This window comes from Magnolia sinica, chromosome 12 (assembly GCF_029962835.1).
Source record: "Magnolia sinica isolate HGM2019 chromosome 12, MsV1, whole genome shotgun sequence".
Classification (NCBI taxonomy): Eukaryota; Viridiplantae; Streptophyta; class Magnoliopsida; order Magnoliales; family Magnoliaceae; genus Magnolia; species Magnolia sinica.
This window is the reverse complement of record NC_080584.1, coordinates 67,408,498-67,480,586: the sequence shown is the minus strand read 5'-3', so window position 1 is coordinate 67,480,586 and position 72,089 is coordinate 67,408,498. Positions and strand designations below refer to the sequence as shown.

At 40.9% G+C, this 72,089-nt stretch overlaps 3 protein-coding genes and 2 long non-coding RNA genes across 5 annotated transcripts; 3 read left to right on the top strand and 2 right to left on the bottom strand.

Moving 5' to 3' along the window:
* Positions 1-2,593: 2,593 nt before the first annotated feature.
* Positions 2,594-3,421, top strand: LOC131221576 (uncharacterized). Its single transcript, XR_009159430.1, has 4 exons — positions 2,594-2,772; positions 2,862-2,950; positions 3,104-3,280; positions 3,386-3,421. It is a non-coding gene; the product is annotated as an uncharacterized LOC131221576 (long non-coding RNA).
* A 19,641-nt stretch (positions 3,422-23,062) lies between these two features.
* LOC131220195 (serine/arginine-rich splicing factor SC35-like) lies at positions 23,063-23,362 on the bottom strand. Its single transcript, XM_058215157.1, has one exon. It carries the CDS (start codon positions 23,360-23,362, stop codon positions 23,063-23,065), a length of 300 nt encoding a protein of 99 aa, XP_058071140.1.
* Positions 23,363-29,226: 5,864 nt separating this feature from the next.
* On the top strand, positions 29,227-30,184 carry LOC131220194 (cysteine-rich receptor-like protein kinase 25). Its single transcript, XM_058215156.1, has one exon. It carries the CDS (start codon positions 29,227-29,229, stop codon positions 30,043-30,045), a length of 819 nt encoding a protein of 272 aa, XP_058071139.1. The 3' UTR covers positions 30,046-30,184.
* Positions 30,185-37,360: 7,176 nt separating this feature from the next.
* On the top strand, positions 37,361-41,367 carry LOC131221574 (cysteine-rich receptor-like protein kinase 10). Its single transcript, XM_058216858.1, has 5 exons — positions 37,361-37,664; positions 38,031-38,241; positions 39,785-40,022; positions 40,513-40,663; positions 40,750-41,367. The coding sequence occupies exons 1-5, from the start codon at positions 37,575-37,577 to the stop codon at positions 41,056-41,058; spliced, it is 999 nt and encodes a 332-aa protein (XP_058072841.1). The 5' UTR covers positions 37,361-37,574; the 3' UTR covers positions 41,059-41,367.
* On the bottom strand, positions 39,193-39,483 carry LOC131221575 (uncharacterized). Its single transcript, XR_009159429.1, has 2 exons — positions 39,450-39,483; positions 39,193-39,381 (listed from the first exon to the last, which is right to left on the bottom strand). It is a non-coding gene; the product is annotated as an uncharacterized LOC131221575 (long non-coding RNA).
* Positions 41,368-72,089: the final 30,722 nt, after the last annotated feature.

The following is a 72,089-nucleotide window of genomic DNA, read 5'->3' as shown; positions in this document are numbered from 1 at the left end:
TCTTGTTCGCTATGGAGTGACAATAGGGTCACCTTCCTCTGCGCTTTTTTTTTAAAAATTTCCTTAATGATTCTGTCAATAAAATAAAATAAAATAAAATAAAACCAAGTGATATTATTATTGGTTCAGGTGAATGTTAACTTGGCTGGACTGCCTACACTGGTGCTGCCATGTGGATTGATTGAAGGTGGACCAGCTGGCCTTCCTGTTGTACTTCAAATGATTGGTGTTGCCTTTGATGAGGTATTGAACTGCCTTTCTTGTTTCTGAGAACATGCTGTTTCTGATTCAATGACTAAGAATTCATGTCGTCTCCTTCCTTTCTCTGTTTTCTTCTTATCACATTGCTGTTGATTTTATTCATATGCATCCGTAACTGAGATCGCCATTTTCCTTTTTTGGTTTGAGCTTTTCAACATATTTCAGATGATTTTCAAAAATATTAGGCAGACATTCAAGTTTCAGCGACAAAAAGAACCCTAGAAATTCAATGTTCAGGTAATCTTTACATCTGTTTGAGGTAATTCACATCTTTTTTGGTTCGATCAATTAGAATAGAATTTGAAAATTTTTGGATCGATTGATGAAGATTTTTCTTCTTTTATTTGCATCACTGTTAATTTCCCGTGAAATATCTAGAAATTGAGATATGACTGTTTTTATGGGATTTTAGAAATTTAGAAATGAAAGATAAAGATCTGATACGATTTGTATGTGATTTTCTTTTGATTCTGCGTGGAAGTATCATGCTGTATGTGACTTGATTGATATTTTTCCTTACTGATTTATGATTTTATTTCTATTGATTCCACATGGACTAGCTTCCATGTTTCTTGTGCATATGTTTCAGAACTTGCTTTGTACAGTAGCTTCTTTGTTTTGCAATTAAGTTCAAATTCGAACCTGATTTCTTCTTCTTATTGATTATTGGCATAGTAGTTGCATGTTTCTCAAGTCCTGGTTTTTTTAAAAAAAATAAATAAAAAAAAAAATCTTGTACAACTCATATCTTGTTTTCTTCTTATTCTTGTTCTTTCTTCTTATCTTCTCTGACTATCTAGAAATTTTCATAAATTTCATGTTTAAGAGTGAGCACATGCTCTGTGATCTATTTCACATCCATATGAAGACTGCAATATTGAAGCAACAGGTTCAACATAGAATGCCTTCTTAGCATTCAATTGATTATGCACTTTGAAATTGAAGGGGCTAAGTGCTGATTTTAAGGCCAAATTGTTGACTTCAAATGAATGCCAGGAGATGTGGCTAGGAAAGGAAGACATCTTGATCGGTCTAGAAGGGGACCTTATTGAAACAATTCATGTGGAAGGCTATATGGCAGTTCATGTGCATTTGTATTTTGTTTTGAAAAAATTAAATAGACCATTAATTGTTTTGTTGATATTGTGCGGAATTATTGTCTTGATGAATGTTAAATGGGTGAAATATGCACAGGTTCAATCATTTGTTGATTACGATATTGTTAGCTTTGGATGATAGAGAAATGAGGTCAAAAACTGAATTTAGCCTCGGTTGATGCCAAAAGAGGCTAAATCCATCTTTAGTCTCAGTTTTGCCTCAGTTACATAAACTGAGACTACAACTCCCGTGGCTAAAGGCTTTAGCCTTGGTTGTTGAGAACTGAGGTTAAAAATAGTTTTAGCTTCAGTTGGAGGCAATTGAGGCTAAATTTGGATTTAGTCTCAGTTGGAAACAATGGAGGCTAAAATTTTGATTTAGCCTCATTTTGAGAAAACTGAAGCTAAAAAGATTCTTTTAGCCTCACTTGAAGAACCGAGGCTATAAAAGTCATTTTAGCCTCGGTTGCTAAAATTGAGGCTAAAGCCTTTAACCATAGGGGTTTCAACCTCGGTTTGGATAACTGAGGCAAAACTGAGGCTAAAGGCTTTAGCCTCAGTTTTTAACCTTTTTAGCCACAGTTTTGAACCGAGGCTAAAGCCCCCTTTTCTTGTAGTGTTAGAAAGTCCTTGATTAGCTAAATTCTATTTCATGTATGTTGTATGAAATAGAATATCAAAACTAGTGGTTCTTTCCAAGATGAGCTCTAATAGAATGAACTCTTGACCAAAACAGAAAAAATAGAATTTAGCTAATCTCATGTGTGTATTGTTTTGGAAAGAACCACTAGTTTTGATATTCTTTTAGAGCTTCTCTCTTCTACATAGGTCAGTTCTCTTCAATTCTAAAGTGAAAATTCTAATTTGGAATTGGATCTGGTCCCTTTCTGGTTACTTGAGTGTGAATTTCACACAATTTTGCTTTGTGCACTACATCTTGACTCATGTGTTTATTGTCTCATTTGAATTTTTTTGTTATCTACAGAGTTTTTCAGCGGTAGTGGGTCCGAATGGAAATGGTAAAAGCAACGTCATAGATGCAATGCTCTTTGTATTTGGGAAACGAGCTAAGCAGGTAAGCTCCATTTATATGTGGGAATTTAATTAGGGTCGACATTGTTGGTTTATCTAGTGCTCAGAAACCTGTAGAATGGATTGGTTTGACAAGTTTTAGAATATGATAAGACTTCACATTGTTGACTTGGTTTGAGTGAAGGAGGTAACTTGATATTTTACTTTGAGACAGGTCGGTCATCATCCAATGATTGTTACATGCCACTGTGAATGTGGAGGATGAAAATTTTGGGGAGACAATAATCTGAAAAGCAAATTTTGGGGTCGTTCAATCCAGCTTGATCCTGTTGGTCTTGTAACTCTCGAGTTTTATGATGGTGAAGTTTTTCAGTGGAGCAAGGTAAGAAAATCATGAATGAAAATAGTAACATTTGTTTCCTCATAGGGTTCAAGCTGAAATATGTATTTCTTTTTTCTTTTTTCCTTCAGGTCACAGCTTTGGTGTTCTACCAATCACCAATCACCAAAACTTGGACAGTACAGGCATTTCTGTTTCCTTTCAGGAGATAATTGATATGGTGAGACCTATTCCTTTTGTGTCAATTTCATTCCTCTTTGAGTTTTTATTAATTCATTAAGAAAAAAATGGTCATACATGATGTACTTCTTTCACTGTCTTTTTTTTCCCCCCAATGGTCATTTCGATTTATGAATGCCATGACTATTTGTAGGATGATGGAACATATGAAGCTGTTGCAGGAAGTGACTTTGTCATTACTAGAGTTGCATTTCGAGACAACTCTTCAAAGTACTATATAAATGACCGTGGAAGTAATTTTATAGAGGTCACTAAGAAATTGAAAGGAAAAGGAGTGGACTCGGACAACAATTGATTTCTGATTCTTCAGGTAGGTGATGGACTGATGGCTGAAAAAGGCCTATTTACTTGTGAAAAAAATACCATACCGTCAAAATCTATCTTCTCTTTCAATTCTTTATCATGGAAATTTTAGGGTGAAGTCGAGCAAATTTCTCTAATGAAGCCAAAGGCCAGGATAAAGGATGTACTTAGCCATATGTGAGTGCACACAGACTCACCAAGATTTGTATTTTCAGCATTATTGTAATTGTAATTGATTGTAATTGAATGAATGAATGATTATAATTTATTGTAATTGAATGAATAAATGAATGATTATGCAGGTGGTAATTGAATGAATAAATGATTATAATAATTTTTTAGATGTTGAAAATAGCTACGGATATTGACCATAGCTGGTAATCTGACAACTGTAGCCGTTATTAATTCGGCATATTGCTACGGATCCAATACTACTTTTAGCTACAAAAAATATCCGTAGCTGTATGTACTTTTCGCTATAGAAATAATTGCTACGGATTATATCTGTAGCTATTGTATCTATGGCTACGGATTAAATCCGTAGCCATAGGTTCAAGACCTATTGTTACGGCACCTACGACTACGGTCGTGCTACGGACTAAAACCATAGCCATAGGTCTATGGCTACGGATTTTATCCGTAGCCTTTGCCCAATTTTTGGTAGTGGACAGACTGTTTAGCTAAACTAAGTAGCACGTCCCAAGAATCCAAGCACATATCGGTCCCCTCTGATCTCCCTCCTCTTGCTAGAGGCTCCATCATTTTGGACAATACAGGGCTGGGTTCCATCAGGAAGAAAAAGATTAGGATGTATAGGATATGATAGGCGGGCCAGCAATTTTTGTCACTAGTCTTCGTCCGAGTAGTCTCCTGTATATTTTACTTCATCAATGATATCCCCCCCCCCCCCCAAAAAAAAAAAAAAAAAAAAAAAGAGTTTAAGGCCTGTTGAAGCAAAAAAAAAAAAAAAAACAAGAAGAAAAGAAAAAGAAAAAAGAAGAGGAACCCAAGTAGAAGAGGTTAAGATGCTTATAAAACTCCATGAACAGGATATGATGATATAATTCCTCTGTCCCATTGAGAAACAAGAATGCAAATAAATGGAGCATGGAAAATCTGGCCAAAATGTGAATATGATATATATATGTGTGTGTGTGTGTGTGTGTGTGTGTAAACTAAGAAGCCCTTCTCCTCCATAGTTTCCACACCACAATTAAGTCTGGTTCACCTTTCTAATTCACTAGGCACTCATGGATTTGGTTTATCAAACAGTTGATGAAGACTATTTGTACAAGCCATCACTATATTATGTGTAAAGCAATGTATTACATAACACTAGATGATAAAAAATTCAGCAGTCATGAAATTTCTGAACAACCAATTCCAACTAATCCATGAGTTCCACATGGGCCACAAATCACTATTCCAATTTCTGCTTTACCATCATATATTTTAAGTATGAAAAAACAAAGAAGAAAAGGCAAAGCCCAATGAAAGACATACTACCTGAATTTTCCGTTTGACATTGTCCAACCCACCAATGTCCTCCCATGAGACATTAGGCACCTCCATAACTTGCCAGATACAATTCATTCTCATGATCAGGTTACCTCCACTTGAGTTTATGGAATTTCTGAAGAACCAATTCCAACTAACCAGTAATTAAATCATTTATAGTAGACAATCCAGTTCCTGGAAAGTTGGTTTAAGATTGTACCCAAAATGAACCACAAACAACTAAGGAACAATGACAATCACATATCCCAACTGAGAAATAAAAGCTACTACTTACTGGAGTGACAGAGTAGAAACCATTGGGAATCCGTCCAGAAAATGATCCAGTGGCCCACAAAGTTTGTGATGCTTTCTGGCATGACAATTTTTCTTGCTCAGGGTTTCGTGTAGAGTCTCTCAAAGTCTCTTCCTGAGAAGCTAGAGAAATGGTTTGCAGTTTTTCCATAAAACCTGAGGGCCACCAACTAGCATTAGAAGGCCCTGACTCCAATGGCCAGAAGTAGAATCCTTGAATGACAACAATATTTCCAAAAGTCACATGATAACAATGCAAGATGCTTAATAGAACATCACGAAGCAAACGGCCAGAAGTAGAATCCTGGAAACATGAATGCTTGGACAAACTATTGTCATTATAGCTTGGGCAAGAAATACATGGCATTATAAACCCAATCAGATGTACTAGGACACCTGACCTGAATGTTTGGGGTAATTTTCTCTCTGAAAAATGAGCCAGTTCCAGAAACATAATGACAGCCTATATAGTAGACAATACAAAAACAAATTAATTAGGAACTTACCATTCATGGACACATCCATATGCACATGTATGACATACCAGCAAGCTTCTGAGCTCAAAGAATATTGTGTCATCTTTTCCACCAGCATACGGAATAGATGAAAATAAGTGCAAGTGGTAAAAAGCCCCCAACGCAATGCCAACCTTAGAGCCAGTGGAGAGGTGAGGCCCACATGTAGGTAGCCCCGGTATACCACAAAGGCCTGCATTGCTGGTAAAGTGTACATGTCAAATAGTGATTTTAATAATACACAGCATAAGCTATTAAAAATTAGGCTACACTACAACAATAGTTCATCATTATCAAAATGATCCTGACTCACATCCAGTGTACACATGAAAAATATGCTACTGAAACCCGATCGTCAAACTGTCACAACCCACCATGATCATGGATGGAGTATAAGGCTGAGAATAAGCATATTTGACAATCTTAACCATCATGATCATGGATGGAGTATAAGGCTAAGAATAAGCATATTTGACAATCTTAACCATCATGATCATGGATGGAGTATAAGGCTGAGAATAAGCTTGATCAGGAGAGGGTTGCAGAAAAGTTGAATTTCTTTTTGGTACATCTATTCCACCACCCTGTGCTTCTCCTAGCATGTCTCCATGTTTGCATCTGATTTCATATAGATGCATCTCATAGTTTAGGAAATTCTGAACTGTAAGATCCAAAGAATACATAGTAGAGATGTAGCCCCTCAATTGACTACTGTTGCTGAATATAATAAATCCCAAAACCAAGATTCGGTTTCTCTGACTTAGATTGAATAGGTAAGACTGCCTATAAAAACATCAATGGAAAAGCAAGCGTCTATGAATCAGACCCATGAAGGCCTAATGCTCCCAACATCACAATTCCAACAATTAAAGCCAACCTCGTACAAGAATTCTTAAAATGCATTTTCCCTGAATGCACCAAAACAATCAAACCCAGAATCCAGTCAACTTTTTAGGCTAAAAATAAGCAATTAAGATAGATCCCATTATGCATTGGCAGGATGACAATTTACCCTGAAAAACTAGATTGGAAGCTAGTGAGGGCATGGATCGTGCATGTAATAAAGAAAGAAAAACACAACCAGCAAACAAAAATTTTAGTGGAAACTAGCATAAGTATAATAAGAATAGCAATCTACAAAATTTGAACGAAGATAGGGTAGCCAATATGGCCAAATTGGTTGAACTCCATGAACAAGCTATGATGATATAGTTCCTCCGTCCCATTCAGAAACAAGAATGCAAACAAATGGAGCATGAAAAATCAAGTTCTACAGATACAAGAGAAATAAACCACACAACTGCAACTTATTGAACATATGATGAAAAGAAAACAAAGATGAATACCCACTTGGCAAGAATACGAGCTTTATCAGGAGTGTCGACACCGACTGCAATTAATTTCATGCCAGCAGAATCAAATGTTGGTTTTATTTTTTTTAGTGTTGAAGCAAGTTCCCAGCTTCAAAAAAATAATGCTAATTTTTTTTAAAAAAAATGGTTGAAGGAAGACATGTTAGAAATATATCCTGTTTTTCAAAATGAATAGAAAATCCTCATGAAAAAAATAAGCATTTAATCAATGTAAGCCTCCAACCTTACCAGCAAGGGCATCCAAAATGCCTTAAAAGAGCAACCACTACCATTCCCTGCAAAAAAGAAGAAGAAAAAAGTGTGCTAATAGTTATTACAATCTCAACAAGCATGTCATCCTGTATGTGAAATCCAATGTTAGATTTTCGTTCCTCAAAGAACCTGCAATGATAATTACTTGTCATTTACTTGTCTCAAGAAACTCATTAACTGAAAAGGGAGTGTAATTGGGTGAAAACATGAACCAAAAGAAGAAGAAGAAGAAGAAGAAGAAGAAGAAGAAGAAGAAGGGAAAACAACACACTCTCAATGTACACCTTCAAATAATTCCCTAACCCCCCATTACCAACAAGCAATCAATTGTTACTCATCAACAATTTTCAACTCCATAATAACCAAAATGTGAATATGAAAAAAAAAAAAAGAAAAAAAAAAGAAACTGAGAAGCCCTTCTCCTCCATAGTTTCCTAGCCACAATTAAGTCTGATTCACCTTTCTAATTCACCATATCACATATGAATTATTTGTTGGTCTTGGAGAAATCTATTGTCCCCTGTTTGAAGGGGAATTTGAAGAAATTATTAATATGGAACATGTAGGTCTAAATGTCTAAATAGTGATACGTTAACTAGTTGGTTAGCTTATGTAATCATTTTCTTATTTTGTATGTTAACTTGGATATGTTAGGGCTATGGTAATCACATAATCAGCACATAATGAGTTGGTAGATGGACTAGCTTGTTATCCGATTTTATAGTTTTAAACATCTTCTGCATGGGTTTTCACCTCTCTCGAAAGCATTGTTGAATATGTTCTTCCACACATTATGTTCAAAATGAACCTTTCTTCGCTATTAATTTTGTTGCATACAAAGTTGGGGCATCATCGGCTGCTACAGGACAATGTTCTGCTCCAACCTCTTTAACCATTAAACATAGGAGCCATTTTTTTTTTCAAAAAACTATACCCATCATTCATTTCATAATAGAAAATTACAGGGACTGTATTTCGGGTGGCCCCAAGAGCACAAAAAAGACTCAGGGCGACCTATCATAAAGCAAATAAAAACTATACATGATCCACCACCCTGATGGCACCCAACCTGACTTTATCTAACACCACCATCCCCCCAGATATCGTGAGGGAGGTCCCGCATCATGTGGAATAGCCTATTCCCTTGAGTCATGCCTAGACGAGCCAGTCCATCAGCCGGACCATTCCCCTCCCTCAAAATATGGGTGAATCGAAAAGACCCCCTCTAATTAAGGCTAGAGATGCGAGCCAACCAATGTACCTATTTCCAGCCCACCTTAGTGACTCGGTTAAGTGTGTCCACCACCAACTTGGAATCTGATTCTACTATCACTTTCCATAGCCCCATTTTAGCACAGATGGATAGGGTCTATGAACAGATGGATAAGCCCTCATAGACCGCTAAGAATTCTGCAATATTATTTGTGCCTAACCCATAACCATTCGAGAAAGCGAAGATGAGATTGTCATCATCCCTCCTACAGATGTTGCCACTTCCAGACACCCCATGATTAAGAAGAGCTAATTTGTCCACATTCAACTTGACCCAGTCACTCTCTGGTATGTCCCATTTCACTATTTCAACTCTCTTGGCTGGCGGAGGAGCCACGGGGATGTGCAGGTTCCTTAACTGGAGATGAGGCATCCAGGAAGACGGTTAACCTCCTTTGAAAATCCTCCCCAGCCACCAGTTTGTGCACGTGATCATTGCCCCTATGTACATCTTCTTATCCTCAAATCTAGAGGAATTGCATCTTCCACATTTCCCAACATAGGAAGATAGGAGTCAATGCTTGAACCTAGGATAAAGAAGCACCATGGGACGTCCCCCATCATTGGGTCAGTTAGTCTAGTGGGGAGCTGTGGTCAGCTAGACTCTTATAAAAAATGTTGTTGAAGTGACGCCACATGATAGTGGCTAGCTGGCCCGAGGCAAATAGATGCTCCAGCATTTCTGAGTGCGGGCGCTAGACGTTCTAGGGACAACATTCGCAGCGAGAGGCCAAAGAGACTCCCTTACTCTGAATCCTACCATCGACTGGAATTGCACCTTCGAGAAGCCTCCACACAAAAATTAATAACTTGGGAGGGACTTGGGAACGCCGCACCCATCTCGACCAACCTCTTCTCACACCACCCGATCTGAATTTGGCCTAGGCCGATTTAACTGAAAAATCCCCTGAAGGCATAAGTGGCCAAAGCCACTCGTCCTTGTCATCTATAGTACAGAATCCACTTTGAAAAATATGCTGGAGGGCCTCCTATGATAAGAAAATTGGGACTGAAGAAGGACAAAAAGGGTCGTGCCTACCGAGAAAATCACTGACCTTCATATTGCGAATGGGAAGACGAAGCTGCTGAGTGGCACTATCCAGCAAGGGGCCAAACCCCGTCTAGTCAACCTCCCAAAGATTGCACTCGCCTTTACTAATCAGGCACAAAAAATTTTCTACCAGGAAGGAAAAAAGGGCTTGGATACTCCTCTAAAGAGGGGAGGACATAGGTTGGACAAGTTTTCTACAAAACGGAGTGATGTCCGAATGGAGGGGGTCCCTGAATTTTGCCCTCATGAAGCTCACCCATAAGCTTCTGCTCTTACCGTGAGAGAGGGCCCAAGCCATTTTCAGCCGCAAAGCTGCCATCATGTCACGAAGCCATCTAATACCGAGGCCTCCTTCTTATGTCGGGGAGGCAATCTTCTTCCAATTCATCCAATGTAACTTTCTTTTTCCATTCACCCAACCCCAGAAAAAATTTACAAAGCACTCTTCCATCTCAGACAAGCACTTAGCTGGCATGGGGGTGGCCGCCATCGTGTGGACTGGGATGCTACCTAGGACGTGCTTGATTAGAGTCACGCGACTTGCCTGGGAAAGACTTTTGGCATTCTAGCCACTCACCCTGGCCAAAATCCTCTCCATAAGTGACTTGAAAGCATCCTTAGAGGGCCTTCCTTTCAAAATTGGGACTCTAAGATAGAGAGCACCTGAAGACACTTTAGGGATATCCAACCTACTAGCAATCTGTCTGACTCTTCCTGGAGAGAGCTTTGAGGAGCAAAAAAATATGTTCTTGGAGTGGTTGATTTTCTGACCTGAGGCGAGCTAATAGGAAAGCAGAAAATCGTTGATCACTACAAGCGAAGCCATACTGCCGTTGCTGAATAGTAACATGTCATCTGTGTATAGCAAGTGGGAGATGAGGGGACAACCTGTCTTGAGCTTGAAAGGCTGAAAGAGGCCCCAGTTGTACTTGGATTTGATGCCCCTGCTGAAAACTTCTGCTGTTAAAATGAACAGACTAGGGAAAAGGGGGTCGCCCTACCTAAGACTACGCAAGGACTTGAAGTAGCCCCAAGCCTCCCCATTGACAAGGATGGAGAACCAACAGTTATTACAACATCTCTACACCAACTCAACCCATCTCCTGGCGAGGTTGAAACGGAGGAGAACCTGTTTGAGGAAGGTCCAGTTTACCCTATCGTATGCTTTTTCCATATCAAGCTTTATGGCAATGTTTGCCCCTCCAACTTTCCTGTTTATATCCTTGAAAACCTCTTGGGCCAGCACGATATTTTCAGTTATATTCCGACCCTAAATGAAAGCACCCTATTCTAAGGAGATGGGCTTGGGAAGAACGATCGCTAGCCTTGAAGTAATTACCTTCAAGAAGATCTTATAAATAAAATTGCAGAGGCTGATTGGCCTATAATGATCAAAGGAAGATGGGGCTGCTTATTTTGGAATGAGACAGATTAAAGAGGAGGTGAAGGCCCTCGGAAGTTTCCCCCCCTCCCCTCCCCCCCTTAAAGAGGTGGATAACTGCTTCTTGGATGTCAGACGCCACTATCTGCCAGCACCTCGTGAAGAAAGATCCTCCAAATCCATAAGGCCCTAGGGCAGCGTTCGGGGGCAGGGAGAAAACCACTCGCCTGACTTCCTCCAAGGACGGGCTAGACATCAGGGCCTTGTTCTCCCCTTCTGATAATAGGGGTGGAATGTTGGCGCTGACGATGCCATCGTCTGAGGATTGATTTCCTGTGAGAAGGTTGGAAAAGAAAGAGACAGCTTCGGCCTTGATCATGTTGGGATCAGTGATAATAGAGTCGACATCAGGGCTAACTCCCTTGATTTCAGCTCTTCTCACACGATCCATAGCCGATAAATGGAAAAACTTTGTGTTGCAGTCACCCTCTGTCAGCCAGCTATTTTGCGCCTTTTGTTTCCAAAAAATCTCCTCTGCTAGTTCCCACTGTGTAAGGTTCTATTTGGCAGCAATAGGTCATCCAATGAGGGGTGGGCAGCAGATTCTTGCATATTGTTTTCCAATTGATCTAGGAAATGTTTAGCTTGTTTACGTTTGGAGAAAACATCACCGAAAACTTCCCTGTTCCAGGCCTTGACTGCTTGCTTCACTTTTCTTATCTTGAGCATGAGCGCGATCATCGGCGAGCCTGAAGTTTCGCTGTCCCACACCTCTTTGAGAACTTATAGAAATCCTTCATGAAGAAGCCACATTCGTTGAAAACAGAATGGCTTCGCACTAGTCAGAGCAGCAGGAGGGAGTTTCATAAGCATATGTGCGTGATCCGAGCTGGCATGAGGAAGGTGCTCCAAACGAAAGCGAGGGAAACACCTAATCCAATCACCGTTGCAAAGAGCCCTATCCAGCCTAGCCCAGACTCTAGCATTCCCTCCTTGATTATTGCTCCCTGTAAATCTATTTCTGGAAAACCCAACATCGAGGAGCCCTGCATTGTTAATGGCTACTGCAAACTCCTCATCTCCTACGCTAAAATACGATCTACTGCTAAGCCTTTCTGATGCATTTGCCACTGCGTTAAAATCACCACACACTACCCATGGCCTTGTAGACAATCTGGTAATGGCAGCCAGCTCGTTCCATAGGTCAAGCCTATGGATTCTTGAGCATTTGAAGTAGAAGATGGATAGAAACATTGGGTCCTGCACATGCTGCAAAGAGACCCTAAGAGAGAGCATTTGGTTAGAACAATATTCCACAACAGCGTTTATAGATGAATGAAAAAATACCCAGACTTTTCCTCCAGTCTCTTCATTAGAAAAGGAGGAGTGAAAGCCTAGCTTAAGGCCTATTGTAATTCTTCTTTCCTCTTTAAGCATAGGCTCAAGGATGGCAACAATCGAGGCTTGTGTTCAGAGATCAATCTCTTCGCCGTTCTGATGGTAGGGGAATTTTCTATACCCCGGGCATTCCATACGAGGCAGCTATCCATCAGTGATACAACCAGAGTAGACAACCCTTCTTTTCAACGTCCTTAATCTACCTTTTCACTCCACCGGGCAGGGGACTCTTGCTGGGAGAGCTCTGGACTTATATTTCCTTTTGGCTTGTCCTGCTATGGAGAAGGCTGCAGGTCTGACCAGTGTTGCGGGGTTCTCCTCTTGAGCTGATGTTGCTGGATCTCTGTCACTCACATTCTCTGCACCTGAGACTGCATCTACTACACGGAGGGGTGGCTCTTGGTATACCGCATCCCCTTCATAAGGTGTTTTAAATACTGCATCTGCTGTGGGGGCATGTGGTTGATATTCATCACCAAATTGGGGCATAGGCCGCACGTTCATCCCTTCCTTAGTCCCGTCTTGGCAAGCCGGGGCCGCAAACGGTGAGAAATCAACCATTAAGACAATCTCACTGTCCAGCCTTGGTTTGGGATCAGTGTCCTCCACTGTTTGAGGGACAAACAAAGCTGATTCCTAGAAGTGTCTAGCAGCCTCATCCTCACTATCATAATGGGGGGAGGCTGGGGAGTAGCCAACCGATTTTGCCTTGCCCCTCAGGCGTGAGCTGACTTGAGGATCAAGGACAGACAGCAACGGGGGGCTACATATGATCTTGTTGTTGGCCGTGGGACTGAGGTTAGGTAGAAACACCTTGCACATCACTGGAAGTCTTTTGCTTCATGAAATTTTGGATCAGGTACCGGTTCCTAAGCAAGGTGAACATGTCTGAACTCTGCCACCTGAGGGGGTTGGCAAGACTGAACCATTGCTCTGGTAGCACCTTCCATAGAGCAGGGCTGAGATGCCATATGAGCTTCTACAGGGATGATTGCCAAGATCCCGTCCCTAAGCTCCTCTGCCACTTTTGCCTTGACTGTTCCTCGACGGAAATATCAGGAACCTTCTCTTGGGAATTTCTACAAACAGCTATACTGCGTTCCACATTCAGGCTGGGAACTGACTTAAAGCACCTATTCACCGAGTCCCTGTTCTTTCTGGATGCCGAGCATTACCACTCTTTCTACGGCTACTTCCCCGGATTTTGTTAAGTGGTTCCAATTCCACTCCCACACAGAACATCTTCCCATCTACCTTCAGCTTTTACGTCCATCGAAAATCTGCTCCAGGTTCCAAAATAACCTTGACCCTAGCAAAAGCCTAAAACAGGTCATACCTGTTGTTTGGATCAATCTTTGTGACCTCACCATATCTGCTGCCGAGATCCCGAATGACCTGCTCCACCCAAGCATGAGCTGGGATCCCGTACAAAAGCATCCAATGCCCCTCATAGACCGGGGTGGATTTCGGAGTCCATTTAGCGACGTCACTGAGGCCCATTTTCTGATGTAGCTCAGTATCTTTTAAAAAACCCACTGAATCCTCCTTCGATTTGAATCTGAGCAGGAAAACGTTGCTGGATAATCTGGTGACATCTACCTCCAATGCTTGGAATCTAGATCCCCTGATAACTTCCATAAGATGGAGAATGGACGTGGTTAGATCTTCTACTGTCCCAATTAATCCCATGTTGAGCTCTGCCATTTTCCTGGCCAGCCATGTAGGACCAATTTGGATACACTCCCCTTCCAGGTGTGATGCCTCGTGAGATACGGTGGGTGTGACTTTGGCTCCCATGCCCTTGATTGGGGATTGTGCCCTGCTAGGGATTGCAGGAAAGATGGGCGGACTGGCAGGGGGGGTGGGTAGGATAGGTCAGTGGGGCCAGAGATCCTGCTTAGCAAGCTGAACGTTCACGATTCTACCGTTAATCCTCCTTCCATGGAGGACACCAATGGCTGCCTTGGCATCGTCCTTATATTGATATCTCACAAATGCGAAGCCCCTGGGCCGAATTGATCTAGGGAAAATCGGAATGACTACATCAACCACTCTCCCATACCTCTGGAAGATCTTAAAGAGATCCTCATTAGAGCATGAGAAAGGTAGGTTACTAATAAAAAGATTAAACACACCTATGTTGCTTGTTCTGTTTTAGGGGGCTTACCTCTCTGTGGGCTGGAGACCTTCCTCTAATTTTGCACACGTCCGCATATCGGACGGGAGCGCTGTCTCTGGACGGCGCCCTGCTTCTTCTTCGTCTATCTCCTTCCTTGTGAGCCCAGACTCTCGGCATCGTCCAGGGACGACCCGCTGCCAACTTCCAAATGAAATGATAGGTGAACTAGTTCTAAGTTTCTTCACCAACTGGACCAAACTCACAAATCTTTAGTGTCCTTCAAAGTATAAAAGGTATCTAAGGACCTTAAACACAGCAGTTCCAAATGGCAAGTGTGATGTTGATAAGGTTGCTTAATGGTGATTGCAGAAACAAAATAAATAGGAGATGGAAAAAGCCATTTAATTTCTCATGCTTGATTATCATTTAAAAATTAAAAATATAAAGAAGAAGAAAAAGGAAAAGGAAAACCCTAAAAAACTCAATGACCTCTTAGGAGTGAACATGGATTGGTTTGGTCCATTTAATTTTCTCATGAATTGTACTTTTCCATGGTTCTTCCTAGTACCATACTTTTCGAACCAACAGCTGAGCCTTTAGCGCCGTACTACTTTTCAAACCAAAAGTTGAGCCTTTAGCACCGTACTTTACAAGAAGTGTTGTGATATCAAGTGTTGTGATATCTGCATGAGAGTTATCTCCATTACTGCACATCAAGTGTTGTGATATCTGCATGCCTGCAGTTTCTACAATAGTTTAACACTTTAAATGTAAAGTCAGAAAGTCTTGTTTGATTTTTTATTATCAAAAGCATTATAAGGAAAGGTAGAAGAAAATACCAACAGAAGGGAAGCAAACATGTACCCGGACTCACTACAAGAGTAATCTTTCAATGATGGCCCACTGCTTCTAATAATCACTACAACGGTAAGAAAATTACAAAAAATAAGACTCATGAGATTGACATATCTACAAATAATGACAAAATTGGCTGGTAATGGCAAGAGGCTAAGACATCAAATTATTTGTGAAGAATAGGAAAAAATAAAGATAAAATAAATAGTTAAAAACTTTACCATTTCAATATTGAACCTTGCAATGGCAACATTGATCTATGGGACAAGTGTAGAAATGTGAAATCAGTTTGCAACAACTACACACAAAGGAAACAACAACATCTAGCAGCACTCCAATTGCTATATTTTTGTTGCCCAATTATGTATTCTAAATACTATTCTTGATATCCATTATTAAGTAATAGAATGAGAATCCTCCACTTCTCTCAGAGCATCATAACTTGTAATGCTCCTAGTTGCATCAATTCACATGCACAGTTTAATTGACCTATCTAAATTGTCTATTAAGTTCACAACAAAGCTTATGAACTACTATTCAAAATTTGTACGGATCAACTTAACATAATGTAGCTAGACGCACTATAACTTAGTAGTCCTCTGAGAAGAGTTGAGCATTTCTCATTGGGTAAATATTTTTTTTACTCAAGTTATTAAATATCGAGTTGAATCGAGCATTTGGAACCACCAGCCCAGCTAAATATTGATTGACCTTCATGAGACGTTGCATGCTCTCGATGAATCATTTCTTCAGACAAATGTGCATTCTTGCTCGTTTCTATTATGGTACATACAAGACAATTCGACTGCTCTACACTGTGCCAAATGTGCCTCCCTGCATCTTCTAACATACCATATGCACCACATATGCCACCATAAATGCTTAAGTAAAACACTTTAAAATGTATGATGACTTGGAAAGCCATCGCTGATAGCAAACAGACACTTTGCATTGTGGATTAGTCAGCTTGCATTATTGGTACAAGTCGACTAATCATCTTTCCTTCAAAAAAAAAAAACCTTAAATGCATGATTTGAAATGTAACTGCTTTCTCAATCAATCAACCCTGATGTGGAAGCAAAAGAGTTCCAATTGACTGAACTTGCCCTAATAAAACTTAATGAATAATCAAGACATCCTTCTTTTTTCTTTTCTCTGCTTGCCGCAGTGGACAGAGATCGAGCTTGTAACATGACACAGCCAATTCTGGAATTATTGGGAAATATAGGAAACCTATTGGGCTGAGATTGGCAGAGACCTAACCTAAACTAGACCCACTGCCATAGTAGTGGACCCTGCCTGACCGAACTTGGCTAGGCCTGCACTCAAGCCATGGTCTGGACTTGACAATGACTTTTTTTTTTTTGTTTTTCAAAAAGGCGAAGATTGTATTGATAAGCTTTCTATACAACGAAAACCTTCGGGATCCCCACGGACAAAACAGGGGCGCCTATCGTAAAGGCCGCCACAAAAGGCTACCAAAAAGAAGGAAAAACTATACAACTAGTGATGGTTAGATCGAACTGATCCTAATCCAACTTTGTCTAGAAATAGAAGGCCATAAATTTGGGGAGGGAGTACCCCTACAGGATCTGAAACAATAGCCTTCTGCTCTTTGCTGCCCTCCCTCGCCATGCCGTCAGCCGGGCCATTCCCTTCCCTTTGGATATGCAAAAACTGAAGGGAAGTGAGGTTTCCCAAATTTTTGATTGTCGAGACCCATGGTAACCATTGTCAAGATGCCTTAGACGTCCTCGAGAGAAGAGCCGCCACTACCTTCGAGTCAGTTTCAACCTCGATACGTACATGCCCTCTATCTAGATAGAGGAAAATGCCATCATAAATAGGCCACAGCTCGGCGGTATTGTTTGTCCCCACCCCATAGCCTGTCGAGAAGGCAAAGATGAACCTACCATCATCAACCCTACAGACTCCCCCTCCCCCTGAGGGACCCGGATTGCCTCTAGTAGAGCCATCTACGTTGAGCTTTACCTAGCCTCTTTTTGGTTTCTCCCATTTAATGATTTGCACGGGACGAACATGAGTGCACGGGGATGAGCGATTCAGCCAAGACCCAGTGGGCTCAACTATGAAAGCCGACTGATCTTCAAAAATGAGATTAGACCAATAGATGATTCGAGCAATCGACGTAGCCGCTGACAGGGGGCTGTTTTCCTTCCTAGCTCGCCATATCTCCTAGCAGATGAGGATGGGGATGCCTCTCCTAATGAGGGTTGACGCCGATCCAGGAGCCTCAGCGTGACTCCATTGGATTAATCTGTCAACAATTGAGGTATGAGGGAGGATGGAAATAACGCAAGCAGTCGAGAAGTGGGACTAGATCTTTGTGGCGAGCTGACTATTAAGAAACAGGTGTTGGATGGACTCCTGTTGTAGCCTAGACAGGTTGGAATCGACACAACATGAGTAAATAGAAGCGAGATGAATACCTTTAGACTGGACCCTGGTGTCCATCGGAGTCGCTCCCTGAAATAGCCTTCAAAGGAGCAAAGACATTTTAGGGGGGATTTTGTTGTTCCAGATCCAGTCAAACCACCAACTGGCAGGGGAAATCTCTCTGCTTATTCACTAGGCCGATTTGGTCAAGAAGGAGCTCGAAGGGTCGTGACGCCAGAAGCAGGTCGGTCTGTCAGACGTTGTGGCAAAGCCCCCCTAAAAAATGGCAAGGAGAGTGTCTTGGGGCAGATACAGTAGACTGACGAGGGTGGAAGGGGTCCTGCAGGACCGATGAAGTCTTTCACCTGGAGGGGTTGGAGGGACTGCAGAACGGGGCTGCTAGCTTGTCGATGGAGGGGCCCCAGCCCAGTCCAATTTTAAGTCCATACGTTTAGTTCACCTGAACCCACGTGCCACTGGATGTTGTTAGCTAAAAACTGCAGCACTCCTCTGATTTGTTTCCAAAAGGGTGAGGCTAGATGGGAAGAAGGCACCATCCCATCATTTAGATTGCGGAGATGCTTGGATCTCATCAGCGTCACCCACGGGCTTTCCGTTCGGCCATATTTCACATTCCAGGCCATCTTCATGTGGAGCGCCGCCACCACTTCTTTCAATTTTCTGATCCCTAGACCGCCTTCGTAGGCTTTGAAATTCTACTCCACATGACCTAGCGGAACTTTCTTTTTCCTTCGGTCCAGTCCCAAAAGAATTGGGCAAATTTTCGATCCAAGTTTGCCAGAACTTGGGCTGACATGTTTGTTGCTGCCAAGGTGTGGAGGGGAATGCTTCCTAGCACATGTTTTATAAGTGTCAGCCTGCTCACTTGTGACAGGAACCTGGTGTTCCAGTCGCTAATTCTGCTGGTAACCTTGTCCAAAAGAGGTTGGAACGTAGTTGCATTTGTCCTGCCCTTGACCAGTGGCACCCCCAGATATTGAACACCAATCCTCGCTTTGTTGAATCCCAGGAGTCTTTCGATATTCTTGATTTTGCCCATCATCAACTTGCTAGAGCAGAGAAAACAACTTTTGTTGTTGTTGGTTCTTTGGCCTGATGCTTCTTGGTAAGAGGAGGAGAGAAAGGTCTTGACCATGTGTAGGGATTCCTGGCTATCGTTTACAAATAACAGTGTGTCATCTGTGAACAAGAGGTGGGAGGTAGATGGGTAGCCTCTTTGAATTATGAAAGGCTTACACTAACTTCTGACCACCAGCCATCTGAAATTACGGGAAAAGACTTCAGCTGCAAGGATGAAAAGGCCGGGAGAAAGAGGATCACCTTGGCGGAGGCCTCTGGAGGATGTGAAGAATCCCGCCACTTCCCTGTTAATGAGGATCGAGAACCAGTTATTTCCCCAGCATGCTTCCATTAACGCTATCCATCTGCTGCCAAAGCCAAAACGAGCCATGACCTGTTTAAGGAAACCCCAACCCACCCTATCATAAGCTTTCTCCAAGTCCAGTTTAAGGATGATGTTTCCTCCCTTGACTTTTCGATCAACATTTCGCATCGCCTCCTATGCCATGGCGGTATTTTCTGTTATTGTTCTACCTTTAACAAATGCCCTTTGTTCCGGCGATATTAGCTTTAGGAGAAATTTACTCAAACGGGATGCAAGGAGTTTAGTAAAAATTTTATACACCACATTGCACAGACTGATCGGATGGTAAACGGTGAAGGATGCTGCCGCTGGGCTCTTCGGGATAAGACAGATGGGTGAGGCCGAATAGGCTCTGGGGAGCTGCCCCCCTGCGATGAAAAGACTGGCAGCCTTGTGTAAGTCCTCCCCCACCATGGGCCAGCATTCGGTGAAGAAGGAGGAGGGAAAACCATTAGGCCCGGGAGCGTCGTCCTTTGGGATGGCGTGGGCCGCATCCTAAGTTTCTTAGAAGGAAGGAGGAGCAAGCAGATCAACGTTATCTTGCTGAGAAAGGACCTAAGAGAAGGCAATGAGAAGATTGCAGGGCTAAAAGGTATGCTCCACTTGAAAGAGCTATTCAAAGAACCGCACCACAACATCTTTCATTTGAGCTTGGTCAGTGATCGAATTCCCGTTCTCGTCTTTGATTGAAGTAATCATGGCTCACTTGACCTTCTCGCGGGCCGATGCATGGAAGTGTTTAGTGGCCGATCCCCTTCCTACAGCCAAGAATTCCTGGACTTCTGCTTCTAAAAAACTTCTTCCATTAGCTCTAACTGGGCCAGTTTTCTCCTAGCAGCCAGACTTTCATGAAACAGCTCTTCCGACCTAGTGTTCTCTAGCCTATTTTCTAGCTAGACAAGCTCCGCCTCCACAGCTTAGACCTGACTAAAGATATTGCTGAATACTTCTTTATTCCAAACTTTCAACGGCCGCTTGGTCTTCTTCAATTTAAGTTGCACATTAATCATGGGGTCATGAGAGCAGACTCCTTCCCAAGCCTTCTTGATCACCAGCTGAAATGACTCGTGGAGCATCCACATTCAAAGGAAGTGGAAAGGCCTGATGACAGGTTAGTTCTGGGCAGGGAAAGAGAGTAGCAGCGGGGAGTGGTCTGAGTTTACTCTAGGCAAGTGATGAACTCTAAAGGACGGAAAAACGGCTACCCATCTGTCGTTTATGAGGATTCTATCCAAGCGAGCCTAGACTCTATCACTTCTAGACCTATTGTTGCTCCATGTAAACTAGTTTCCTGTGAAACCTGCATCTAACAGCCCAACATTCTAGATGGCATCAGCAAATTCAGTCATGCTTAATCTCCCAGCTTTACTCGCTCCACTCCTTTCGCTGGACTCCGAGACAGCATTGAAATCACCTCCCACAGCCCATGGCCATGAGGTTCCTCTACTGATTTGATTTAGCTCAAGCCAAAACGATCTTCTGAGAATGTAGGAGCATCTAGCATAGACTATGGACAGCATAACAGGAAACCTGCAATTCTGCAAATAAATGTTAAGGGTAATCATTTGGTTCGAGGAAGATTGGACAGTTACATTTATTTGATTGTGAAAATAAACCCAAAATTTGCCCCCTGTTTCTTGGTTTGATAGGGAGGAATGAAAACCCAGTTTCAAACCTACGGAAGTTCTCTTATCCTCTCTTGACATGGGCTCCAGGATTGCAACAAGCAACGGATTGAACTTCTGGGTCAGTTTCTGTAAAGTTCTAATGGTAGGCTTATTGCCTAACTCGCGGGTGTTCCATATAAGGGCATTATCCATCCGTAACACATCCGGAGTTAACGGCCCTTCTCTTCAGACGACGCAGCCAACTAAGTAATTCTCCTTCCTTGATCAGGTTGGCATTTTTCCGGTTCGACTTTTGTCCTCTCTCCCCTTGTGTGGATTTACCTCCTGGATTCCCCAGGTCAGGGCTCTTGATACTACTATTAAGAGTTGATTCCTCCTGAGATGGAATGTTCAGAGCTGGGGAGGTTGCCACTGATTTTGCAGAATCCTTGGAGTGGTGGTGAAACAGAGAGTCTTGGGCAATCTGCTCCTAAGTGATTGCGTTGTCCTCTACCTGATCCTGCATGGAGAAGAATGTGGATAAATCTATTTCAATCTGACCTGTCGGTTCTTCCTCTCTGATGGTTCGACTCTAGTGAAATGTCTATAATCTCTCCTGACCCGTATAGTCCATAGCCCCTAGGTTGGGACCCTTTCCTACAGGGCGATCTTGGTATTCAGTTAACGTATAGATTGGCGAACAACCTGCAGATCTGGCCTTAATCTTACCAACATTTTCGATTCTCCTGCTTGAGTTAGTCCACATCCCTATCCCTCCTCGCAGATCTGGGGAGCAGAATTGATCCGGGGGGAGATTTTGGATAAGGGGTGGCCTTCCTCCTCTATGGCTCCTCTGCTAAGAACCAGCTGTAATGGTTAGGCCATCTCCTCTCTCGCTGGTGTAGGAGTAGTATTCTTCGGAGACTAACCTCTGTCCCCTGGCTCTTCTATCTGAATAGGCAGATTCGAGGTCTCAAGTGCAGCTTCACTTTGCTCAGAACCATTTGGTTTGCTGAGCAAAACCCCCCCTGCCATCTGCATTCTCCACTCATCAGGGGCCATAAGGACAGGGTTTCCAGAAATTGAGGGAAAACAAATCCTCAGGGGCACACTTTGGGATGGTGAAACCTCATCCATCACAGGTAGCTGCTGGGCTGGAGTATGTGGTAGGGAATTAGGATTGGGGTGAAAGGTTGCCTCAGAGTTACATTTAATACAGGGTTGATTGGAGGGGACTATGGAAGAGGAACTTAGGCAGGCTGAAATGTTTGGTGGATTGGGATTTGAGTCACCCCCGTCCGACAGTAGGAGAGGCTCGCAAAGGAGGTTTGGGCCTTCAAGAAGGAGATGGGTAGGGAGGATTAGGGGCGGGGAGGATGGGACTAGGGCCTGTGGGGTAGGGAGAGTCTTCATAACGACATTCTCGCAAACAGAAGTGAGGCATGGGACTGGGGTTTGAGTGTCAGGGAGAGCCTTCTCAGCGGCATTCTTGCAAACAGAAGTAAGGCATGGGACTCGACTGGTTCTGCTTTTGTAGAAAGATTTTTCAACCCAAGCTCGGGTGGTTTCGAGGCCACCAAGGTGCTTACCTATGTGATCCGCCCAGTAGCTCTTGAAGGAAGGACTCTCAAGAATTGCAATGACTAGGAATGTGTCACCATTTATACGAAGGAACCTCACGCTATGCATATCTGAGGCCGGGGTCAGCTTGATACGTACTCTGGCAAATGCCTGGAAGATGCCTAGAGCTGCCACATTGTCAATTTGTATTACCTGTCCATATGATTTGGCTACCCTTTCAATAGCTGCCAGGAACCAGGCATGAGAGGGTATGCCCAGCAGCCGAATCCAAATACCCTGATGCAGCGAGGAGACTCCCGCCGACCATTAAGCGACCGAAGTAATCCCCATTTGGCATTGAAGCTCCAAGTCCACTGCAAACAAAGGCGTCTCCTGGCGAGACTGGAATTTAAGAAGGAAATTCTTCGATGCCACCCTAGTGAAATCTACAAGGGATGCCACGAACCTCGATTTTCGGTATGTGTCGATGAGGTGCAGAATGGAGACTTCTTCCTCGCAATAAGCAATGAGGGCCAAGGACAGGGCATTTGTCTTCTTCGCAACCTCACTCAGGTCGACTTCGATAAAGAAAGGGCTCCCAGCAAATCACAGGGGAGAGGGGTTTGTTCTCCTAGGTGGGGGTTTACCTGGGGAAGGCTGATGTGAGATGGCCTCTACAAACGATTTCCGGGGAGCTGATGTAGGCTTCTTAGTGGGTGCCCCATTCCACACCGAGCTAACAAGGTTCCTCAGGTTTCATGCCCAAGCTAAGGAGACGATGTGCCCATTGATTCTCCTTCCATTGAGGCATTGCGCGGCATTGAGAGCCTCCTGCTTATAACAGAAGGCTATGAATGCAAATCCTCGAGATCTTCGACGGATCAGATCCCTAGGGACGTAGACTCCTACAAGCTTCCCATATTTTCTGAATATCTGGAGGAGGTCTTCTTCAGAGGTGTCAAAAGTCAGATTAGCCACGAAAATGGTGAAGGGTGGCTTGCGATGGGAGAGTTTTCTGAGGCAAACGGTCTCCCAAGGGCGCTCCCGCTCCTCCATTTTCAAGTTTTCCAAGACTAGATGACTTGACCATGACTTGGCCAAGGCAAGCTTGTTGCCGCCTGAACCACGCCCTTGTATGAGCCATGATCAAGCCTTTCGACTCAACCCAACAAAAGCATAATCCCATTTTTTCTTCATCATCTTAAGAGCGTCGGTGTGGCTCACCTCTCCAGGGACATATAGCATGCCATTTCATCCAGCCATTTCAACAAACAGATAGCAGGCCATTTCATCAAACAGTTACAATGTATCAAATCTGAAAGACAGATAAAGAGAAGAATATATCAAACCTATGGAGAGGAGCTTCACGACGTGTGTTTCTTCAGGTAGGAGCTTCATAGCTGCTGCAATGGAGAGAGATAGAGGAGAATGAGCGAGATGGAGCAGAGATCAGGAAGGAGAGAGAGGACTAGGGAAAGAAGAGATTAGGGAATGGATATTTTAGGGAATAGAGAGTAAGAGAGAGGGAAATAACCCTTTTTGGGCGTGGCTCTGTTTTGAGTGCGCGCCCAAATTTGGGTGTCATCTCACAGACAAATAATGGACGGTCCTGATAGGGGCTCTGTGGGGCCCACCATGATGTATTTGGTTTATCCATTCAGATCAATAATTATATTAAATTATTTTAGTTCATGATCCCAAATTTAAGATAGATTGAAGGCCTAAGTGGACCACACCATAAGAAACAAATGTGATTTAATATCCATGTTTCCTACCGTGTGGTCCACTTGAGCCTTCGATGTAGCTGATTTTTTATTTCATACACTAAAGTAATATTTCTAAATATATGGACAACTTAGAAAGAACATATTTTTTTAGGCCCTATAGAGCCCCTTACAACACCATTAATTTTTCATACTGTGTCAACTTTTTAGCTACGGATTAAAAACGTAGCAACTATAGCTAAGGTTTATATCCGTAGTAAAAAAACTAATGTGGTTTGTATCCTTTGCCCCTTTCTTTGGTAGTGATGGTGGATGGTTTACATCAAATGTAGGCACCACATGATGCATGTTTCGACAAAGAAACAAGAATTAGAGATTGGGATATCTATGTTCAATAATAACAAGGGAAAATTGAAGAACAAACATCATTACTTATCTTATTAATTCTTGAATTTGATTACATCCATCATTTTTCCCTTGATTCTAAGACAAAGTACATTTAATCAATGTAATAGAGAAACAATCTAATTATGATTTTGACAACATTTCGGCATGTATAACGCCTGGTTCAATGGCAGAGAAGTTGTGTGGGTTGAAACCCTCACTTCGCACAAATATTCGAAGAATATATGTATAGGAGATCGAATCGCGAAAGAACTACAAGAGCACATGACATATGGGTTATTGGAGCCCCCATGTTGCACGAGCGGGCAACACAGGCCCTATTGTGTGGGCACGCAACAAGTCGTGCTGCTGCAGGCTTGGATCTTCTTCTCCTGGGCTACTTCCTGCGAGATACCTCAAAATTACAATTTTGGACTCTCTAAGCTCCTGATATCTTCTTGATCTTCTCTGATAATCCAAATGAGGAGGGAATGGGGTATTTATAGGTCTCCGCATGTGTGAGCTGCCAAAATCGCACAATAGTGTGCCCGCACAATAGAGTGTTCGACTGACCTCGACAATCTGCCTCCAAAACAACGTCCTGGCCACATTCTTTGTGTTATGCGGCTGTGCAACAGGGTTACTATATCTTGACTTATGCATTTTTTTGTTCTCCAACAAATGCCCCCTCAATCCTAATAAGATTTTTATGAAGTCAAATGGGGGATCGATCCTTTGTTCACACAAATTCTTTCTCATCATTCATTTACATGATCAAGTCCACGCAATAGAATTGGGTCATACTATCTATATCCCTTGGCCTCTCTTTTTTACTTCTGAGTTACCACCATTCAATTCAAGCCTTTTAATATTGTTGGGTGCAGTGGTGGGTATATTAGTCTTTTTGTAGTAAGCTATCATCACTAGGTGAACTAACGAGTCTGGATTATTCCGCCAAGGATGAGGAATTGCGAGCCTGAGCAGGGGATTGATTACATAGTGGAGAAGGATCATGCTCATGCCCTTAGTTGAATGTGTCTAAAATCTTCTTTAAAGGAACCTATCTGCCAAGTAAAGCTTTCTAACACGTTGGATGACTGAATCATGTATTGTATTCTTTTAGGGGAGTTGAGGAGGCCAAGAGAGCAAACTGCCACAGCTATGACTCCAAATCAACAGAAATAGGGCAGTGGCCTACCAACTAGCCAAGCTAATGGTCCTATTGAGGAAGGGGCACTCAATTATGGAGAATTTACATCTTCGTGATTAATAATTCCCCTCTTCCTTGCTAGATTTTGAGGAAAATGAAACTTTTCATGTTGATGACGTAGGTAATAGCGGCGACATTACTTTCTATGGACATGACTCGATCTACGACATGCAACATGGAGTTTGATCATGACGTGACAGTCTTCTTGGCAATTAATAGGGGAGATACCAATCATAGAACGTGTTTGGATGAACGAATCCACGATTTTATCTTCCACAATCTCAATTGCGACTGTTTGTGCAATTCATTGTCCGTTGGGACTTGCCATTATGATGGCTCTAGCGGCTCCTACATTGAGCATCATGGTCAGAGAACCGTATTTTAATGCAGCTCCGGCCACAATGGTCCCTGCAATAGCACAACAACTCTTACTTTGAGCATTGTGGTTAGGGAATCATCTTTTAATGCTGCTCTTGCCATGGTGGTCCCTAAGTTGCCAAATGTTCTTTAATCAGGAATGCCCTCTCAGACATGACCTATATATTCCAAGACCTTGAGCAATGGTCTCTCCTGCAAAGTTAACCAATGTTAGCGTCTCAAAGCTTCAAATTTCTTTGATCTAATGTATTTGATAATTTCAAAATAATCACAATGTATTGATAATTTCAAAGTCATTTTAATGCATTTATAAGTCTGAAATAATGATAATGTATGGACAATTCCAAAGTAATTATAATGCATTTACAATTCTGAAATATTTGTAATGTATTGACAATTACAACATAATTTCAAGCACATAGACCATGAGAAATTCTGCCTATATCCCGCTATATAATTATAAATGATTTTCAACTCATATTAACCTATATTTCAATTGCACACTTCCCTCTAACTTGAAGTATATGATATGAGAGTAATTCAGTCATTCTAATCTTTGCTTGTTAGCGTGCTTTGCGTTGAATTTTCTATCTTAGAGTTTGGTTAGTAAAATTAGGGTGTCATATACATTGTAAGCTCGCAAGTAGTTAGAGGGGATACAAGATAAGCTCTTAAGTAATTGGAGCGAACACAACATAGTTTAAGCTCTTAAGTAATTGGAGTGAACACAACATAGTTTAAAGTCTTAAGTAATTGGAGTGAACACAACACAGTTTAAGGTCTTGAGTAATTGAAGAGAACACAACACAGTTTAAGCTCTTAAGTATTTGGAGCAAACACAACATAATTTAAGCTCTTAAGTATTTGGAGTGAACACAACATAGTTAAGCTCTCAAGTATTTGGAGCAAACACAACTTGGTTTAAGCTCTTAAGTATTTGGAGTATTCACAGTTTAATTATACTTATAAGTTGTTGGAGTATTCATAATTTATACTCATAAGTTGTTGGAGTATACACAGTTTATACTTGTAAGTTGTTGGAGTATTCACAATTTATACTCATAAGTTGTTGGAGTATTCACTGTTTATACTCGTAAGTTGTTGGAGTATTCACAGTTTATACTTGTAAGTTGTTGGAATATTCACAATTTATACTTACAAGTTGTTGGAGTATATAATATTTAGAAATTTGAAAATAATCGGTGATATTCTCTCATATAATCGGTAATAGTCTTGAAATGATTGGCAATGGTTCAGAAATAATTTGAGCTCAATAATCTCACAGATAATCGGCAATGGTCCGGAAATAATTGGTGCTTGATCAGTAATAGTCCGGCGCTCAATAATCTCGCAGATCATCGGCAATAGTCCGAAAATAATTGGCACTTGATAATCTTGCAGATAATCGGCAATGGTCCCGGAAATAATCGGTGCTCGATAATCACACAGATAATCGATAATAGTCCAGAAATGATTGGCTCTCGGTAATCTTGCAGATAATTGGCAATAGTTCAAAAATAATTAGCACTCGATAATCTCGTAGATAATTGGCAATAGTCCATAAATAATTTGCAATAACCTGTAAATAATTGGAGATACTCTAGAAATATTTAGCGATAGCCTTCCAATAATTACAAATAATCCAGACATATTTGGCGATAGCCTGATTAGGGAATATATATAATTTTTTAATGCCTTTTGGAGATCGCAATAATAATTCAATTGTGGTGATAATTCCAACCCAGGTGTCATTTCTGTAAGATTATTATTGGCAATTATTATCTCAAAAGATCAACAATTACTTTCTTTCTGGATCAAGGGATCAGCAGTCTTGTCTTACTGCTTGGAGGAATATATTTAAGGGAATATTTGAAGATCGTTTATCTCTTTGACCTTTCTCTTTTATTAACCATCTGTTATTATTGCTTTATGAGAGAATGAATGTTCATGAAGATACATGACTGGATGTCACATTGTTACAAGATTATTAATCTCATTACCCATTTACATGGCCATACTGCCCAATTTTGATTTCGTAGACTTTTTCCTGGATAATCTTCGCAATAAAAATTTCTATCACTGTTTTCTTCTAGGAACAAGAAAGGGACATCTCATTTTGGATCAAACCTGCACCCAATCTTTATGTATAAGCATGATGAGCCGTGCAAACACTAGAATCATACCTCTTTTCATGAAGTATCAAGAATGCTTAGCTAAATGGTCGGCAAAAACATGTAAAGACTCTAGGATGTAGGGGTGTCAATGGGCGGGCTGAACCTGCAAAATTAGAATTTTTAATAGGGCCTAGTTCAAAATCCTGGGCAAGACCAACCACAAGCCTGTCCGTCGACAGCCCTAATAGGATGGGGCGGTTTTGGTAAAATAATAATAATAATAATAATAATAATAATAATAATAATAATAATAATAATAAACCATTAATTCGATGGTCTATTCATGTGGGTCCTGTTTGACATCACATGCAGAAAGAACGGGAGGGGACACACATAGGCAAGACGTCCTCCATGGAAGCGGATTGGCTGGTGTACCAAACACCAGCAACTTACCTGGTGTGGGTAGGTGTCGTGCCAAGACTGGTGCTGATGGTCGAGATCCGAGTTGTAGGAACAGTTCAAAGGAGATCAAAGTTACATGGCCCCAAAATGATATATTTATTATATCTACACCTTTCATCCATTTTGCAAGATCCTTTCAGATTTTGATCCAAAAATGAGTAATTTCCAAGGCTCAAGTGAACAACATCGCAAGTAGCAGTGGGGACAATAATTCTCATAGTTAGAACATTTATGAGGCCCACCATAATGTTTACTTTCCATCCAATGTATTCATAAGGTCACAAATACCTGAATGTAGAGAAAAAATAAATATCATATTGATCCAAAATTACCATGACCCCCAAAAGGGTTTCAATGGCAGGCGTTCAATCCTCCACTGCTTTTTAATACGTGGTCCACTTAATTTTGGACCTATCTTATTTTTGGGCTCAAACTTACGACGAGCTAAACGGTTTCCAAATCACTCATGTACACCTCACGACGGGACTCACAGAAATTGGTGACGTCAACACACCAGCCACATTGGTGATGTGTGGTACCCCATCCAATCCACTTCCTCGTCCATGCCAAATGCGTTTTTAAACCGAAGTTTCCCTGCACTCAGATTTCATACTCTCTTCTCTCTCCATACAAACCAACAAATAAGAGATGCATAACTTCCAATCGAAGCCGTTGGATTTCCTCCTCCATCTAACTTACTTTCTTCTTCTACTCTTCCCTACCCTTTCTCATGCCCAATATATCAATCGAATCTGTTCAAATAAAGCTAATTATACTGCTAACAGCCCCTTCGGAACTAATCTCAACGAGGTACTTTCCGTTCTAAGTTCCAACGCTCGCTTCTACACCTACTTCTACGACAACAAGGGCGACGATCCTGCAATCGCCTATGGTCTCTACCTCTGCAGAGGGGACATCACTACTGACCTCTGCAGCACCTGCGTCAACCAGGCCAGTCAAGAAATCAAACAGAAGTGCGGCATGACGACAGATGCAGTCATATGGTATGATTACTGTACGTTGCGTTACTCAGACCGTAGATTCAGATCTGTATACGATCCCACATATAATTCTATAGATGTGTTTTTATGGAATGTGGCGGATGCATCGGACCCTCAACAGTTTAAATCGACATTGAACCGTTTGATGAAGAATATTTCTTCTGTGGCTGCGTTCGATCCTTTGGTTCGGAAGTTTGCAACTGGAGAAGCTAATTCTACGATCAATCAGACAATATATGGGTGTGTGCAGTGCACCCAGGATTTAACTAATGACGACTGCAACGCATGCCTGCAAGATGCTATTTCTATGATTCCGAAGTGCTGTGATGGAAAGATAGGAGGGCGAGTTCTTGGTGCAAATTGTATTTTGAGGTTCGAGGTCTACCGCTTTTATGAATCTTCGGCTGCAGTTACACCAGCCGCTCCATCACCTCCAACTACTACTGCTGGTAAGCATCGTTTCTAAGAACTTCGCTATTGTCACTTATAAGAATTTATAAGAATTTAGGGTTTAGGGCATGTCATTCGAGGATCAGCCGAGTCAAGTTGATTTATACCTCCAACTTGGTTGAGTCACAACTCAACTCAGCACCAAATGAGCCCGTCGGGGTCCCCAAGTCGGTAGTCCAACCATTAGTCATGGCCACACATGCATTGAAACCGACCATCTGTTAAGCGTTGATTCAAAAGGTAGCCTGTCTCATGAGCATGACCATCCAGGTTTTGCACACCCTTGGTTAACCAAGAAAGAAAGAAAGCATTGTCAATGTCCATCTAGACGGGAACAATAAAATAAAAAGACTTATAGTCATGCATCAGCGTATGTTTTGATCTATCTTAAAAAAATAGGAAATGGATTGGTGGGTGGCTGGTGTACCATACACCACTGACCTAGCTGGTGTGGGTACATGTTGCACGAAGACGTACTGGAGCTTGAAGCTGTACGAATTGTTCAAATGAGATCAAGTTATATGGGCTCCAAAATGATATAATATTTCTTATATCAACCCGTTAATTCAGTGGACCAGAGAGCCTAAAAATGAGTCATATCCAAAGCTTAAGTAGACCCTATTAAAGTGATAAAATCTCTTAATATACATTGATATACCACACTCTGATAGCTTAAGCTTTTGGAGTGAATGATTGTTTGACCGACCACCCCAAATAGCAGTGGGACAGTGATTCTTATGATTAAGACATTAGTAGGACCCATGGTATGGTTTATTTTCTATCCAATCTATTAATAAGGTCACACATAACTGGAAAAAGATGAAAAACAAATATCATATTCATCCAAAACTTCTGTGACCCCAAAATGATTTCAATGGTAGACATTCAATCCCCTGCAACTTTTTGCCGTGTTGTCAACACACCGGTAACATGACTTGCTAACGTCAACACACTGGTGAGATGGGTGGCGTGTGGTGCACCAGCCAATCCGCTTTCTGTCCCTCTCTACATGGATATAGTATGAACCGGAAGTGGATTGGCTGGTGTACCAGCCACCACTTACCATGGGCTTATTTGTTGTTGGCACCAGGTTCCATGGATACCATCATGAGGTATGTGTTATATCACAACCGTCCATTCAATTTGCGAACTAGTCCTATGGGTTGAACCGAAAAATAGGACAAATAAAGATCAATGGATCACACTGCAAAAAGCTTTGTGATTGAACGTTTGCCATTGAAACCCTACCGGGGTCATAGAAGTTTTAGATTAATATGTTAATTTTTTCTCTCTTTATTTAGATCTGTGTGACCATATGAACATATTAGATGGAAAATAAATACTATGGTAGGCCCTAGGAATGTTTTAATAATGGGAATCATTGTCCTACTGATATTTGTATTGTGGTCCACTTAAGTTTTGTATATGAATAGTTTTTGTTATCGTGCTCTAAAATGATCTCATAAAATAAATGAACCGTGTGGATATAATAAATACATCATTTTGGGGCATGTAAGTTTCTTATCATTTAAACCGTTCGTACAACTGGGAGTTCGGGAAGTCGCAGGGCTAGTATTTGCACGACGCATACCCACAGCAGCCAGATCGCGGCGTGCGGTACACCAGCCAATCCGCTTCCGTCTGAATCGGGATTCTCGAGCTTCCTCTTCATCCTATCTTATTTTATTTTATTTTATTTTATTTAAGCATTTTAAACCCGACAAACAGGTCAGTCTAAAGCGCGGATTAGGTGCTACCCCGCTTGTTCTAAACCCGACAAACAGGTCAGCCAACTTCGAGGGCCACCAAGGTGCCACCGTTACGTATGAATTTTATCTACACAGTCCATCTAATTTTTTTCATATCATTTTATATTATTATTGTTAAAATAAGACAGATCCAAGGCTCAAGTGGACCACACCACGAGAAGCACTGGAGCTAATGACGCCCACCATTGACCATGTTGTTATTTGCCATCTAACCCGTTGATATGGTCGTATCCACATGGATGAAGTGAAAACACAAATATCATTTTGATCCAAAACTTCTGCGGTCTTTGATAACTTTTCAACGGTAATAAATTAGTCCCCTTTGTGTAGTCCACTTGAAACTTGGATCTTTCTTATTTGTGGTTTCATCATCTAAAATTATTTGGAAAACTGGATGGACGGTGTGGATGAAATCCATAAATCACGCTGGTCCTTTGGAGCCCAGCCCGTCCAGAGCTCGGAACAGGCAGAAACGGATTGACTACTTCCCCTGCCACCAGCCCCGTAGGTGGTGGTCGGTGCTCTGTGGGCCCTACAGTTATGTATGTGTTTCATCCATTCTGTTCATCAAATTGTAAAGATCATTTTAAGGCTTGATCCCAAAAATTAGAGGTATATAATTCTTAGGTGGACCACACCAAAGTAAAACAATAGTATTGGATATCCCTCATTAACATCCTCCTAAGGCCTACTTTACTGCTTGATCCAAAACTTTTATGGCCCCCAAAAGGTTTTTAATGTTGGACGCTCATTCAACACTGTTTCCTGTAATGTAGTCCACTTGAGAATTTTAGATACCTCATTTTTTTCCATGCCATAAAATAATATGGGAAAATAGATGGACGGCATGGATGAAATACAATTCGTGGTGGGACCCATAGAGCACCGACCACCAGCCAATGGGGGAGTAGCCAATCCGTTTCCGGAACCAGCGGGGTAGTACGGACGAGGATTGCGTACTACCCCTGCCCGTCCCAGCTCCGAATGGGCAGTTCCGTGGGTAGGCCTACCGTGATGTATCTGTACATCCAAACCGTCTATCCCTTTTATTAGATTATTTTAAGGTATTAATATTAAATGAAGCAGATCCAACGATCAAATGGGCCACACCACCGATGATTCTAGCATTTAGTGCTTTTTGCATTTTACTGCAACCAAGCTTACTATTTCGTGTGGTCCATTCGAGCGTTGGATATGCCTCATTTTTGTGTTCGTGCCTTAAAATAATCTGAGAAAAGGGATGGACGGTTTGGATTTACAGATACATCACGGTGAACTGCACGTTCGGAGCTAGGGACGGGTGGGGGTAGTACGCAATCCGCGTCCGGGTAGTACCTAATCCGCGCCCATCCATCCTTACCTACCTGTCGCATACTGGCACTTGTGCCAGCGTGTTTTTCCACATCGCGCGTGGTGTTCGCAAACCCCTTGTTTCGTGTCTTCTGCATGATGCCACGTCACAGTTGGACAAGTTCAAAGTTCCAGCCTGAAAGAAACTCAGTTGCCAATAGTCATTGCCGTCCATAGATTAGGTTGACCGTACGTGGGACGCGGATTGCCTCCACAGTCAATCTCTTTTCTAGTATCATTTTAAGGTATGACCTAATTAAAAATGGAGTACGTCCACAGTTCCAATGGACCACAACTGCGGTGATAATGACACCCCCCGTTGAAACCTTTCTAAGGGCCATCATGGTGTTTAATTTTTTTGTTTTTTTTGTTTTTTTTTATACAATCCAGCTTTTTCATAAGGTCATGTAAATGTGGATGGGGTGAAAACACAAATGTCAGCTTGATCCGAAACTTCTCCTGTTCTCAATAACTTTTTAATGATAGACGTTTCATCCCCACTTTGCTGTCCAATTAAGCCCCAGGCCTTCCTCACTTTTTGGCTAATACCTTAAAATTATCTAATAAAAATGATGAACATCGTGGATAAAAGACTTACATCACGGTGGGCCCCACAGAGCCCTGCCCGGAAGGATCGCTGGCAGGGCGGGGGTAGGACGCAATTCGCGTCCATTGCTGGAGGAATGGCCATGGCAACTTCTTACATGAGCACTTGTGCGCACCTATGTATATATGCATGTTATGGGCACAGACGGTCCACGTGATGGCACCCATGATACCTCACAAGCCCTTTTCTTTTTTGGACGGATCCCTCACAAGCCCAATTATACACACACACACACGGTTAAACAAACCTGTAAATGCTTTTCAGCCGTTCATGTATTTTATAAACTATTTCCCACTCCCATCACAAAACTGGACAGGACTGATCTGCAGGACATCTAAACCATCCGAAAGATTCTCCAACGGATTATCAACTGGTGCAAAATATCCACTTCTAAGGTGGCCCACCCATGCAAAAACTATGACCAATGTAAATCATACCGTCGAATGGTCTCATTCAACATGCACATGTAGACCAACCTGATTTCTGCTTCAGTTGATCATCATGGTGGGGCCCATATTTTGCATGTTCACATTAGCTGGGTCGAATCTAAAGTACACATGCTAGGGGTTGTATGTGAACATTACGGTGTAGAATCGATGAGAATATTAGATATATATTAATTCTTGCGCATTGCGATAAAAATGAGAAATGGTTTGCCCTTGCTACAGATAACCGCTGGAAGGTGATCGTTGGTACTGTAGCAGCGGTTTCAGGGTTGGCTCTCTTTGGGTCTTGTATCTACTTCTATCTTCGGGCGATTAAGAAATTGTACAAAGGTAACACCGAAATCCCAGTAAACCATGTGTGGGGATGAGACTCTAGATCTAACCGTAAGGGACCACCTCGTAGTATTCATTGTATATCCACGCCAGTCATCTGTTTTTTCAGCTTATTTTAAGCCACTGTCCCGAACAAAAGTAAATACAAATTTCATGCGGTGATACCGTAGGAAACAGTAGTTATTGGCTATTAAAAATCGTTTATGAACCACAAAAGTTTTGGATGAAACCGATTTTTTTTTTTTTTTTTTTTCCATTCATCGACATCTATGCGGCCTTATCAACAGTTGGATGGTTAATTAACATTAGAGTGGATGCAGAAAGTTTTTAAAGGTAGGCGTTCAATGATTAGTGTTTTTTGCCTTGTTGTCCAATTGAAACTTGTATCTGCTTTGTTTTAGAGAACCTATCCTAAAATAAGCTCAAAAATGATGAACGGTGTGGATATACAATGAATACATTGAGGTATAAATAATTTTTTTAAAAAAAAAAAACAAAAAAAACATTGAGGTAGGTCCCACGGTCAGTGTCTCACTCAGGGCCCGTTTGGCCGGGCGGATTGGAAGGGATTGGATGGTATTGAAAGGGATTGCAAGTTAAATCCCGGGATTGGCCGGGCGTGCCAAAAAGAGTCAGTGACCAATCCCATGGATCTTAAGACAATCCACCGACAACACCATCATTACCTTTAAATCCCAATCAATCCACCCTAATCCGTTCAAATTTACCTGGGACGTGTTTGGTTTGAGGAATTGGAAGGGATGGGAAGGTTTAATCCCTGAATTGGCCGGGCGTGCCAAACAAACCGGATATAGCAATCCAGGGATAGAGCAATCCCATAGATCTCAAGATAATCCACTGACAACACCCTCATTACCTAGAAATCCATGCCATCCACCCTAATACCATTCAATCCCTTCCAATCCACCCGGCCAAACGGGCCCTCACGTAGCTTGTTCCGGGCGGCAGCCAAGTCGCGCTCAATAAAGCAATATCTCCCAATGTTGGATTTCCTGAGAAAGCCCGGAACCAGACCTAGGTGGGGCCCACCGTGATGTTTGTGAGAAATCCACCCCTTCCATCCATTTTTTGAGATCATTTTAGGTCTTGGAATTAAAAAAATCCCGGATTCATTACTCAAGTGGACCGAAAAGGTGAGTATTGAACGTCCACAGTTGAAAAATTCGTGGGGCCACATAAGTTTTGAACCAGACTAATATTTGTGTTTTCAGTTCATGTCAGTACAATGACGTTAGGAACGGTATGGATGGCATGTAAACATCACTTTCAACCCCAGGGAGGTTTCAACGGTAGGAATTTCCCTACGCACCTTTTCCTTTGGTGCGGCCCACTTGTGTATTCAATCCGGGTCATTTTTGGTTCTATATTCTAAAATGATCTAAAAAAATGGATGAATGGGGTAGATTTCTCACAAACATCACGGTGGGTCCCACCTAGGTTTCGCAGGAACTTCCTGCGAAATCCTTTTGCAGAAAATCCGCGTCCGGAAGATATCCAATCTCCATCCTTCGCCGCAGTGTTGTGTACTGTACACGTGGCAGATGTGGATGACGATCAGAACAGTACATCCCCCGGGATGCCTATATTTGTTGGGCCCCAACCAAAGTTACCAAGATTAGATCATCAAAATAATATAATCAATGAACTCTCTCTCGCTGAAAATTAGCCATTTCCGGCTTACCTAAAGTATTTCAATCCCACAAACAGTGTAATACTTGTATCTGGCCTGCCTGATACTACTTACCTCTATTAAATGAACGGTTCTGATCTCGTCTGTGTGTCCCGTGAATGTTGACGTTTTACTTAAACTGCACATGCCCTTACATCATCGTTGGCTGTTTAATTATGGCCCACCCAGCTGAAATATCACGTGACAGAGGACGTCCCAATGCCAGATCCTACTAACACGGCCAACATCATGCAAAATACTAAGGCCATAACGGTAATGGCCATCCGTGAGGATTGGACATCCACCGTTTGAACATTCGTGGGGCATAGAAGTTTTGAATGAGGCTAATATCGTTCTGCTTTCGGTTCGTCGAAGTTGAGTGACTTGATGGCGTATAAACATCACCGAAGGTCCAGGAAGGTTTCAACGGAGATGTCTCCTAACCCACATTTTCCTTTAGTGTTTGGACAGGGTCAGTGGGCCCCACTTAGCTTCCAGTGGCCGGCAATCCTCGTCCCTCTTTTATGTGCCAACTCACAAAGTCAGAGAAGCTCAAAGATCTACTTTATATAAGCTTACTAATTTTAGTAATTATGTAATTGCTATTTTTCTTTCTATTTTGGGTTTTTAGCATACCGTGTTATCTCGAAGTCGTTTCTGAACATGTTTGAATTGATTTAGATATCTTTATTAATTTTTAGTAAGTTTTAGTATTTTGGAAGAGTAGTCTTCCCCTTCGAGTGGAATTAAGAGTAGTGAAAGTCGTGCTTTTATAAGGCACATCAAGTACGTGGAAACAACAATTCATTTATTATTCTCAATAACATTTTTACTTTTAGTACTCTTTATAGATGTAAGGATTATCAAAGAGGAAGAAGGCAATCACCTTCTCCTCTCCTCTTTAATATGCACTTATTACGTTAGGGTGTAGCTTGTCGGAGTTTGATCCTCTTCTTTCTTCTTCTTCTTTTTTTTTTTTTTTTTTTTTCCCATTATGGGTTTCTTTCGGCGTGGTTGTATAATTGCTATATATATGATTGGTGAGGCCCGTTGTTTTGTGGAGCATACCCGAAGTACATGGCTGCATATTTCCTTTTGGCAATAAAATACAGTTGGGCTGATTCCACCTGTTTTGTTTTTTTAAAGGCCAAGTGAAGGACCATTAGAAATGTATCCACAGGTCCCATCGATTGGCCAAGTGATGGACTATCAAAAGATGTACTAAAACATATTATAAACTTTCATCCAGGGGAAGAGAAAAACAATCTAGGTCTGTTACACGGTTTGGGTTCTCCATTCGATCCAGAGTTCTTGGATGGACAAGATGAAGTGCATACTCAAGAACTACCTATGATTGACTTAGCCACAATACAATCAGCTACAAATGATTTCGCAGAAGGAAATAAGCTTGGACAAGGTGGATTTGGCCCTGTCTACAAGGTAATGATACTTTCAACCTTGGAGTAATTGGAACAGTGTATTAAATACAATGCTAATGCCAAACATTGCACAGTACCTTACATATTTCAGTTTGTTCAAATGAGGTCCATGGTTTAATGATCAAAATTATGATGTTTGCTCCCCATTGTGGATGGAGTATCCACAGAACCGTCAGTGAATCTATAAAGAAAGAGTCAACGATCAAACAGAAAAAGTCCCAATGGAGATCTAGGATCTTCCAATATGGAGGATTTCCAGCATGTTCCTGTGCCGGTTCAATCAGATCATTGAACCATGGCCCATTCATCCAAACTGAAAACGAATTTGTTGTCTAAAATAATAACTATTGCATGGGATTATTTCCAGGGCTTGCTCCCTGATGGGAAGGAAATAGCAGTTAAGAGGCTTTCAAGGTGTTCAGGGCAAGGGTTAGAGGAGTTAAAGAATGAAGTTACCTTGATTGCCAGACTACAGCACAGGAATCTAGTGAGGCTCTTATATTGTTGTATGGAGAGAGGAGAAAAGCTGCTTGTCTATGAATACATGCCCAACACCAGCCTTGACGTCTTTCTCTTCGGTATGGTCCGTTCTTCACTTGAGTTCTGTAAAATCCACAAACTCAGAAACACACACTATACGTGCCGCATTGGGTTACACTGATGAATTGAATCTCCAAAATTCATTTTAGTCCAATAGGAAATGATAGGAATTAACTAAAATTTGTACCCCAAACAATGCATGCTACTGGTTCATAAGAGAAGTCGGAAGAATGATCATTTGGAGGGGCTGCTGTGCTGGCTTTATGGCCTTGGGGTTGCTTGATGTGTTTTGTGGGTTTCTTGGCTCTCAGGATGAGGAGTGGACTGTTGGTCTCTGAGGTTGCTGCTTCCAATCCCGGCTTCGGGGGGTGCAGGGGTTTGCTATTCCGTTAGTAGGAATGGCCGGCTTGAGGGCCACAGGATGTCGTATGCCTTTTCTTTTGTTCCTTTTTTGTTCCTTTTTTCCTTTTAGGATATACGATGGATAAGGACAGATTTTGTGCAGCCCATCTGAATCTGTGTTTTTGTACATCCCCTCTTCATATATTCAAAATTATAGGGGCATGGTCCTCCTTTCTGGAATTTAAAAAAAAATAGTTGGAAGTAATTGTGAAATTTCTCAAGTCACCTGAGCTGGTGGCCTTCCCAATCGCCACTCCTGCACAAGGGTCATGTATACTGGTTGGATCCAATTATTCCATGGTATCCAAGTAGATGGAATACCTCAAACACCCACACCAAACGCTGATACCAACCACCACATATATGGATTTAGCCCCACGGATACTTCTTTATTTATTTATTATTAATATTTTTTTTATTATTTTTGTTTTTCTACGGTAACCAAACTAGTATTCTCTGTTACAGCCAAAAGGATTAGCTACACAAAGATCCAACTCCACCTGATGAATTGCACTAATGTAGCAGCATGCAATCATCCTTCTATTACAAAACAACCCAAGTGAGGGAAGGGGAAGAAAAGGGGGTCCTCCAATTTCATCACAACCACAATTCCCTTACATTAAAAAAAAAGCTCAGATGACATTTACGCCTGCAATCCAAACAAAACACTAACAGAATTCATAACTGCTCACGCCTTGTTAGCGATATTGTTGGAGAGCCAGTCTAGCCCTTCATAGAGACTCTCACCAGAAGTTGCACACGTGCTTATAGAGACCCTCACCAGAAGTTCCACACGTGCTTATAGAGACCCTCACCAGAAGTTGCACACGTGCTTTGGACGCACCAATGGTGTTGGCGGAGAGAGTGGAGGCCAAGCCCCACGGATACTTGTAGTTTCTATTATCTGGACGCTTTTCTTTTGCACAGAACTAACTATTGGTGCGACTTCTATTGACGCCGATCAGCATTCTTTAATGGGGACTGAGTCTGAACCGGATGCAGGTCCGTTGATCAATTGCATCGGTTGGCCTTGGGCCAGACAATCCGCCCATTTAATAAACACACTGGCCTTAGGCTGATCCCAAACCGTTTTGTTGCCAACCCAACTTCTTTCTGAGATATACAGCCTAAAATAACCAGAAATAGTTTATACATTTCTGTATTTTCTCTTGATGGCAGATCCAATCAAGAAGGTAGAATTAGACTGGGAAAGACGCCATACTATCGTAGGTGGAATTGCACGGGGCCTTCTCTATCTCCATGAGGACTCGAGGCTCAGAATCATTCACAGGGATATGAAAGCTAGCAACGTTCTTCTGGACAATGACATGAACCCAAAGATATCTGACTTTGGAATGGCCAGGATTTTCGGAGGAAATCAAAGTGAGGTCAATACCAATAGAGTGGTTGGAACATAGTAAGTTCACTTCCATGTTTTACTTCAGAAATGCATGCCTTATTACAATGAAAACCTTGCCTAGTTGCATGAGAAGCAATCCATCCATGTGTAGGGACACTTTGTGGGCCCGAGGTGAGTGGCTGAGTGATCATTGTGAAAATATGTGAGCTTCCTGCTGCTCGGCTTAGAGTTTCTCTATTCAAGATAATGCTTGGACATTCTAGGCTGTGTTTGGATGCACAACTGAATTTACTCATGAAAATTCAGTTTAGTCAAGAATGACAGACAAAGATTAATGATGTTACCCAGCATTCATAATGGATCATTAGTACTCGAATTACATTTAATTTTAAAGTAATTGCAATTTGGACCCAGATCCGAACATGAATTATAAAGTTCAGTATGGTTATTTCTACTTCACTAGATTAGTAATTGCAATTCAATTTGATAGTGCATCCAAACACAAAGTTAATGCTTCTAGTCTTTTATGATCATTTTATTTTGGCAGTGGATACATGGCACCAGAGTATGCAATGGGAGGGTTATTTTCTGTTAAGTCTGATGTGTATAGCTTTGGAGTTCTACTGCTAGAGATTGTAAGCGGAAAAAGAAACACCAGTCTCAATCTCCCTGAACATGCTCAGAGTCTCCTCACTTATGTTGGTTTCTCTCTTGCTTCATTGAACTTTTTTCCCTTCAAGTTTTCTGATGACGAACATAGTATTAAGATATAACACTATTGCAGACATGGAGATTATGGTGTGATGGAAGAGCTATGGAGATGGTTGATCCTTTTTTAGTGGAGAAATGTCCGAAAAATGAAGTGTTCAGATGGATCCACATCGGACTATTATGTGTTCAAGAAGATGCAGCAGATAGGCCCACCATGTCGACGGTTGTTGTCATGCTGGGAAGTGAAAATGTGAATCTTCCACAGCCTACACAACCAGGATTTTTCGTGGCAAGGGCTGTGGTTGGATTAGATAAAGCTTCAGCCGGTGCTATAACCAGCTCTACCAATGAGATTACCATCTCTAGTACTGAAGCTAGGTGAGTGAGCCAACCAAGCACTCAGCTTCACGCTCCAACGGGTGATGGTTCAATCAAAGCTTACAAAAAGTCTAATGTTTGTAAAGACACAATGTCCATATACATTTTATTTCTAACTCGGGACCTGATGAGCTTGCAGGATTCAGTAATTTCGTTTCTTGAAGCCAATGTGTTAGTTTTGAGTTTATTTTGTGTGTTAATGTGTATATGTACTTCCGTCTTCCCTTGGCACACCATTTTATTTGTAATGGGAGTTTTCTTAATAAAAGAGATCAGGGAGTAATTCTCTCCCTGAAAACAATTTTCTCCAAAACTGTATTGTATCAGAGCTGGGGTTATCTTAACCCTAGTTCCTTCTTTTTTGCTCCTTTCTTCTCTTTTTCTTTCCTCTACTTTGTTCTCTTTCATTTCTTTCTGCTCTTTCTTCCTTCACTTTCAACACCTCCAATCAGCACTGCCACTAGCTTAGCCGCTGCATCTAGCAGCAACATTGGCCAACATTCTCACATCAGACAGTAGCAGCTGGCTAGCACTATGACGCAGGGATGAACGTGATGAGGATAACTACTCCGAATCCACAAAGCTTCTCTGGACTCCTCACAGAGACTTCTCGAATCCACGAGGAAAGAAAGTAGAAAATAGAAATAAATTCTAAGAAATTCGAAATTGATTAATTCATTAATAAAAACGAGTTCACAACCCTTTAAATAGGGGTACCAAGCAATGGGAAAGAAATCAGAATCAAACTACAACTCAAACTCCTAGAATCCGTGACTTACTATAAATAGTAAACTTACTATTTATAGACAGTCGTGATGTCTACTAGTGCGCAAGGTTTTCGGCAAAATAGTAAGTGTCCTATTTGGCTTCACCAAACCGTTCTCCTAATTATTCTAAGCTCTTTTCACGTTGGGCGCAACTCTTAAAGCCCGACGGATGAAGAGTTATAATCAAACTAAAACTTACTATTTATAGTAAAAATGAAATTAAAACAGGGAAATGACCATCGATCCAGGGGTTTTTCGCAATTCCGGGCTGCATAACCCAGCATAGCAGGGTTGGTTGGCTTCAGTAGCTCGTTCTACCCCAAAATCATATATTTTACGTCAGATAACTCATTCCGGATTGCAAGATATGCCCGATTTAAGGTTCGATGGTTTGGATCACTTTTGTCGTCGACCGGGCCTTTTCTGATCCATCTTGGCTATGTAACTGTCCGCGATCCGCTCTACATCACACTGCTGCATCTACCAGCACCACCAGCCAAAAACAGTGCCTACCAGCACCATCGCACCAAGTGCTGCAGTGCCTGCCAAAGCCTCCACTCAGAGAATCAAAAAGTCTAGAATTGTTTCATGCCTATTATGGTGATTACAAGTGTGATTTAAGAAAAAGTGAACAACCAATCTCATCAAAGAGAGATTGAAACCATTGAACTCAATGGAGAGAGTTCTCATCCCTTTGGTTGGAAACAAGGTTAATCTTCATTGACAAAACAAAGGATTACAACTAATACCAAACATCCCTACTTTGCCAACATGAGAAAACACCCAAGACTCCCTCTAAATCAAGCAACTACCAAAGGAATAATCCCAAAACAATTCACACATCTAAGGTAACTCCAAAATAACTACTACCCAAAGATATTCCCCAAACATAACAAAGAAGGCAAACAACATGACTCCTATGTGTATAACAATCATTACAATTCACCCATTTTCAAAATGACCTTGCCCTCAGGGTCAAGAATCCAGAAACTGCTATTAAATCTTTGGCCATAATTCCCACATTTTTACTTCCTCTGACAAACAAACCAACCCACTGAATTAACACTTTGGCCATGGCCTAATTATTACCCTTGATTAGTCATCTATCCAAATCCTCCCCGGGTAAAGATTAACCAACCCAACATCCCTAAAAACTAATAGAGTTGTAGTAGATAGCCGCCGTCAAAATTTCAACTTTCTTTTAAGGCATGAGACATGGAAAATTCCCCTTGGCGGAGGTTGGATTGCGTCTGGATAGGCCTTCGGAAGATCATAAAATTCCTCATTGAGAAATGGAATGAGTTTTAAGAGGATGAGATGAGGGGAAGGTCGCCCACTAGAAGGAGAGATAGGGATAGGGCTCTATCTCGTCGTACTACTATTTGGTGTGGGAGCCTGCCCAGAAAATCCTCCCCTCAAAATACAGGGCCACTACAAGAAAATCCACTTTTACCGACGAAAAAATTCGTCGCTAAATAATAGCTTTTCGTAGGTAATAAGTTTTACCGACGAATTTTTTCGTCAGTAAATTGGTCGTTAAAGACCGAGGGTAAAGGCTTTTACCGCTGAAAATGGTGGCAATAGCAAGACTTTTATCGACGAATTTTTTCTTAGGTAAAAAATAAATAAAAAGCTTTTACCAACGAATTTGTTTGTAGGCAAAAATGTTTCACGAAACTTGTACCTACGAAATTGTTCGTAGGTAAAAAATATTGTCCGAACTTTTCCCTACGAAACTTTTGGTAGGTAAAAACGTTTACCTACTATATTTTTCGTAGGTAAAAATGTGGTTGAAACTTTTAGGTGTGGAAAACTTTTACCTACAAAATATTTCGTAGGTAAAAGTCTCTTTTTTAAAAAAAAAAAATTTCAGGCAAAAATTCCTGTTATATAGCTGTTACAATATATTTCATCATATTCTTCCTGATATACACCTGTTATAATATATTTCATCATATTCACATTCACATCCATCTAAACACAAACTATGTACATCCATACAAATACAAGTTGAGGCAGGTTTGCTCCTCCTCGCTCATGCTCATTCTAAGGGGAGGGAATGGTCCGACTGACTGGATGACTTGTCAAGGAAGTAACATTCAAGAAGACTCGGTGATCAATAGACTGGATAGCCTTCCTGAGACGATTCACGGCCTCATTTTTTAAGATAAGGTTGTCTTGAGACTGTTAAGAGATCCCCGGTGGGCAAGTAGTATCCTCATGTTTGCTATCTGCTTGTTTTTCTTCTTGGGATGGTTGCCTTCAGCCCTGATCAGCCTCCCCTGTACAATTTGTAGATCTTCAATAGGCTTTTATGATAGGTGGGGACTGTTTCTTTTTGTCGGGTCCCACCCGAAGATTTGTAATTTTCTATGACTAATGGAATAGTGGCTACTATCCACCTTTTAAAAAAATGGAAAAAAAAAACCATATAAATACAAACTATGTACATCCAAACACAAACAATCTTATATACACTACAAGAAAAGTGGGCTTTAGCCTTGGTTCAAAACTATGGCTAAAAAGGTTAAAAAGTGAGGCTAAAGCTTTTAGCCTCAGTTTTGCCTCAATTATCCAAACTGAAGTTGAAACCCCCGTGGCTAAAGGCTTTAGCCTTAGTTTTAGCAACCGAGGCTAAAATGACTTTTATAGCCTCGCTTCTTCAAGCGTAGCTAAAAAAACCTTTTTAGCTTCAGTTTTTTCGAAATGAGGCCAAATCAAAATTTTAGCCTCCATTGTTTCCAACTGAGACTAAATCCAAATTTTAACCTTAGTTGCCTCCAACCAAAGCTAAATCTATTTCTAACCTTCGTTCTCAACAACCGAGGCTAAAGAGAATAATTGAGTAAATTAGAGAGAAATCACAAACCCATTATCAGAATAAATAAAAATAGACACAAAATTCCAATTAAATTGATGGAAAGAAGAAGATGAAACAGAGGAAGAAGCGAGATTGCCTAATAGGAAAACATGGATTCATACACAAGACAGGTAGAAGTCTACTTCTCAAGCTCATTTATATGTGTATCCTACAATGCAACCTTTAGGAGGAGACTCAAGCGAGCATGTTCATGGCTATAAACTCAATGATTTCCAAGTTATTCCTACTATATAGATGCATGAGAAGTGAATGAGTGTGCGGTCTCCATCGGTACATACTAATGTCCTAGGTGGTAGTGCTCTCATTATCATCACAAATTTCATCTAGCACTTTTGCTAAATCAGAATTTTTCAAGTCCCCAATGACTTGAATCAATTCCTCAGTCAAACTAGGTTCCAATTCCTCTTCTTCTATCAAGCAGTCCATGAAATTCAGCTCATGGATTTCATTATTATCAATGGGCTGCTTACATAGATTGAAAATATTTAGCTCTAAAGTCATGTTACCAAAAGACAAGTTCATCATTCCATTCCTGCAATTTATGATTGCATTTGAAGTTGCTAGGAATGGGCGACCTAAAATAATGGAAACTTGAGTATTAGCATTTACACATGGTTCCGTGTCCAGTACAATAAAATCCACGGGGAAGTAGAATTTCTCCACTTGGATTAGCACGTCCTCCAAAATTTCCCTTAGTACCTTAATGGAGCAGTCAGCGAGTTGGAGTGTAATCATGGTTGGTTTAAGCTTGCCTAACCCCATTTGTTTGTAAATCGAATAAGGTACTAAGTTGACACTTGCAACCAAATCTAGCAAAACTATCTATCGAGGACTCACGACCTCTACCATCACCAACCAATGTTCTAAAGCTTGATTTAAAACCACTACCAAATGAGCTTAAATATGTATACTAAGGTGAAAAAAAAACTTATCCTGTGGTGATCTCTTCATTTTTAGACAAGGATCAAGAGATTAAATTGTTAAATGTTCTAAGGGACCACAAAGGAGCCTTGGGCTGGACCATTTCTGACATCAAGGGTATAAGCCCTTCCATATGCACCCATCGGATCCACCTCGATGAGGACGCCAAACCAATTAAAAACCTCAAAGGCGTCTCAATCCAAACATGATGGAAGTTGTAAAAAATGAGGTGATCAAATTATTAAATATGGGAATCATCTACCCAATATCCGATAGTGTTTGGGTGGGTCCAACTCAAGTAGTCCCAAAGAAATCTGGGATAACTATTGTGCAGAATTCTAATAATAAAATCATACCAACACGTGTCACCACTGGTTGGTGTGTTTGCATTGACTATAGAAAATTGAACCAGGTCACAAAGAAGGACCATTTCCCTTTACCATTCATTGATCAAGTTTTAGAGAGGGTAGCAAGTCACTCCTTCTATAGTTTTCTTGATATATATTCTAGATATAACCAAATAGAGATAGCCCTGGAAGACCAAGAGGAAACCACGTTCACTTGTCCATTTGGCACGTTTGCTTTCAAACGGATGCCATTTGGAATGTGTAATGCCCTAGCAACTTTCCAATGGTGTATGTTAAGTATTTTTTCAAATATGGTTGAGAAGTTTCTTAAGGTTTTCATGGACGACTTCTCTGTATTTGGGAGTAGTTTTGAGGAATGCATCAACAATTTATCTCTTTTGTCTAAGTGTGAAGAGAAACACCTTTTCTTAAATTGGGAGAAATGTCATTTTATAGTTCAAAAGGGAATTATTTTGGGCCATGTTATCTACAAAAATGGAATCGAAGTAGATCGCTCAAAACTCGACATTATTGTTAATTTACCTATTCCCCGAACTGTTAAAGATATTAGATCACTTCTAGGGCACGCTAGTTTCTATAGAAGATTCATAAAGGACTTTAGTGCCATTACTAGACTATTAACTAATCTTCTTAAAAAGGATGTTCCATTTAAGTGGACAGATGAGTGTGCCAGTGCTTTTAATAAAATTAAATCATCCCTTACCACTGCACCTATCATGCGTCCACCAGATTGGACACTTCCTTTTGAACTAATGTGCGATACAAGTGATTATGCCATAGGGGCTGTTTTAGGTCAAAGGAAAGATAAACGGCCCTACGTTATTCACTGTGCGAGTAGAACTTTAAACTCGGTCCAAGTGAACTACTCAACAGCTGAAAAAGAGTTACTTGCAGTAGTTTTTGCTTTGGATAAGTTTAGGTCCTTCTTGCTAGGATCTAAAGTGGTCATTTTCACGGATCACTTGACTTTGAAATATTTGTTATTTAAGAGCTACTCAGGTCGATCAGATGGACAGGGTTGTAGGTTGTGCTGATAGAGCGTGGTTTGACTTGTAAATTGGGTTTTTCACTAATCTAAAGTCCTAGGGTTCCATATTATGTTCTTTACTGGCTTATATGTTCAATTTTGACCTTTCGCTAAGCAAGCCTAAGCGCAGATTCCATCTAGCCACATAATAGTACCTAAAGGACCAAGATCTGATGACATGGGTCCCACGCACAGTTAATACGATTTTGTCTAATTAGGTGCAGAGTCTATTGAGTTTTGGGTTTTTTAAGGTGAAAGTTTGTGGACCAATTTTCGAGTTATCCAGGCTCAACAATGTGTAAGGTTAACCTGCTTTAAAAGTTTCCAAAATTAGGGTTTACTCTCAAAATTCCAAGTCTTCAAGTTGAAGATATGGGTGTTGTTGAGTACGAAATATTGTATATTTTCCCTTTGTCATGCATTGGTTTTATAAGCATAGATGTATTTTGTTGATCTATTTATATATGTTTTACTATGCTAAAATTCCAAGAAAGCCAAGTGCAAGAGAGAGAGAGAGAGAGAGAGAGAGAGAGAGAGAGAGAGAGAGAGAAGACTAGAAGAATCACAATGTATATTAACTGAAATAATAGACTGTTCAGTCTTAGCTGAGTTTGGATCGGTTTGACCAAATGTGCATAGAATAGTACAACAAGAAATTGTGATTTTCAGAAGAAATCCAGCTCGACACTTAGGTGCGACCGAAGCCATGTTCGATGCCACCAAATTAAAGTTCAGTGTGACTTGAGGGAGAAAGACTTTAGATCTATTTTGAAGAAATTCAGCTGCAACCAAGTGAAAATTCGTTGCGACTAAATATACATTCAGCTACAACTAAACAGGTCTTAGATCTCAAAGATATCGCTACGGATAAATTCATCCATAGCAATTGGTACCATAGTCATAGGTCTCAAAGATATGGCTACGGATTTAATCTATAGCTATAGTATCCATACCTAAAAATATATACAACTATGGATTATATTTATAGCCAAAAGTAGAACGAGAGCCGTGGCAATAGGCTCAACTTACCAACGGCTATGATTTCAAATACAATGGGCTACAGTTATTGGCCGTAGCCATTGCATTTAAAATATATATATATATATATATATATATATATATATATATATAATGCATGGTGTCTCTTACCAGTACATTCCCTAACAAAAATTATAGTAATGGTCTTGTATCTGAATTTTAAATCCGTGTATGATAGGTGGGCACCACAAAAACATTGGGAGTCCCCTATCATATCTTCTAAACTCATTCACAAAAAGAAAAAAGAAAAAAGAAAAAAAAAAAAAAAAAAACAAAGCTGTACATTTCATATTCCCTGAGATCCTCAATTACACTTTCCAAGTCATTGATTTCAGAAGATAGCAAGTGTTGCTGCTCCTGACTTGCTTCAACAGAGGCCTTCACAAGCTCTAATTGGCTATCAGATGCACTATAGGATTGTTAAAGAAGAGAAAGTTAATGTGGATGAAGAGACATTTTAACATTTGACATTACAGGATATTCTGAAACTGAAGCATTGAATTATTAGAAAGTAATAGAGAATATCCACAGGTTCCCCAAGCTTCTCAGGTACAGCTCTTACAACAGGAAAAGATATCAAGTGATCACCACCTAAAACCAATGGACGCAATTGATCCTAGAAGTAGCAGAGTGCCAAATCACAATACAGAAAACTATACTACATGTGTGGAAGAAAAAGGTGTCCACATGCACTGTTATGGGTTCACGATGGCAGTGGAACTCATAACTCTTGAGTGTGGCTGCTTTCCAACTCAGGTTGACTGCCTATGTTGCTATGCACCAATTAAAGTTGTGAGAGCACCTTTTCCTAATGTGCATGTGAGATTACATATAGACAAAGCAAAAGAAAATCCAGAAATATAGAACAACATGGTTGAGACCAGTAGAATGAGTAAATGAATGTGATCTCAGCTCATGCACTTTGAATACATATGGAGGTGTAATAAAATGAGAAACATGAGACAAAAACTGGCTTAGTTTGTTTTTTTTAAAAAAAAATTATTTTACACATGCACACACACCCCACACACTCACGCTCGTGGAATTTCACCACTTATGGATACTCGAACCCGTGACCGGGTGTTGAAACTCCCAAGAGTCTACCACCCGAGCAAGAGTAAGGATCCAACTGGACACTCTTAAGATATTGGGATGCTAGCGGCGCCCCTAGGGCAGGATTTTCAAGGCATTTGAAGTCTAGGGTTCTAGAGCGAGGAGATAGGTTCTAGAGCTTTTAGCCTCTTCGTCGGCAACATCACCTTTGATACCAGCGAGGAAGACCTCCATCGCATCTTCAGCAAATACGGTAAAATCGCAGATGTCTATACCCCCTGGAATGATAATCTCCATCATCATAGGGGTTTCAATTTCGTCAGATTTCTCTACTCTGCAGATGCTTATGCTGCAATGGGGGTTGTTAATGACAAGAGAGTAGATGGCCGCATCCTAATGGTGGCCCTTGCAAATCGGAAACAAAGTCAGACCTCTCGTCTACCCAGCAGGCAGCATCAATCTGCCCCATCTCCAAACCCTACTTCATCATATAATAGCCATTCAACCCTCCATCCTCAACAACAGAGTTAGGCCCCTTGTCCACACACCAGGCAGCTTCCTGTTGCCCCATCCCACAACCCATCTTCAAACCCCTTGCATGCGAAACCCCCATCTCCCCTCCCATATCCTCCCCTTAACCCTCCTGAGCAGAGGAACGAGGCTTCGTTTCAGGATGGCCTCTCCTTTCGAGCAGATGAGAAAGAAGTCAGATCCAAGAAAAATCAGCTCAGTCTGGCCTTGGTGGCTCACACAGCCAACAACCAGATCCACATGATTCAAATCCTCGAGGTTATTGCTGGATCTAACTTCACAGCATCCGATATTGACGTCACACACATTGCTTTCGATCGTTCCCTCCTAGCTTTCAAAACCAGGGTAGAACTATCTTCTTTCTACAAAGATTCCCACCTCCACTCCAAATTGGGTTTTTCAAAAGTGGATGCCTGGACTCCTGCTCCAGCCGCCAACATTCAAGGAGTTTGGATCACTCTCTTTGGAATCCCTCTTCATGCATGGCTGGAATCGGTGTTTTTTGGTTTGGGGAGAACCTTCAGTAGAGTCATTGAGGTTGATAGATGCTCCTTACTCGGTTTCATCAAGATTGGGGCCAGAATCAGGGTCATTTCCACCCCTGGGATAGACTCTCAGAAGATTAGGAATCTTATCGTCGACGGCATAATATACCCTATTTAGAGTAGTTTTAATAGTGGCTTTAAAGCTCCTCATCACGACTCCCAGAGTCTTCTCAGCTCTCCTCCCTGATCCACGAGACAATGGGTTGAACAGGTGTTTCACCATCCTGTCCGTCCTCCAGAACCCGCCCATCTTGCTCTGTAGATGCTACATTCCCTCCAGCTGAGGCAGTCATGCCTCCCGTCCTCCCACAGGTTAACTCTTCCTCATCCCCTCAACTTGTTTGTGCCAATGCCCAGGAAAATGTCCATTCTATTGCTACTATAGATGCTACTGAGAATGTTGTAGGATCTTCGATCCAGATGGCCTCGGTATCTCATTTAGGGTCTCCTCTCATACCTACTAGAAGCTGTACCCATGTCATTACCCCCTCCTCTCCCTCTTTAAACCCCCTTCCACCATCCACATCTACCCCCTTAGGCACAACAGTTTCATCCCCTAGTTCTGACCCTCTGTCTGCCTTAGTTCAGTTCCCTCAATCTACTCCTTCCTTCTGTCAGCCTATTGTCTCTATAAAACTTGTCCATACCCTACCTGCGTGTTCTGGGCTTCCTTCCCCCAGGTGTGTCTATCCCTAGCACCCCTGTTTGAGTTTTCAGTCAGCCTAACGAACCCTCTTTCAGCCTAATCTTCCCTCTTCCTAGCCCCATTTCCATGCCCCCTCTGCCCCTCCCTCTAACCTCTTCTATGTTAGAAGATTTCGGCAGGCCCTCTCGGTCGGCAATAGCCCCTTAAGCTCAGACCACATTAATTTTAATGTCCCCGAGGTTATACCCTCTCGCCTTCGTCCTCATTGCCTGTCTTCTTGTTCAACAGGGATTCTGATTCAAGAGACCTTAATCTCTCCATTGATCTCTCCCCTTTCTTCTCTGACCTCCACTCTAAGATGTGTCATCCTCCCAACATCATGCATATCCCCAATCTTCCCAGTTTGGACCCTCCACCCCCTCCTATTATTCCCAGCGCTATGTCTTCTATCAATATTAGCTCATCCCTATCTCAGCCCCATTCCCCTGTTACCAAGAAATCCATGTCATTAAAACCCAGACTTGGCCGGGATATTATGCGCAGATCGTCCCGTACCATTAGCCTTGAACTTAGGTGGAAAGGAAGACTCAGAAAGATGAAGAAAAGTGGCCGATTATCGAAATTGTTATCCCATGGATAGTTGGCTCATTTGGAATGCTCGCGAGGTTGGGAACTGTGCCACTATCAGATCTTTAAAACGTCTGATTAAGTTATACAAGCCTACTATCATGGCTATCTTAGAGCCCATGTTGGTAGATTCCAAACGTGTGAGGATGGGTCTAAAGATTGGGTTCCACTCATCCTTTTCTAATGCTACTAACGGAGGAGAAATCTGGGTTTTCCACTCGCCTATGGTCTCCTTAGACCTGATTTCTTCCTCTAACCAGATGCTATCTATCATGGTTCACTTCCAGGGTAGGTTGGAGCCCTCCCTTGCATCATTCGTGTCCACCAAATGCTCCAAGATCCTTCGTAGATCCCTGTGGAATCAGCTAGCCCTTTTGGCTAATGGCTCCTCCAGTCCTTGGATTATCGCTGGGGACTTCAACTCGGTTCTCTACTCCTCTGAGAGGAGAGGCCTGAGCCTCTTTGACACCTCTTCTTCAGTTGATTTTTCTGAGGGTCTGAACATAGTAGGGCTATTAGACATGGGTTTCTCTGGCAACTCTTACACTTGGTGCAACAATCAGTGAGGCCGAGCCAGATCTTGGGCCAAGCTCGATAGGATTTGCAGCAATGCTAGCTGGATGTCCTATTTTCCATCATCCCACCTGTCTCTTTTGCCTAGGGTCCACTCCAACCACGCCCCACTGCTACTCTCTTTCCCTAGTTAAGCGAGATCCTTTTTGAAACAATTTACATTCCAGCGAATGTGGTGCCTACATAAGTCCCTCCAGGACCTTATCGAGAATGCTTGGATCTCTGACATTGCAGGGGATCCTATATATGTGCTCCATAACAAACTCCAACATGTCAAAGCAGCGCTGAAAGTCTGGAATATCAGCACGTTTGGGAACATCTTCCAAAACCTTAAGCTTGTCGAAAATGAGGTCCAAATTGCTGAAAGTTTAGTTCAACACTCTAAGGATCCTTCCATTCATCTCTAATTTCATTTGGTCAATGAGAGGCTGGCCCACTTGGAGTTATGTGAAGAAATTTTCTGGAAACAGAAAGCTAGAAACAATTGGCTCAAAGAAGGCGACTGCAAGTCCAAATTTTTTCACTGTCAGGCCTCCACTCGTGCTAGGAACTCAGTTATAACCAAAATCATATCAGATGATGGCATTGTCGCCTCCACCCAATCAGAAATTCAGCAGGCGGCGATCCTTTTCTATTTGGAGCTTCTTAAGGCTAAAAACACTTTGGGCTATGCCGATGTCCTGGACTCTATCCAGCCGCTTATCAACCCGCAGGACAATGCTGATTTGTTGCATTCCCCTTCTCTGGAAGAGTTGTCTGCAACCATCAGCAACATGCCTACTGACGGCGCCCCTGGCCTTGATGATTTTCTAGCTACCTTCTTCCAACAATGCTGGGAAACTGTGGGTTCCGACATTCTTGCGGCTGCTAAGTCACTTTTCTTGGGTGACCCTATTCCTAGGGCCTTTACTTCCACCCTCATCTACCTCATTCCTAAAACCTCCTCCCCCAAAAAATTTTATGACTTCAGGCCCATTAGCCTCTGTAATTGTGTCTATAAAATTTTTTCTAAATTAATTGCTGACAGACTTGTAAAGATTCGTCCTAAACTTATTTCTACAGAGCAAGGAGCTTTTATCAGAGGGAGATCAATAGCAGAATGTTGTGGTCTTACCCAGGAAGTTTTCTGTGACATGGATCGTAAGGTCAGGGGTGGAAACATCTTCATCAAGCTCGACCTGGAGAAAGCTTATGATAGGCTCGACTAGAATTTCCTAAAAGAAGTTCTTCGCAAGTTCGGTTTTTCATCCAATTGGATTTCTCTGGTTGAAAAATGCTGGTCCAACTCATGGTTTTCCATCCTCATTAATGGCGAACCCTCTGATTTCTTCAACTCATCACGCGGCCTCCGCCAAGGGGATCCGCTATCTCCTGCCCTTTTCATCTTAGCGGCCGAAGTCCTCAACCGTGGCTACAAGCAGCTGATTGAGAGAGGAATATGTCATCTATTTCACACTTGCAGTAATTGTAGGCCCATCTCCCATCTACTGTATGCTGACAATACTGTCCTCCTTGCTAACGGTATCAGTGCTACCCTCCGCCACATCAAGAGTTTCATTTCTCTCTCCCAGACTGCTTCTGGCATGAAATTCAATTCCTGTAAAAGTTTCTTCATCTACTCTGCTGCCCAATCTGAGCCGCAAGTTCGATCTAGCCAACATATCCTTAGCTTCAACAAAGGTTCAGTCCCCTTCCTATATTTGGGTGTCTCGATCTACAAAGGCTGACCGCGCAAATCAATTTTCCAGCCTATCGTTGAAAAGATTTCCCTTCGGCTGTCCGGTTGGAAAGGCAGAATTTTATACCAAGCTGGCCGCCTGACCCTGTTTAACCACGTCCTTGCTAGTATTCCTATTCATATCATGGCAGCTGTGATGGTCCCTTTGGGGCTGATTGAGGAGCTGGAAAAAGCCTTTTCCAATTTCTTTTGGGGATGGGAGGGCTGTAGGAAACGTCACCACTAGGTAAGATGGAAAACCATTTATTGGCCTAAAACCGAGGGAGGGCTTAATGCGAAGAGCCTGAATAGTGTAATGAAGGCACTCCATTTGAAGATGGCTTAGATGGTTTTGTGCAGAGGTTATGGTAGCTGTTGGGCTTCTTTCATGAAGGAGAAATACGCCCTCAATGTAATAGATGTAGGGGACTTCAGTCGTGCCTCATATGCTTCCCCCTTCTAGAGAAAAATCTTCTCCCTTTTCCCCTGCAACCCTCCCCACTCCCGTTGGCTCATCGATTAGGGTGATTGCAATTTCTGGGAGTTAGACTGGTCCGGTCTTGGTCCTTTGAAAAACTGGAACCTTCGACCTTATCATCTTCAGCCCATTCATGTCTTGGACTGGATTGGCCCAAACGGTTTGCGGGACCCTCCTCACGCAAGGCTTTTCTTTCCTTAGGTGGTCACAGACCACATCAATGATGAGGGTTTCTGTACCTCTTCTTTCGACGACTCCAGGATTTGGATCCACTCTCCATCTGGGGAATTTACTACTGCTTCACCTTAGTCATGCTCTCATCTCTCTGGTGTGAAACGGAGTTGGTCCAAATGGGTCTGGCATTCCATCCTTCCTCCTAAGTTTTCTCTTCTCACTTGGAAGATCATCCATCACGCCATCCCCGTCGACTCCAGGATCCAAGCGAAAGACATCTCCATGGCCTCCAAGTGTGTTTGTTGCCTCCCCCCTTCAACTCCTAATCATGAGATGATCGACCATGTCTTCTCCACTAGCTGCTTAGCTTCTCAGGTGTGGGGATCATTCGAAGATCTCTTCAATATCCTAAGATCATCCTCCCAGCTTTCAGCCTTTTCCAGTGCCTTTATCTGGTGGTCCGTGGCTGGCTCCGCTAACCGTTTCCTCTCCCTTAGAGGCTTGGCATTGGCTCTCATTTTTTAGAAACTTTGGAAGGCCAAGAACGCAGCCCGAATGGATGATCTAGCTATGGCTCTAGCCAGCATAATTTCCAACATCAGACATTGGATGAGGCTACTCGTTTCTCGCCTCCCGCTCCCCAAAACTGCTCTCAAGTCATCCATTGCTGCCGTGCGTCAGTTGGGCCTAGACGGTGATTTAACAAGACCACCAAAGATGTAGGTGGTTCACTGGGTGTGGCTTAAAGCTGGTTGGATCTTGATCAATGTTGATGGCTCAGCTCTGGGTAACCCATGCCCTTCGGGTGGTGGGTGAGTTGCTAGGGACAGCTCTGGGTCTTTTTTATTTGCCTTTGCTTCTAGATATGGGATTGGCTCTAATGGTTTGGCTGAGCCAAGGCTATTTGGGTGGGCCTAGCCTTTTGTGTTGAGAGAGGTTTCTCCAAGGTGGAAATTGTTAGTGACTCCAAGTCTACGGTGGATTTGATCAGAAATAGGGGCTCCCAATCTTGGGCCCTATGGTATTGCTTGATCAGAATTCGTTCTCTTATGGATAGTATCGACACCTCCATCTCCTATTCTCCTAGGGAGTCGAATGCGGTGGCTGATAGTCTTGCCCGCCTAGGCAGTGGGGCTTAGTTCAACAAAGTCTTTCAGTCCATTGTTGATCTCCCTCCCATTGTTCGCGAAAGGCTATTCCTAGACAAGGTCGGGCTAGGCTACATCAGAGAAAAATAGTCCTCTGCTTTCATTTGCTGTATTTTTCTCTTTCCTTGCTAGGTTGGCTGCTCCTTTTTCGTTTCACCAACCCTGCCATACTTGTATATTTTCGTTCTCATTCATATATGAAATCTCCTTTTGATTAAAAAAAGAAAAAAGAAAAAAAGAGTAAGGATCCAACTGGCTTAGTTCTTCCATCACTAGCTTGATAGATTCACTTATAATATTCATTAATCTTGGATGAAAATTATATCTAAAATGTATGTTTGCATAACATGGATGAAAATTGTCTAGCCGATCAGTCATCCAGATGGTTGAGACTTAATTGCTAAAATATTAAAAATAAAAAAACAAACAAAAAAACTTAAAGAAACGATTCTTGAAAGCAAAAGGATGGCTGTATGGCTGTTTGTGAGGATATTGTAAGACTATCAAAAGAGAAGTTGATTTTTCAGACTATCACCAATGACTATTTTCAAACCCATGATCTCTAAATTTGTGTTGGGAAACAACTTTTCTAAGTTATCACCTTCCAATATCAAGAACTCAATCACTACCAAATAAAATTTGAGATACATGAAAGTGAGAAATTGCCAGTTCTAGGTAATCCTATAAGCATATACTATATAAAAAAACAACTAGGGTCCTTCAGTCTTACCAACTCCAGTTGGGCCACAGAATAACATTGCTACAATGCGTCTATCTGGGTACTTTAGCCCAATGCGGGAGAGATGGAATTGACGGCATCATCTAGGCCAATCACACGTTTCCTAAGCTGCACAAAACAGGATGGATTGGAGGGTTTTCCTTTGATGTGATGATTTTTGATGTTTGGATAGCACAAAATAAGATGGATTGGACTCCACCAAAAACTCAAAATGCTTTTCCATAACTTAGATTCTTGACATTAGAAACAAGGTAAGTATTGTAAGAAGAAAATGAGATTTCGACATACTACACAAACAGTAAAAAAGCATATGTATACCTCCCAAAAATAAAAAGTAAACAGGAGTTTGGATGTTGAAATCATGTAACTACTGTAGCCAAAAATAAGAATTGCATGTGCTGGTTAAAAAAGCATGGGTATTTGATTTTGATTAATTCAAATAAGAAAGAAGAAAGAAAATCGATCACTTCCAATAAGAAAAAAGAAAGAAAAGAAAAAAAAAGAAGGTTGTAAGGATGATTAATCTAACATGATAAATAATAAAAACTAGCATTAACAGTTCCCACATTTGCTTTTGGTATGAGACAGCCCTTGGATTCATCCTTCGTGTCAATTGTAGACATCAAAATCCCTGCTCATGATGGAAAAATAGATTATTATTATTATTAATTCACAAGCGTCGATAAGGGAACATGATAGGCAACAACCCAAGTTAGACTTACTCTTCTCAATAGCCAACCCTCTTTTCTTCGGAATCTCTGCAATTGTGATGGCTGTAGTGATCGCTAAGTTAGAAAAAGTAAGCAAGTTGAGCTAACATAATGGTGATAATAAATAACTCAAGAATGCTATTGAATCTCACAACTTGTATAAATGACTCCAATCATTTACTTGGTTTAATCATGTTAATAACCTATGAGGATTTTTATTTTTATTTTTAATAATCTCCTACTTGCATATAATCATCTCCAATTTTAATATTTGTGCATAGTTTGGACTTTGAACAATAAAGTGTCCTTCTATGAGGTTGGCTTGTACTAAATACCAACAAAGCCAAACCCAAGTCACATGGATTATATTTCCCTGATAGGAAATGACTATTGTTTGTTAATTTCTTCAAAATAGAATATTATCCATAGATCACTCTTTTGATTGTACCATCTCATGCATTTAAAACCTTTGTTTCAGATGTAACATAAATTACAGTTAGATATCCATTAGTGTAACTAAGCTGAAAAACTTCAGGCACAAAAACATCACCAAGCTATATAAGAGCATGACCTGAAGAATCAAGAAGTTCAAAACTTTGAATGAAAAACCATTTTTTTGGGTAGTAAAAAATCTATGAAATTCTTGTAGTTGTGTAGAAATGTGAGTCCAATTAAGATCAGTGATTGTCAGATTTCTAAATTGATTATAAAATGGTAGGTCCTACTTTTCACATAACCGAGTATAACATCCCAGCTTGTATGATTCAATTGGGCTCACAAGCTGAGATCCCAGCTTTATGCATACCTCAATATTAATGATATTGAACATATTCTACATAAAACTTATTTTGATGCCAATGAGCGGATGGTATGATTTTTATCTTATGACATCGAAGAGTAAAAAGTCTGAGGAACTTACTGGTTTATCCTCTATGTGATCACCATTGGGTTTAACCACCTTTTTCGCAAGCACCTGACCTCTTAGAAGTGGAGCATCTGTTAAAACATTCTTGTCAGCAAGAGATGGCAGAACAATATCATTAAAGAGTTAATAACCAAAACACTGGCAGAACCATGAATCACGAACAGCTCCATGGTTTATAAGATTAGCAAAAAACTGGTAATTACTACAATTTTAATCTTTTTGTTGTGGCATAAGTCCGCCAGCAGAAGTGGATGGAAGTTGCACAAAAATCAGTGGGCTAGCAAAAGTGGATGGACAACAAACGAACTTGCCTCGAGAAGTACTGAGGACTGCCTCTACCCACTATATAACTAAAATCAGCATCACTAATTATGAAAACTCAAATAGTCAAACTTAAATCTCCTAGATTTTTGTGTGCACAAACAGATAGACATGAATAAAGAATGAACGATTAATATTAATAATTGGGGGTTTCTTTTTCAATCCTTAAAATGCCAAATCAATGTGTTCCTTGGAAGTTAAAAGACTTCAACATGGCTATGTTGGGTGTCAGTAGAATCAATATGAAAGCAGAAATTATATGGAATTCCATGACATGATTGGGGTTTTCATCACACCAGTGGTTAGGCGAAAAGAAAAAGGAACAAAATTGAAGCACAAAAGATGCTTCACTGGTGCATAGTTTAGGACATGAAACATTTGAGTAGCCTTACCAATCTGGTGAATATAAGCTGTTGTTGATTGAGGGAAATCTAATTTATTATGCAGTTGATGCCCTTAAAGTCCACACCCCGAGTAATAACATCTGTGGCAATTAAAACCCATGTCTTTCTAGCCTTGAAACTATCAACTGCATTTTCTTGCTGTGGAAACAAATTTTTTAAAAATTAATAATAATAATATTGCACATATTTCACTTTAAACTATTGAAAAATATACAACAGAAGAAGAACTATGATTGTCACTGGAAGAAAGCTTCTAAACTTCAAACCAAACATACACCCCAGCCCACAGTTTTGAGTCAACCTGCTGGATTTTAGAACTAGGATCAGGACACCTGGAGCAAACATTCTCACTGTAGCTAGAGGCATAAATGCATCTAACTAAAAAATGCAAAAAAAAAGGGAAGAGTTTACCTTCTCCTCTAGTTCATTTTCTTCTACTTCATTTGTTGAATCCTCCTTGTTTTCTTTATTAACATCTGAAGCTGGTGCATCTTCCTGCTCTGATTGCTTGTTGGTCACACCCCAAGTACAGGGTTGTGATGTAGTAATAAACTCGGTAAGACCGAGGTCGAATCCACAGGGACTGAAACCTGTAAGTATTCTGAAAGTAACCAGAACTAGAACTAGGCAAAGGGGAAATCTAAATCAGGCGAATATGAAGGAATAATGGTGAAAATATTAATATAAAATTTGTGAAAATCAAAGGTGGGAAACTAGGGTGAAAAGGATCCACTTGTAGAGATCAGGGAGATCAATGCTTGATTCAAGAACACAACTGGAATCAGAGTCCCATCTTCATCCAGTTGGAGGATACAATGTCAAAATCAGAATTTAAACTTCCTTTGATTCAGTTTTCAAGAGAAGATAAGTACGAGAAATAGAATTGATTCCATCACAAAACCATGCCCATCAGACAAAGCAAACAACAGAATTTAGCCAATCCACATCTAATCTAAGGGATGTATGAATGTTAGGAAGGATTCCGTCATCCAACCATGCCCAGGAGATGATGGTGAACAATAAGGTTTCCAAATTCACAAACCTTATAATGAAAAGAACATAATCAAAGCTATCGCAGATTTATTGTAATTTAAGTCACAATAAACCATTAAAAACTAAAAGCATATCTTATAATCAAAGATAGAATCAAGAGGGTTCATCAACCATGAATCAAAGTCATAAAACACCCCATCATGCTACAAGCTTCATCTCTTAGCCCTAGTTAAGAAGTTTAGCCAGACATGATTAGTCTAAAATTTTTAACAAAAGCATTAAAAGAAGAAGAAAAGTTAAAAGGAAAGAAGGAAAACTCTATGAAGAGACCCACGCTCCAGGATCTCTCTCTCTCTTCTTCACGTGCCCAGCTCACCCCCAATGATGCTTTCATGGCTGCCCCCTGGAAGATCGATCCTCACGTCCTATTCTCCCTCTCCTTTATAAGAGCTTGGAGTCGGTTGGAGTGGGGAACATGCGTAGGCTCTTTACGCACGCCTTTCGCAATTCTGATGAAACTTGCATGAAAACTCAAGAATGCAAATCTCCTAGCTTTCTTCCTTTCCAAAAAGATAACGTCCCTTTGGACGGTTTTGGATGGCCTACAAGATGGACGATCCAGATCATCCTGACTGATTACAGGGGTGGACTACAGCAATTCCTAATGGACGTTGTCCGATTGCGTACACGGGTGCTTTCGTGCGTCACCTGAATGCTGTTACGGTGAGTCGGATGTTTTGTATTTCCTTGGCTTTGCTACACGCAATAGTTGGGTTCCACTATGATGTGTTTTTAGAAAATCCACTCCGTCCATAGGTTTTGTGGGGTCATATTAGGCACGGGACCAAAAGATGAAGTAATTACAAGTCTCTGGTGGGCCACACATTCAGGAAGTATGTGGGTGACACACACTATCCAAGACCAAGACTCACGTAGCGAGAGTGGTTATGTAAACTGCCTAAAGCGTGAATTTTTTTTCCTTTGTGTGTGGAGTCCTCTTGTGATGACCTTATGGGAAATCCACTCCGTTCATTGGCTCCTATATGTCGTGCTGGAGAGGCAGATCCGGGCTTTGGATGGGCCACAACACATGTGATGAGTGGGCGTTTCAAACGTTATTGAAAATCTGTTACGTGATTGACATGATTGGTTGTGGTATTGTGTGAGGTCCACTGTGATGTTTGATGAGCAATCCACTCCATTCACCGTATTTGACCCACTATGTTAGGACACAAGGTAAAAGATGAGGAAGTTTCGTAAATCAGGTGGGCTCCATCAGCTAAACAAGTGGAAATTGGTTCTCACCATTAAATTTATTTAATAGTGGCTCTATTTACAGGTTTGCCATTAATTTCTCAATCATCTTCCGACGTTTGTTATGTTAGAGTGCGCTGTCCAAATTTTCTGAAATTTGGAGAATATCCCCCGGTTTCATGCTCTTTCCATCGGTCCAGTTTGGGTCTCAATCTCCCAAGGATGTCCAAGATGCTTTCTTAATGGTTATTATCTGATCTTGCCTATAGGGTCACTTATACATTGATCCAATGGCTGAATTTTGATGTGTGTGGTTAATTTATGGTCCTCAAGCCAGATATAAAGTTTCAAGCCGAACGGATGGTGGGAACCCTGTACATAATCTTGCATTCTGGACGATTTTCGGGCCCGTTTAATGTAAGTAGCATGATTTTCTTAGATCTCTGTCATGTAAATTTTTTGATCTCAATCCTCTGGGGTCCGTCCCTTGCCTTGGTGACTTCAAAGCGTCAAATCCACGCTTTTAGTACCCTTTTTCAGTCCAGGCTCCTAAATACACCTTGCAACACAAACGCGATTAATATAGGCCGTTAAACAGTATCATGTTCGTAAAATCAGGTAATACCTGGGGTCTAATATGCAATATTCGACCCTCAACACTTGTCAGGAGTCAAGATCTTGTCTTCTTTGTTTGTGATTTCCTCATGTTCCCTAGTTAATAAAATCATTCAAATATTCATATACTACAAGTGATGAATCCAATTCATGCATTCCTCACCACAAAGGGTAAAAATGAACCTAAAAACATAATAAATAAGATGAGAAATATAGAGTACAACTCACCTTCACGCCCATTCTCATGATTCTTTGGTTTTCATAATTTTAAATGAATTTTGTACTGAGTAACTAGAAAAAACATGCCGACTATCAATATGATAAACTATAGAGTGCTAAATTAGTTCAAAACTAAGGAAAAAACAAGCCAAACATGATACAAAGGTAACTAAAAGGGAAAAAAAAAAAAAAAAGATGAGCTACCATCAATGGACAAGGAGAATTGTAAAAAAACAATGGGTGTTAATCTTGAAGTCACATCAAGCTGGAAATTTCCTCAATGCTTACCTACATTTGATAATAAATCAATGCAATCAACCATAAATTCTAAACTAAATAAAATAAAAGCCATAAAAATCATGGAATAGAGCTCATCTCATCCAGATGCAAGCATATGTGCAAGCACTTAGAATATAACCTCAAAAAAAATATACATATGAGATGAACCCCTACCAAATGATCATAGCATGCCAATGATATGGTTATTGACAACCAATAGTGCACATTTGACAGGGAATAAATGGATGGTTTGGATATTCCAATCAAGGATGTTTTTTAGTGCAAACAACTGTCCACATTCAATGGTCAGGACAAGGTCTAGGAGTGGTCCTGATTGATGGCCACCTTTACATATGTGCTTTATCCACGTCTTCTATACATCTTGGATCATCAATTTGGGGCTAGGCCTAAAAAATGAGATAGATGTAATTCTCAGGTTGACCACACCCATTGGAAAATAGAGAGCAATGAGCCACAACCTTGTTCTACCAAGATCTGACTGCCTATCAATTGCATCACTTGGAATGAGATATGGTTCTATGGATTTAACACATCCAAACATGCATTCATTACTTATATCGAGCTTTTACATAATAATAATAATAATATATAATATAATATATATATATATATATATATATATATATATATATATATATATATATATATATATATATATATATATATATATATATTAAAAGCAGGATTGGAAGAAAGCGTCATACAAAAAGGAAATCACCCAAACCATAGAAATGTAGGGGAGAGGGAACCTTTGATGAGGAAGAAGCCTTAATGTTTGGAAGAGTGAGGGCGCGGTGTTGTTGAAGAGGGAGTGAGGATGTGGGAGCTTGAGAGAGGGAGAGGGAGAGGGCAAGTGCGCGAGAGCTCGAGAGAGGGAGAGGGAGATTGAGAGTGTTGACGATGGGAAAGGAAGGAGAGATAGAGAGAGAGAGAGAGAGGGGGGGGGGGGGGGGAATTTAGGCGTGGCTCTATTTTGAGCACGCACCCATTTTTGGCCATAGGGACCCATGGACGGTCTTGTCAGGGGCTCTGTGGGGCCCACCATGATGTATTTGCTTAATCCATTCTGTCCATTAATTTTACTAAAAAAAATTTAGTCCATAATCCAAAAATAAAGTATATTGAAGGCCCAAGTGGACCACACCATATGAAGCACATGTGATTTAATATCCATGTTTCCTATCGTGTGGTCCACTTGAGCCTTAGATCTAACTAATTTTTGGTTTCATGCCTTATAATAATATTTCAAAATAGATGGATGGATTAGATAAAACATATATTTTTTAGGCCCTAAAGAGCCCCTTACACCACTATTAATTATTAATGGTGTGGCACCTTTTTAGTTATGAATTAAAACCGCAGTAAGTATAGCTATAGTTTAAATCCTTAGTAAAAAACTAACGTAGTCTGTATCCTTTGCCCCTTTTTTTGATAGTATTTGCTTCTTAATTACATTACTTTTGAAAACATAATTTCATAAGTTAGTTTTAGTTCTATTTCTAGTTCTAAAGTGTTTCAGAAATTACACAAATATAAGTCCATGTTGGTACGACCTTGGTCTCACTGAGTTATTACTATATTACAGACCTGCACTTGGGGTTGTCAACCCTTGGGTTCGATCATGCCCATACGCATGCGATCGAATGACAAATCGAGGAAAAAAAATTTAGTGACACTAGAGGAGACATTCAATACCCAAGTATTGGAAGCCAAGGCGTTACAAATAACTACCTCATTTATTCTAAAAAGTGATTACATCCTAATAAACTACACTTTAGAGCCCTAAGTTGTATATTAAATGGTATATAGATTCCATTAAGCAATTTTGTAAAGTGGTAGGAACCAAAGTCATCAAAATCTCATAAATTAAGGAGAGCTTGCTACACACTTTTTCTAGAAACAATTCATCCTAATCTAAATACCATTAAGGGCCTTTTAAGTGTGATTAATCAACCCAAAATAATGATTAAATTAAGGCTAATAATAAAGTGCATGGACAAAAGTCAAATGACCTTTTCTAGAATTAAGGAGAGCCAAGTATCTTGTCTCCTAATTTTTTTAGAAATATAACTTGAGATTAATTAAGGTATCATTAATACCCTTAAATCATGTTTTTGGGAAACAAATCAACCTTGAATTAAGGAGATACTTCCACCTAAGAAGTAATCTAGAAATCTCTCTTAATGACTATCCCCTCTATATGTAGACCTCCCCTAGCCAAATTTTAAGTACATTAATGAGCAATTTCTATCCCTAGTTCACCCATTGATAAGAGAGAAAGAAAGAGGGGAGGTGGACCATCCATTAACACCATCACTACCATCCAAAGTGATTCAAGCCTTCAATCGAGTGCACTCCCCCCTCTCACTTTTTATTTCTTTAGATCCTTCTTAATATCTTTCTCTTTTAATGTAGGTGTAGGATTAACAAGTAGTGGATCCCATAGTGGAGATCAAGGACTGATCGGATTGTTCAACAATTGGATGGAAGGGGAAACACAAATATTAACTATATTTAAAATTAAAAATTTATGGAAAGCTAAGGTGATGGAAAGCTAGGGCAATGGAAAGCTAGGGCAATGCAGGCGAGAAGACGAGATAGGGCCCCTTCTAGGAGGAGGGACCGAAGCCCTTTTAGCATAGACCACCGTGGGATTAAGGCAACCAGAGGTAGATCTCTTAGCAGAACCCTCAATACAATTCGATATAGATACAGGGATGAGGGATTTAGCCTCTTTGTGGGGAATCTCCCTTTTGACTGCACCTTCTTAGACCTCCTTAAGATATTCCAAAGATATGGCAAGGTGATCGATGTCTTCATCCCTACATTCCCTAGTACAATATCCTCCAAGGGATTCGCGTTTGTTAGATTCCATTATGCAGATGACGGTAGAGTGGCGATGGGGGTCTTACACGGGAAAAGAATCGATGGTAGACAAGTCTCAGTCAAAGAAGAAAGACCTAGATCTACCATTTTAACGGATTCAAAATCCCTTGAAATCCCACCAACTTCCAAGCCTAACACGAGATCGTTTGCAGATGTAGTTAGAAAAGGGGAAACAGTTATGCTAGATTTAGCAAGTATGGCAGAGATGGTAGAGATGGGACTTGGATAAAGATCTTCGACATCCCTCCGTAAGCATGGTTCGAAACAGTTATACTAGATTTAGCAAATTTCTTTGGGAAGGTAACCCAAATCGATATGAATAGCAAATATGGTTTATTTCAAATGTATGCTAGAGTTAAGGTGCATTTGCATCCTGGTGTCATTATGGGATAGGTTCTATCTCCAAGTATTGGGTGAAAATTTTCTGACTAGAGTGGAGATAGAAAATATGCTAGCAGATGGTGGGGACAAGTTGTATCAGAACATACCAGGATCCCAATTTAGAGAAGAGGAAAGCACGAAAGAATGGGTGACCTGAAATTTCTCAAACCAGGGTATGGGCTCCTTAACTTGCACTGGACCTGTTTATCAAAATGTTAAAGAGGACCCTTCAGAAATGGAAAGATCCCATGATGAAAATCACATAGCCATCGTCGTCAGGGTGGACAAAATCCCCCTCATGGAGAGAGATTAACGATCCTCCAAATATCAAAAACCCCTTTCCTGTTTGCGAGAATGCTGCAGGCATTGTTTCAGGAACTAGGGGGAATTGTCCAAATAGAATTCTTTGGTTGAAAGCCAGGAGGCGACTAAGCAAGATAACAATGTTTCTAATGACAGGATTCTAGAGTTAAATATGGAAAGCTCGTTCAAACAAAGGAGAATGGAAGAGGAGGAACCCAACGGCTCCTGTGGGATAACCATGGAAATTCCATCCCCCAAGTTAACAGGGGAGAATTTATTGTTCCTTATAAGGAATGCACTGTTGAGGCCCCTATATGCCCAGAACTCTCGAGTCTAGCAGGAGTAAAGAGTTGGGTTGGAGATCCCCTAAATGATAGCAAGAATTGGTTCAAGAGTGGACCCTTCAAGGTTCGAGCAAGATTAGTGGGCAGCTACCCACTGAGACCCCTGGAAGACATCTTGAAGAGCCAGGAGCCCTCCTTATCGAATATCCTTACTGCTCAAATAGTAGAAAATGAGATCCCAGACTTCAGCAACAAGCATTCTCAAAACACAGAATTTCCTGAGAGGCTGAAGTTGGTAGTGGATGTATCCCCTTATTTTGATCGAGACGCAACAACTCAAGGTCTGCAAACCTTAGAGACAAAAAACCATGCAGGATCGGTAGCCTCTTTGGAAACTCCTAAGAAGTTGGTCCATCAAGAAGAGGAGGATCAATACCAAGTGCAACCTCTTCAAATTCAGTTAGCAGTTACCAGCCCTCCTATCAAGACTCCCCCAGTCAATATGTTAGAGAACTAGAAGAGGTTGAAGGCCAGAGCAAGAAAGCTGAGAAGCAGGAAAGTAACAGAAAAAATAGGAGAGAGAGAATGGTATTCCAGGCTTAGAAGACTGAAAAGATGGGCCTGAACTCGATATGTATTACGGATGGATATAATATCCTAGTATGGAATGCCCGGGGAGTGGGAAATAGAGCCACTCAAGCTACCCTTTCAAAGTTCATTAGAAAACATAATCCAATGATTGTTTTGATCCTTAAGCCAATGCTCAGAGGTAAGAGAAGGGTGGAAATCAGCCTGAAACTCATAATATTGTCCAAGGCCCTTGGGCTGTTTCAGGTGATTTCAATGCAGTGATTTCAACTGAGGAAAGAATTGGTTATAGAGTTGCTGACCAGTCTAGCTCGGTAAAGTTCGTGAATGCAGTTCAAGGGGTGGGCCTGATTGATGCAGGGTTCTTAGGCAGCAATTTCACTTGGAGCAATAATAGGGCAGGCTTAGCGCGGGTGTGGGCAAGACTCGACAGGGTGTTTCCTAACATTCAATTGTCCTCTTCCTTCCCTACATTTGCAGTTGAGCACTTGCTAAGATCTAACTCCAATCATCCTCCTCTCCTCATGTCCTTTCTGAGGTGTCTTTCCTTGTCAGCTAGGCCCTTCAAAATTTTGAGAATGTGGACCTTATATGCCTCTTTTCTATAGGTTGCGCAGGAAGCGTGGCATGGTGAACTCTCCTCAAATCCTGTGGTTAATGTGTTGTTGAAGTTAAAGAGAGTCAAGCAGGTTTTGAGAATATGGAATAGGGAAGTGTTTGAAAATATTTTCCTATTGGTGAAGAAAGCTAAAGAGGAACTGTTGTGTATTGAAAATAGAATGCAAAACTTCGCTTCAAAAAATCTCTAGTAGGAAAGTGCGGTAGCCAAACCGAAGCTATCTCAGCTAGAGCAAATCGAAGAAGTGTTCTGGAAGCAAAAAGTCAGAAATGCGTGGCTTCATGAAGGAGATAGAAACTCTAAGTATTTTCACTCTTTGGCTTCAGAGCGGATCAGGAGAGCAACCATTTCCTCTATTGTAAATGAGGCAGGGCAGATTCATCGAGATCAGGAGGCCATCAAAGCTGCGGCTATCTCCCATTTCTCCAACCTATTTCAAGCAACTCAAGTCTCCCTCCCCTAATGTTTTCCAAGCTATCCCTCAGCTCATTTCAGTCGAAGAGAATGAAGAGCTCCTCCATAAACCTTCCTTAACGGAAGTGCAAGAAACAGTTAATGCCATCCCTAAGGACGGGGCATCAGGACCGGATGGCTTCACAGGAGCTTTTTTTGCACAGTGTTGGCCGTTTGTGGGTGCCGATCTCCTCAAGGCAGCAGAATTCCTGTTCGAGGGAGGCGATCTTCCAAGAGCTTTCACCACATACTTAATTTGCTTAATCCCAAAATCCCAAGCTGTTGCAACATTTTCAGATTATCGGCCTATTACTTTGTGTAATGTTTTTTACAAAATATTCTTCAAAATTCTAGCTTCTAGGTTCAGTAGGTTGCTGCCCCAACTAATTTCTTTGGAGTAAAGTGCTTTTGTGTAGGGTAGGCATATTACGGAAAATATTGCGTACGCCCAGGAGATTGTCAGGGACACTAACAAAAAGGTCAGAGGGGGTAATATTGTTCTGAAGATCGACTTGGAAAAAGCCTATGACAGGGTGGACTGGGGGTTTCTCAAGCTGGTGGTCAGAGCTTCTGGTCTCAATCACAGATGGGTATCCTTGTTGGAAAAATGTTGGGGTAACTGCTGGTTTTCAGTCCTGATGAATGGTAAGGTTGCAGGTTTCTTTCAATCCTCTAGGGGTGTGTGTCAGGGAGACCACCTCTCACCCGGATTATTCATTTTAGCAGCGAAAGCTTTCTCTAGGGGCTTCAAGAATCTGATGGTTAGAGGGTGTGTAAGTGCTATAATTTTTATCCCTGTCTGTTGTCAAATTTGTAGTACCAAAATCATTGTTATGTTATATATAACTTGCATAAGTGAAGCTCTCTCAAGGATCAACATTCATGAACAAGCAAAGCTCACAAGACAAGCCTCAAGCTGCAAGACTTCAAGAAGAGTACAAGGCAGAACTCAAGACCCTTTCAAGATTGAGCTACTTGAAGATTTCAAGATTGATCTATATCAAGACTTTAAGGCTCATACTTCAAGGTCAATAGTTCCGAATGTTTCAATGTCCTTTACTTCATGATTGAGGTTTGATTGACCATAGGTTGACCTTAGAAGTAGGTCATTTCGGATACATAAACCGAATGTTTATTTTACATGTGATTGGTCTGTTCTTCGACTAGTCCTAAGCCTTCTTCGACTAGTCCTAGACTTGCTTCGACCAGTCTAAGAAAATCCTCGATCAGTCGTAAGTTTGTTACAAATTCTGGATAAAATCTGTTAGGCTTCGACTAGTCCAGGAATCTATTCGACCAGTCGTAGGAACAGTGTCGACTGCATCTTCGACCAGTCAAACATCTTTGACTCGAATTCCAGCGAACTTTTGCAGGACCTACGACCAGTCGAAAGAGACCTTCGACCAGTCGTAGAACGGTCAGAGCATATCCCGCCGAATTTTTCAAATATCTGTTGTTGCTTCGACTAGTCGAAGAGCACTCTAGACCAGTCGAAGACCCAATCTTCTCACCTATAAATAGTGCACGAATCTTAGAAGAAATTATCGATTTAATTAATTCATTCAAGCCCATCTTTATCAAACTTCCGAGAGATAATTCTGTGCTCCATCTAAGCTAAGTGTGCTTATTTAATATTCTCTTTCCTTAGCTTTATTTTAATTGATTTTGTTTCTGCTATTCCAATCTGATTTGATAAAGAGGAATTATTATCCCCTTTCTGTGGAATCAAAATCAATTAAGGCAAGCCCTATTTGGTTTAATTTAAAATCAATTAGAATTAGAACCATTGTAATCGAGTACTGGACATTGAACTTGGACATTCAATCATCTACTTTGATTTGGTTCTACCGGGCTGCTACAACGAAGGAGATATTCAGGTATTTTACATTTAATTGTAAATTCCTTTCTATTTTGGTTTCTTTCAAGATTTGCCAGAAAAATCTTGTTGTATTGGTTTTCTGAGGAGAGCCAGGAAAACTCAGAAGTGGGGTTTTTTTAATTGTGTAAGCCCACAGACAAAGACACAATTGTAAAGGTTTTGGGTGAACCTGGGAAAACCTATATTTAGTGAACGCTAATATCTCCTATGTGAGGATATTAGGAGTGGAGTAGCATTTTGTGTGGCTGTTGTTTAACAGTTGGTGAACACACAGGCGAACCACTATAAACCCTTGTGTTGTGGTTGAATGACTTATATTTCTAATCTTTAATTAATTTTTGTGGGATGTATGTATGGTGGTGAATGTTGTAATTATTTAATTCAAGCTTTGTGAGAATGTTGTAATAGCTTAGAATTTATTTTCTGCTATTCCTTTATAAGCTTGATTTTCAATTTCATTTGAAAGTTGTTCCAGCAAGGTTGCCCTGCCATTTTTATGGTGTATGGCTGTCCCTAGAACAATACATTTTTAATTACAAGTTATTTCAATTCAGTTTATATTTATTATTGTATTCCTCTTCGATTTGAGACTTGATACAAAGATCTTCCTAGAAATAAGGTTGTCCTACCATAAACTCTATTTTTGGTGTAAGGTTGTCCTTAGAACAATGTTTGTATCAACCTCTCAAGATCTGAATTTTGAGGTTATTTTAATTTACTGCATTGTGATTTACTTTGGCTATCATTTTCTTTTTATTTCCGCTGTTATTAGTTTTATTTGGCATTGTCCTATTCACCCCCCTCTAGGACATATAGCTTGGCCTTTTCAAGTGGTATCAAAGCCTAATAGCTCTTTTTTTTAATTCTTGGATTTAATTCCTGAGCTAACGATTTAAGCTATTTAAGATGTCAAATTTTGATAGCCTTTCAGTCCCAAGGCCTCCACCCTTTGATGGCTCCATCTATGCTTATTGGAAAGCCAGAATGAGGATCTTCCTCAAATCAATGGATGAAAATGTGTGGCAAGCCATAGTGACTGAATGGAATCCTCCTATCATGGAAGTTACTAGGGTTGATGGTTCAAAATCAATGAAAGTCACACCATATTACCAATGGACCACCCTTCAGAAAAGTGAGAGTAGTGCAAATGCTAAAGCACTAAATGCAATTACTTACGCACTATCACCGGATGAGTTCAAAAGAATCATTTCTTGTGATATTGCAAAGCAAGCTTGGGATATATTAGAAATGACACACGAGGGTACTACAATTGTCAAAAAAATCTAAAGTCCAACTCCTCACAACTAGATTTGAAGAAATACATATGGAGGAAAATGAAATGTTTATGGACTTTTACACTAGATTGAATGACATTGTAAACTCGATGTGGGGTCTTGGCGATAAAATCCCAGAAAGTAAAGTATGTGCAAAAATACTACGCTCACTTCCTGAACGGTTCAATTCTAAAGTAACCGCGATCCAGGAACTTCGTGATACGGATAATATGAGGGTAGAAGAACTAGTTGGTTCTCTACAAACCTACGAGTTAAACTTTAAAGCTCCTAAAGGTAAATCTATCGCACTAAAATCTTCTAAATGTAATTCAGAAGAAAATTCTGATTCAGAAGATGATATGGCTCTTTTAGCTAAAAAATTTTACAAAATTTTCAAAAGCAAGAAAAGGGTTGATTTTCAAAAATCAAATGATAAAAAGAAGTTTAGACCCAAATCTAGAAAATCTTTGAAAGATAGTCAATGTTACAACTGTCAAGAATATGGGCACTTAGTAAATAGATGTCCAAAAAGGGACAAACCCAAGAAGAAGGGTATGTTGGCTACATGGGATGAATCATCTGATTCTGAAGGTACTTCTGAATCAGAAGATTTTGAAACTGAGTCAGGCAATGAGGTCAAAGCTCTTATGACTCTAGCCAAATTCACATTTTCAGATAATGACTCTACAAGTGAAGAAAATCCGAATAGTGAATGTGAAAATGAAGATGATCTTCAAGACGCTTACAATGCCCTATATAAGGAAAGTTGTAAAATTGCTGTCAAACTTAAACTTCCAAAAGAAAAGTTTTCTAAACTCAAAAATTATTTTGATTCACTTGTCTTAGAAAAATCACAAATTTCAGATTGTTTTGAAAAATCAAAATGCGATTTGGAATTCAAAAACTCCCTAATTATTGATTTAAAATCTGAAATTGAGAAACTTAAAACTGAAGTATCTTCTCTTCTGAGTTTAAAGGACACATGGAAATATGCCCAAGGTGATCCAAAGTTAGAGAAACTTTTATCCGGATCAAGAAAATGTGGCGATCGATCCGGGTTAGGCTATGATAAAAACTTATCTCCTAAACAAATGTATACTCCTCCTATGTTTGTTAAAGGAGAGTCCTCAAACTCAAAAGGGAAAAATACTTATCAAGATTTTTCTAAAATTCAAAAACTTTTCAAAAACCTAGAAACAGCCATGTCAACTTTAATCAGAAACGAAATCCACTAGCTGAAAAGATAGTTGATTTACTCAAGGAGCTCTTAAAATTTAACTCTATAGGTCATTCCTACAAATGTATACAAAAGAAGACCAACTATGTTCCTAAACCCAAAACATTTATGAAATGGGTTCCTAAAGTCACCTGCTTGGTTGCTCACACTGCTTTCA

Coding starts and splice junctions, on each gene's coding strand:
- LOC131220195 (XM_058215157.1), bottom strand. CDS start 23,362: ATGGAGGAGCGGGAGCGCCCTTGGGAGACCGTTTGCCTCAGAAAACTC.
- LOC131220194 (XM_058215156.1), top strand. CDS start 29,227: ATGCATAACTTCCAATCGAAGCCGTTGGATTTCCTCCTCCATCTAACT.
- LOC131221574 (XM_058216858.1), top strand. CDS start 37,575: ATGATTGACTTAGCCACAATACAATCAGCTACAAATGATTTCGCAGAA. Junction 40,023..40,512: donor AATAGAGTGGTTGGAACATA/GTAAGTTCACTT, acceptor TTATTTTGGCAG/TGGATACATGGCACCAGAGT. Junction 40,664..40,749: donor CTCAGAGTCTCCTCACTTAT/GTTGGTTTCTCT, acceptor ACACTATTGCAG/ACATGGAGATTATGGTGTGA.